The sequence below is a fragment of the Acipenser ruthenus genome, chromosome 7 (genome assembly GCF_902713425.1).
Source record: "Acipenser ruthenus chromosome 7, fAciRut3.2 maternal haplotype, whole genome shotgun sequence".
NCBI lineage: Eukaryota > Metazoa > Chordata > Actinopteri > Acipenseriformes > Acipenseridae > Acipenser > Acipenser ruthenus.
Genome location: NC_081195.1, coordinates 39,927,201 through 39,999,289, shown reverse-complemented (window position 1 = coordinate 39,999,289; position 72,089 = coordinate 39,927,201). Strand labels below are relative to the sequence as shown.

The 72,089-nt window shown below is 37.3% G+C and overlaps 1 protein-coding gene across 1 annotated transcript; it reads left to right on the top strand.

The window, feature by feature from the left end:
* Nucleotides 1–18,297: 18,297 nt before the first annotated feature.
* LOC117416089 (sodium-dependent neutral amino acid transporter B(0)AT2-like) lies at nucleotides 18,298–51,892 on the top strand. Its single transcript, XM_034027134.3, has 12 exons — nucleotides 18,298–18,490; nucleotides 24,040–24,526; nucleotides 29,074–29,231; nucleotides 31,716–31,842; nucleotides 32,694–32,875; nucleotides 39,709–39,819; nucleotides 41,572–41,813; nucleotides 42,413–42,605; nucleotides 43,021–43,213; nucleotides 46,666–46,825; nucleotides 50,351–50,513; nucleotides 50,804–51,892. Exons 2-12 carry the CDS (start codon nucleotides 24,235–24,237, stop codon nucleotides 51,179–51,181), a joined length of 2,199 nt encoding a protein of 732 aa, XP_033883025.2. The 5' UTR covers nucleotides 18,298–18,490; nucleotides 24,040–24,234; the 3' UTR covers nucleotides 51,182–51,892.
* Nucleotides 51,893–72,089: the final 20,197 nt, after the last annotated feature.

Below are 72,089 nucleotides of genomic sequence, written 5' to 3'. Positions count from 1 at the left end.
AAAATGTTACACATCCTCCCAATTTAAAATGTGACAGCACACAGTTTTAAAAATGAAGTTAAAATGTACTTAATGTCGGATGTTGTTTAATCTGGATTCAACTGTAAAATAGATCAAGGCGGGTTTAATGTAAGGTATTAAGGTTTTATAGCACATAGCAGAATAATGTGATTTAGTAATAAAGAAAGGGGGATTAAAAGACAACCACCATCTAGTAAAACTCTACACATTTTAATTTACATTTGTATTTAGTATTTTAGGGTTGGTAGTGAACAGTCGTTTGCAATTGATATGTGGTATAATAAATGCCAGAATAAGGTAAGCTGCCATGTTCATATTTGCTGTTCAGATCTCTGTTTCTACTGCAGTTACGTAATGTTGACACCTTCTTTAGTGGCAGACAATTTCCTCTAACAGAGTTTAGGATATGCTGTAATCCTCTTTGACAAATGGGCTAGACTGGGGGGGAACAACTTGAAAGACATGACCTTTTCACTTGAAATTATTTTATAATCGGCTGAAACCCACATTCAGTGACAGCGTGGGGTTTGTGTACGTACTACACCGCACAAATCAGATTATGTGATGACGATTCATTTGTGCTACAACACCACAGCTGTTACCTTAAGCATGCTATGTGTCTTCCTAGTCTTAAATCGGGTCTTGAATCTTGGGGAAATAACCTTGTAGTGAAAATAGAGGGACCTCATCTCTATAGCAGAATACATGACCTGTGGTGCAAATCAGGATTTACAAAGTGTTTTCTGTCTGAAAAAATAACTAAAAACAAACTGCTCCTAGCACAATACTACCACCAGCAGTACTCTCTTATATTGTACATTGCTCAATGTTTGTGGTTTTTGTGGTAGTTGACAAGAAATTAGTAATACAATGTCTACTGATTTTGCCACCCCTCTCCTAGATAATTAAAACGTTTCGAAGTGTCCCTATTGAAAAATGTTTTTTTTTTTTTTAATTTATCTGCATGATATGGGCTCTTGGGCCTACACTTAAAGATCTAAGCTTTGTTGAGAAGAAAACTGACCACATTACACAAATCATTCCTCTCCAACATCAGATAGAATGAGTTCAGCAATGCATGACTAATACCCCTGCAGGCTTTGATTAGTTGTTACGAGATAATAAAAAATAAAAAATAAAAATACATTATTGACCAAATTAAATTAAAAGGAGAGTATTATTTTTGGGCATATTCAAAATGTGCATTGTATTATTTTAATAGAATTGATGGTATTTTATCAAATAGATTTATAGGAATTGTAAAGTAGAACCTTGGGTGAGACACAATATTGGCTTTTACCTTTGACCTTCAACATTCCTTTCCTTTTATTCAACAGTCTCACCACATCAAAAGAGTTTTAGAGAAAGGTATTGATATTCTGTGAAGTATTCTTTAGTAATCATTAAGGTATTTCAATACCTATTGACACCAAATGATCACCCTCCAGAAACTGCCATTACTGTAGGTAGAATGTATTAACATTGGAGTGGAAACACCAAGGTTCTTGGTCCATCTCTAGTTCTAAACGTAGTGGAGCATGACTAGATATAGGTGAAGAGGATAAGCAAATGCAGACTTCTAATAGCAGAGTTAAAGGAGTGCTAAAATCAATTTCCCTACCTAATATTAGTACTAGCAATATTATAATTTCTTATGTTTCAATTTTGGAATATGCGGATATAGATGAAACACTATAGATTAAAATATTGCTGCTGTTTCCTGTTATCTTATGTGCTGCGGTTTAGAGTCCAATCATCTAGCAGCAATCAGATCATGTCACCCACTGCAAAGATACCAGGATGAAGTACTTTGTATCATTGAATTTGAAGTGTTTGAATAGACCTAAAAAAGTATGATCTTTGTAAGATGATTGTTGCATCTGAACCTCCAGGCTCTCTCTGTTGCTATAATGAACTAATTATATCCAAAATAAAGAAATCATTTTAATGATGAAATGTTCTGTTTTTAAAACTGTGACCGGGTCTTCCTCGTGTCACGCGTGTGGGTAGCCACTGTTCAAGCATACAGAGAGACAGACGTGGTGTTGTTGAAAACGCCGGCACAGGCGCGCAGGTTTTATTCACAAACAAACAGAAAACGAAAGTAAAATAAAGGTGGTCATGTGACGTTACCAGCGATGGTAACGCACAGAGGACTAGTACATCAAGCTGTACAAAAAGTGCAAAATAAAACACAATACCACAAACTATAAATCAAAGGTGCCGTGAAAACGGAAGGCCTTGCAGCAGCCCTGAGCTATCTCCCGCGGATGTTTTTAACCTGACGGACACTCGATCAAGACCCGCCCACCTGCTGATTGAGGTCCAGCCCAGCCAATCACCTGCTGCCCTTCCCCTCAACCAAGCCTAGCAGGCAGTAAGTCTCAATCGAGTGTCCGTCTGTAAACAATAATTCAATCAAACAAATCAACTCCCAAAACAACACAAAATAAACCCATTTCCCCATACAAATGATATCAACACTAAATATACACATGCAGGGCAATCACACTGCTACAAAAACATATTTATGTACCGAACAGTAAACTGTGACATAGAGGTGACCCCCACTGTTTTTGTAATGACCACATATTTATATCAGTAAAAAGGTTAAGTAGAACAATACAATTTACACTGTAAAGTCATAGTAATACCTATGTTCCTTTCCAACATGCAACACAGACAGCATAAGAAGATCCAATTACCACACCCAAGCACATCACATGAAGTATTTAGAAAGCAACCTGAGGTGCTGAGCACGTGAATGGTCTTTGCATTTGGCCTAGCTGGATAGTTTAACACAGACACTTTATCCACTCCTACGACACCTTCAAAATGAGGCTTGGTCTTAATTTCACTCCAGGAAAAATATATACCTGTAAGCTGCTTTGTTTTTTGTTGAAATATATTTTCATAAAAGTATTGTGACAGTATTGGAAATAATTTCGGCATGGTAGTGTATATGCTTTATACAATACCTGAGGATGAAATAACTGTATTTTTCAAAGGCACTGTATGTAAGTCAAACCCATATCAGTAGCAGTTTTTGAGGATAGCATTTATGACAACACTTGTTTCATAAAATACCAGCAATACTACCCAAAGGCAGAAAGCATTCTGTGACCTGAATTAATTCTCCCTTGCTGAACGTCATCGCACACTGCTCTAGATGATGATGGCACTTACTGATGCACTTCCAACCATGTCCTTGATTATCAAATTGAAAACTCCACAGCCTGGTTCAAACCAGTTGTTCAATTAAATAATGAAGGACCTGGCTTGAACAAGGTTCTGGATTGGAAAGAGTACCACTGATCTAAACAACAGCATTTGTATGGGTGGCTTGATATTAAGTTACATTATGAATTATGTAGTATGTTAACAGTGTAACAGTTATTCAGGTTATTGCCCGATTTATACAATATAATCCATTGGAAACTGTTGCTTTCCAGATTCTAAAGCATATCACAATTTCCCTCTCATGTTTGTTGCAATCCAGAATAACTGCACCTTCAGAATCATTTATCTGTAGTCCAGTATCTCTGGATAGTGTTAGGATGCACTTTTAGACTAAATCAATATTTCTGCCTTTCTTCCTTTGCTTTCATGTCCCTCTGATCGGCTGCTGCAGTGAAACAAGTGGCACACATACTGTAATTGCTGTCACATGTATTTCAGTGTGTCAAGGAGAAGGATAAAGCTCTCCTGAATAAAGCTGGCTGCTGCATGTCGCATGATGACTTGTATAATGGTTTCAGATGATTTGTCCTTGGGCTGTCTAATCCAGTGTTGTGATCACATGAGGTACAACAGCAAACCTCCACTATGGAGGTATTAGATTACAACTAAGAGGCAGATCAGGCACAGGGAAACGCCAAGGATAAATAGCTTAAAACCAGCAGGTGTGTTTGTTTGTTTTTCTTCAATGTTGGCAGAAGTAAATAGTCATATACAGTACAATTAGTAATGCTATATACACTACAGACTGGTCTTCATAGTTAGCAGGACACCATAGCCCCCAGTATATGTGGAAACAGTTGTGTCTTGTCCAGTACGGAAGGTTTCTGTGATTTGGGCCACCAGTTGTACAAGCCCCTGGTGAAGTGAAGGAGGCCCTTCAGCTTTTCCAAAATGGTTGCTGTATATGTAGCTCTGAATAGACCATTGAAGGTATTGCACCTTTAGAATTTAGTTTTAATTTACTAAATCACCTAAAATATGCACAGGTTCGTTATATCAGGCAGAATACTATACTGGGCAAGAACAAAGAGGGATCACCAAGAAATAAAAGTGTACAATTTATTTATAATATGGTTATAGTCTATGCATCAAATGTACAAAACTTGCAAATAGCAGCAATGAGGTAGTTATATATACAATTTAGTACAAGGGAGCAACAATTTGCAGCAACAAGATAATTAAATATAGAATTCAGGAGGGGGAGTTACAATTAGTAGCAATGGTGTAACAATTAACATTAATTAGGTAGTTAAATATAGCGTTTAGTACAAGGTAGTAACAATTAGCAGCAATTAGAGTTCAGCACTGATAAGTTCTAATTGGCCACAACTCATGGAATCAGGATAGTGGTGTGTGGCAGGGTGTCCCACCCCTTTGTGTATATATTTGTTTACTATTATTATTGTTATGATTTATGTATATATGATGGCAAAAAGCCAGTGTTTATTTTTGTATTATTATTGTGTGGCAGGACGAGCAAGGTGCTGTCCGCCATGTTGTTTATACATTATTTATATTTTAAATACCTCGTGGGAATGCGTGACTGATCAGCTATTAAGTATATAATTAGCTGACATTCACGCATCCATAGTAAACCCATGCAAAAGGTGACCGAGGGATGATACAATAATTGATAGCGAGTTGATCCCTTGGTCACCAGTATGAAAGAGCTGCAGTTCAGCTGCTTGAGGAAGGGTTCAGAGTGGAGAAGGGTAGTGGAGTTAGGCGGTTAAGTGATTTAAAATAAAAATATAACAATTGCTATGTATAGTGGCTTTGCAACCAGCATACTGCTTGTTGCTAGTTATTGTTTATTTGTTTGGCCAATGTGTCGTTTTCTTTTGCGTTTTGTTTAAATGTTTATTTTCTGTTTAATACATCCTGAGCGCAGACATAGCGCTTCAGTTTTACCATATCCAGCATCTGTGCATTTACTTTCTGGTCTGATGTCACCACACACGTCATCTTTGCCACATGTGGAGTCAGAAGAGGGATAAACAACGCCTCCGACAGACCAGGAAGCATTGCGTTTTTTTATTAATATTTCAAAAAGTGTTTTTTGGAGGGGAAAAAAGTGTTTTTTTGGAAATAAAGAAATGGGGAGAAGAGGCGGGAGAGGAAAGCTGCAGCAGCAAAAACAGCAACCACAGCAACAGCAGGTGGTGAAGGACACAGAGGAGTTCCGCCTGAAGGCCAGGATTCCAGGGCGATACAATCAGCCATTGCCCGTGTGACCCCTCTGTGAACAAAACCATTGTTTCCGCCATTATGAGGAGGAGGGATGGAGGGAGGTCCAGGAGCATCCAGCACCCAGGAGGGAGGAGACAGAACCTTTCCCATCCTCTGAGGTGATGCTGGATTGGGTGACAGACGCGGAGTGGACCTGGGAGGACCTCCCGATGGTGGTTGACCTGCTGTGGGCCAGAAATGGGGAACATTGGGAATGCTGGGACCAACACTATTGCCCAGTGTCCTTTGCAAACCCGGCAGCACTGGTGATCAACTACTTGTCTGCCGATATGGGACTGCCCCAGCAGGTTGAATTACAAATGGGAGGAGTCACGCCTACCTGCAAGAAAAACACTGATATAGGAAAACATACAGCAGCTAAACATCACATTGCACAGGACTGTCAGCAGAGAAACAATATTAAATACAGCCTGAGATCTAATTAATGTTACTAAGAAATGGCCAATAAAATAATAATTATATGAAAACATGTCAATTTATATAACACTTTATATAAAAATGTACCTAGATGATTTTTACCGAGGCAGCCTCAATGTGTGCTACGCCCCTGTTTACTTATTACATGTCCTTTATTTGATTAGGAAATTGGTTGCTGGAAAAAGTCTGGCTGCAAAGCTGAGGTGTTTTTGTTTCTTTGTTTTTTTAATTCATGTAAACTGGATTAACTGATTGGTCTATGAGTAAATCCGATAACACTTTACATTAAGTGTCTCTAATTACTGTGTATTTACATAGTAGTTACTTAATAAATACATGTGTACTTACATATAATTACAATGTTATTTTGCATAGTTACAATGTACTTAATGTGTAAATCTTTTTGCACGATATAACCCTGTCCCTAACCCTTTTCTGATACAGTTGTGTACTTACATATATCTTGCAAAAAGATGTGCACATTAAGCACATTGTAACTGTGCTACTCCATTATAACACAACATGTTATAGCGTGGAATCGGTTATAACACGATAAGGCCGTGGCTACCATTTTCTCCATAATGCAATTTAATTCGCAAACGTTGAGTGAACATTCCAGATATACAGTACGAAGCATGGCAGACAGCAAAAAAATGAAAATCTTTCTCTATTAAAATGAAACTCGATGTGGTGGACAGAGTAAGAGAAGGTGAAACTCAAGCAGCAGTTTCAAAAGTTATAAATGTTGCAGATTGACTACAAAGAGGGCTGCTCTAGGAAAGAAAAGTGCTGTGCTAAAGAGTGAGACAAGCTGCTGTGTGAATGTGCTGCTGGGAGAGTGCAAGACTGTTTGTTGTTTTTGGTGTGGCCCAGGCTAACAGGGGCCGGAAATAATCGTCCCAATAAACCGTAGATTAGAGTACCTGCAAATTGTGGGAGTCTCCTTCCTTAATTTTCCACCGTACGCTACACTATTAATTTGGCTTGTGGGCATTGTAAATCATTTTGGGAACAAAAATGCAAATATTCTCTATAAGGCGAAACATTAATTAACGTGGTCTCTTAATTATGGAACCCGACAACCGCATTATAATGGGGTAGCACTGTATTTACTAAGTAACTACTATGTAAATACACCTCAATTAGACATTCAATGTAAAATGTTACCATAAATCCTGTTGTCAGCCTTTCCCCAAGTAATTACATTTTTAATGCAGAATTTGCAGAGATAGAGGTATTGACGTAAACCATGTAATTATTTATTCCTTTAAAAACTGACTCGATATCATTATCAGTAGACCTATCTGCGCATCCAGTAAAGGTGTGCTGTGTGCAGGATGCGCCCTATAGCCTGGAGATCGCAGGTCATTGCTGACCGTGACCGGGGGGTTCCTAGGGGGCGACGAACAATTGGCCGAGAACCGCCCGGGCAGGGAGGGATCAGGTCGGCAGGGCAATCCATGGTGCACCAGCAACCCCTGTGGCTGATAGGGTACCTGCGTGTCTGCAGTGGAGCCATTCAGATCTGTGTTATCCTTCGGCACTATGGGTCTGATGGCTTCGCTGTGGATCCGCAGTGCGAAAAATGACGGATTGGCAGGAACACGTTTCAGAGGACGTGTGTTTCAGCCTCCATTTCCCGAGTCGCCGGGGGGTTGCAGCGGTGAACCGGGATAAAAAAAAAAATAATAATTGGGCATTCCAAATTGGGGAGAAAACCAGGGTAAAAACTAAATTAAAAAAAAAATACAAAATAGACCTATCTGATACAACATACATTTTCCTTTAATTTTATTTTTATATAAAAAAGGCAGTTTCTTAATGCAGACATGGTAATCGACAGGGTGAGGAAACCCAATGCACAGATAAAGACTGTGTGTGAACATGGTACCTACCAGTCCAAATTTTAACCACTGGATGACAAATGTTTTGATTATTTTTCAATGTCTTCAATAGATTCAACATTGAAAAGCAAAACACAAAAACATATTTTCAATGAGTCCATCTGCAAAAATGTTTATTTGAATAATTGGCCATCGGCGCATGATAGAGTGGGCATTGGGGTACCCTTGAGTGGGTTAACAACTGGACGTTACGAGGCAGTTTTAAAGAGACCACTTGTGTTGGTTGAACAGGACCACAGAGTTACAGCTTGAGGTTGCACCTGGCAGCAATGAGAATTCAGGATGGAGAACTGGTTGGCAAGTACGGGGGCTGATTAGCAAGATTAATAATAGCGGCAGGCGCTATAACAGAGATGAGCTCCTGTCGTGTTAGAAAGGTTTAAACAGTATGAAGCGTGGAATAAGAGATATGAAAGAATCCCTGAGGCAGAAATATGCATTTAGGGATTGGACCAGCTCAGCTCAGTCTCTTGTAGTAGGGCCAACTTGAATAAAAAGACCTGCCCTAAAGGGAAGCAGGGTGTTTGTTCCTCCATCTCGGTTAAGTACCTGCCCAGCATGCTTTATTATGTTAAAGAAAGTGCCAAGAACACCATCATAAGAAGATTGAATAAGGCTGATTTTTACAGCAAAATAACTTGATGCCAAGGATTTTCACAAACGTGCTAAGATGAAAACCTGGGAGAGCAGAGGCAGCCTATATACATACTATATACATACTATATACATAACAAAAACCTTGAACTGAGGACAGTGCTTGAGAGCCAAGATTCATTTCCCTTATCTGTTAGTGTCCAGTTGCCTCTCTCATGCAGTACTTCTTGTTAGTAAAATATAACAGTTTATCTGAATGCAAAACACAACTCACAAGCAAACCAGCTTTAAATGCACCAATATTGCTTCAAGCAGGCAGAGCCGAGGAATACCCTGCAGTAAATCTACTGATAAAAAGCTTGTAGCTTTATGCATGTGCCCAAGTTAGTAAACTAGGTTACAGCTTTGTGTTAAATTGTTTCACTTTTAAACTTAAGTTTCCCTGTAATAAATACTTCTGTTTTCTGTCACAGCAAAACTTAAATGCACCACTGTGGCTTTTTTAGTTTCAAATATAATCCTGTGAAAAGCATTGCTTTTTCTTTTGCTATACCTAAAAGGCTCCATGTTTTTGGCTCACAAACATAATCCCAATTAAAGCCGCTACCTTTCTGATAAGAACATAGACTGTAGACAACTTTTCTAATTTAATTTAATTGCTCGCTTCTGCTTTTCTCTCAAGGTTAACACAGGCTTCTGCGCCAGTTGATCTCAGATAATAAGTTAGTTCATTTCACAGGTGTAACTGGTCAGTTTCCAAGAACCAATAACCATTGGCACACAGGCAATAGGTAATGCTTGCACTTCTTTCTCTGCAATAGTTTTCTGCTGGTGTTATATTCTTTAAAACACAGTACAGTTATTACAATATTTTAACATTGTTGCAGTTTCACAAATATTCAATGTGTATCCCAAAGATCAGCCTGCTTCCAGTAGCAGTGACAGTCTTGGGTCAGTTCCTGCTCTCAGTGAGTCTGTCAAAGCCACCACAGGTGTGGGTGACAGTGTTTAAAAGCCTGATACCTGCAAGAAACTTAAACCTTGTTAGCCAGGCTGCCATTTCTACATTCTCATTTCCATCATCAGTGGGAAAACAATTTCTTGAATGGTGTGCAGACTTGGCTTAATCCATTTGTCATAAAGTTCTTTTAACCGCACGTACAGTTGGGGATTATCCCGGCCACACATCCAAGGACCAGAACCTCTGTCGATAGGTTTCCGTGTTTATTAAATATTTCTTTTTAAAATGGCCTCTTTCACCTTATCATAGTCCATAGTCTCCACTGCATCCATGGCCAAGAATGCACTTCTAGCTTTTCAGGTGAGGACCTAGTGACCTCTCGAACAAACAAGCTACAGCCTTTCACTGAAATGTCGTTAGGAAGTTAGCTTCTGGCTCTACTGAAGATCCCCCTTGCTCACCTCAACAGACGTTGCTTGTCTGGGATCATCCAGTCTCGCTTGACTTATATTTGGCTAAACTGATGCTGCATCACTTTCCATTCTATGTGTCCTTCTCTAATTTGTTGCACTTCTAAATAATTCCAGAACATGGAGCTCTGGAGAAGGGGGTTCCGCAGTTGTGCTTGCAGCTCCTGCAGCTCCGTTCTCTCTCTCTTTCCTCTGCTATTTCCTCTCGGAGTGCTTCAGTGGCATCTCGCGGACTTCTCCCTTTCTATTCAACAAGTACATGAGAAGAAATGAAAACAGAAAAACAGAAGGAAGATCAGGCTAAAGAGGGAAATGGTTATATGAAAAAAGAAGAGGCTGAGAAGATAATGACAGAAGAAAAGTAGAGTATTCTATGACAACACAATGCAGAATTTGGGAAATGCATCAAAAGGCATTAAAAACGGTACTACTCAGAAGTGATAATAAAAATAAACACACCTTGAGAAATAAATTATATTGAGTTGTGCTAATGCCAAATGCTGAATTTGGAAAAACACCTTAATACATCAAAATAACTGTTTTCCATACTCCCCTTGTCATGATGGAAAACCACAGCACAAAGCTCCTAATTCAATCTAATAAATCCACATTGTATTGAACAGAAAAATCAGTGGTTGCTCTATTTTTTATTGGCCTTAGAAATTATTTCAGGCAAACTCTATCACAAGTATACAGTATGTAGTGACAATGTAGTTACAGAGATAATACAGTTACAGTGCAGCCAAATTACAGTCAGCCTTAATTGTGCACTTTTTATACTTAGAGATTAAAATATTGGTGAGAATAAAAGTAATTGGTTTTACAGATTCTCACAAAATTGTGATACACAATACTGTATAGGGTTAACATATGGATGTTATTAAACAAACTGGCCTTCACAGGTTTCATGGCAAGAGCGCACTGTACACAGTAGTCAAGATCATTTTTGTGCAAAGGGCCTGTCTGCAACTTGATCTGATGTAGAGGGAAACAATATCTCCACTGAACACAAAGGGGACACATGGAAAGTTACACAGAGAGAAGAAATAAATAATGCATTGAAGTTAGAGATATAAGTAATATAAACATCACATGATTTGCCAGCTGCTGGTGCCTATCTTGTCATGCTTAACTGCAAAACATACTAATATGGAGCATTGCACATTGGCAGACAGGTTGAGAAAGCAATTGAAAGCAGATATTTGCAATTTACAAATATGAATAAATATAAACCCTTTTAATTCTGTATCTTTCATAATGGAGTTTTGCCAGATTAATTATACTATTGAATTAGAATAATAATACAAAAAAGGAAAGAAATGCTTATGTATTAGAATCACATAGTGTTTACACTACAATATAACCTCTTAGTGTCTGTTTATATTCTTCCATAGTATCTTCATCAAGGTGCTAGAGCTCTACTGTATACAACAGAAACACGTATTTTCTAAAAAAAAAAAAAAATGGACCTTTTGGGATTTGAATACATTAGTGATTCAGAGTAAATCTTCAACCTGTTCCTTAGATCCAATACCAACTAGATGATTATTTATTTATTTATTTATTTATTTATTTATTTATTTATTTATTTATTAGCAGACATCTTTATCCAGGACGACTTACAATTGTTACAAAATATCCCAGTACAAAGTATCACTATACAAAATATCACATTGTAAAGTATCACATTTCAGAATATCACATTACAGATAAGAGCAATTGCAAAGTGCATAAAATCAGTAGCAAAAGATCAAATTCAGATAAGAGCAAAAAATAAACAAATAGAGAATACAGTAAATAATTACATGTAAGAGCGGGTTTGACTAAGAGCAGTTATCTTATATTAAAAATATTTGCTTATACGAGTAAAGTCCAGTATGAGCATGTAGTAAGTACGATAAATGGATGAGAATGATTTCAATAAGAGCAATTACAAAAAATGTGAATACAGATACCTATAAGAGTAAAGTCAAATACAAGATACAGGAAGTAGTTATAACTAAGAGCAGTAGTAGAACACGGCAACGTATGGAGCAGTTCAGTGCAAGTGCAGGTGCAAGCTGGTACACTTGGGTGTTATCTAGTCCAGTGTAGTCAAGAGTTGTGAGATTTACAGATGCTCTCTGAACAGGTGTGTCTTGAGGAGGCACCGGAAGGTAGTCAGGGACTGAGTAGTCCTGATATCTGAGGGTAGGTCATTCCACCATTGATGGGCAAGGGTGGAGAAGGAGCGGGCTCTGAAAGCGGGGGAGTGGAGGGGGGAGACAGCTAATCTGCTGGTGGTGGAGGGGGCGAGAGGGAGTGTAGGGAGAAATGATAGTCTGGAGATAGGAGGGAGCAGAAAGGTCAAGACAGCAATAGGCGAGTACAAGAGTTTTGAATTGGTTGCGACAAGCGATAGGGAGCCAGTGCAGAGAGCGGAGCAGCTGTGTAGCATGGGAGAAACGAGAAAGGGAAAAGACAAGACAAGCAGCAGAGTTTTGGATGAGTTGAAGCGGATGGATGGCAGAGGCAGGGAGGCCGACCAGGAGGGAGTTGCAGTAGTCAAGGCAGGACAGTACCAGGACCTGAACTAGGAGCTGCATCGAGTAGTCGGTGAGAAAGGGGCTAATTCTACAGGAGCACACGTGGTGGGTTTATGGCTCTGGAGCAGGGAGCAGAGATCGGAGTCTGAGAGAGGCGAGAAGGATGAGAAAGAGGGTAGAATAGTAGGGGTTGCAGAGGGTGATGGGGAGTGAGTGAGCAGAGGACAGGGTCTGGGTGGGGAATGAGGCGACGTAGTGAAGAGTTTTGCGGATGTCTGTGATTTTGGAGGAGAAAAAGGAGGCAAAGTCATCAGCCGAGATGGAGGAGGGTGGAAGGCTAAGGGGAGAGGAGAAGGTAGAGAAAAGTATATGGGGATTGTTGGTGGAAGACTGAATGATAGAGTGGAAGTAGGAGCATTTGGCAGAGGTGTGTAGAAGAGAAGGAAGCGAGGAGCGAGCGACAGAGATCCAAGGCAGCAGGGAGATTGGTTTTCTTCCATTTCTTCAGCAGTGCACATTTTGGTATGAGCCGAGTGGAACACAGAGGTGAGATATTGTGGTATGAAATTAATAGAAATTGAATTGAAATCCAGTGGTAACCTGTTCTAAGTATATACTGCCTTCTCAGGAACAGATAAGAAACATTGTTGTGCGGCTACATGGTTATTACGGAAATGCACAAGGTAATCAGAATCTTAAAACCATTTCAATAATAACATTGACCTGCAATTTAATTTATGCTGCATTTAAAATATTGACTATCAAAGGTTTACAAACATTTCTCATCTTTCCCACTTCAGCAGTTAACTATGTGCTCCTCAACCTGATCCAATGAAGTTCAATTATCTTTATATGTGTCCAATATTGTACTAAGTGTATTCAATTCCCTCCAGGAAGGAATAGATCTAGGACAGAGAAAAAGTCATTTCCTGCGTATCCATGGCCTAGGGAACTTAAAAATAAATCAAGAATATACCATGCCATCCATTTGTATGGGTAAAAAGGTGATGCCACTTTCATTTTTTTTTTTTTTTAGCTTGAGACTGACCGTTAAAACTTAAAGCTATGGACTTGAAATAACAAACAAACATATTTCATGACAACTCAACAATTGTGGCCAAAACAAGAGATAATTAGTGTTCAAAATAATTAGTTTTTTAATATAATATGTGAATAAATTCAGGTGTTATGTAACAATTGTTATGCCAGTTCATGAAAGGTACAGGGAAAAAATATATAGCAAAGATAATGTCAAAATAAGTGCTTTGTGACAACGAATTATCAGAATAAGTTGTATTTGTGTGCAAGCATTCAAATTATAGAAAGTTAGTTGCAATCCTTTAAAACAAGTGTTTGTCTTAATCATTCATTATAATTGTGTAAAACCGAAGAAGGAACTGAATTACTAGACATTGGGCTCATTGATTTTTATTTTGTATCTTGACTTTTCGTAGGATTATGTGACTTCATAGATCTACCCAAGAGATGAATGTCATTTTCACTCCCGTAACTTAGTTTCATCCCTGCTACAGTAGTTTAGTAACGACTGTTCGTTTCAAACTGCTTTCGTGTGCAAATGTATGAATCTCATTATAATATCGAAGTTACGCGCTTACTCTTGATGTATTATAATTTTTTTCATGATTTACGACTTCAGTTTGTGACTGTTATTTTACACATGCCTCTCACTGGCATAGATTCAACTAGCTGTTCGTATGTGGAACGTCCTGTTTAATCGTTTACATCGTAAAATATAAAATAAACCAAAAAAATGTATTAACAGTATATATTAAATAACAATGTCAATACTACATTTTGTTTTGGTTTCTTTTAGTGTAGCGTACCTCTGTTGCCGCAGGCAGGCGCATCACACAGGGCGAGGCAATCCACACACAGGCGGAGGCGGGCGTGAACCCGGGACCTCTCGCACTAAAGCAAAGCACCGATACCGCTGTACAAAAGAGCCGGCTCCTTTGCAAGGAGCGTATATCGGACTTATGTCTTCGTGTGTGATTACGTCACCTACCAACCCTATTGCTGTCTTCCACCATGTACACTACACTCTCCCCTGCCAGCCTCAAGTCCGCCCCGGACTTGCTCACCAGGCTATAGTTCGACGAGTGCGTGCCGGGGTACCTGCGTCCACTTCTGACACCAATGTAGCAATCTCGGTTAACGCAGGCAGGCGCATCACACAGGGCGAGGCAATCCACACACAGGCGGAGGGCGGGCGTGAACCCGGGACCACTCGGACTAAAGCATAGCACCAGTACTGCTGTACAAAGAGTCGGCTCCTTTGCAAGGCTCCTTTGCAAGGAGCGTATTATTATATCGGGCTGCTGCTGCCTTCTCCCGTGCACGCTACAATATCTTAAGGTGCTTATTTAAAACGACATTAATAATGGAAGGGAAACACGGAAACAAATCATTGCAGAGTTCTTTAATTAAACAGAAACTGAATTATTTTCTTATCAGTAATTAATGATGTAGTGCGTAGACAGTTGAAATATAATGACAAGTATTTACTTGCGTAGCCTACTGTATGTACTGTACTTTTTTCCATTACACAACTAAAATATACATAGACTCAAACAAAAGTTTTCTGTGGTATTTTTAAATTAAAGTACTGAAAGTATAGGGAAGCATGGTTAGGGTACAGATGAGTACAAACATGGTACACTGCAGAATTACCGTGCAAATGTACCATGGTAAATGTCCATATATATAAATAAAAAAAAACAAGCTTAGTTTCATTTATGCTTTCTGTTTTTGGGGACCCTTTCTTTTAGATCAATGTTTTGGTTTTTTTTTCGCTGTGCCGGGAATGCACTACGTTTAACACATGACATTCAGTTTGTTCTGTTTGTTTTTTATTTTCTGCTTCTTTCTTTTTTGTAATCCTCCTAAGGTCATGCCATTTTTTTTAATGTCAAGTGTCTGTCGCATACAGTGTCCCAGAGAATTTATTTTGTTAGTCATTTCTTTCCATGTTTCTTTTCTTAATGTTTTTTTCACCCTGCGAAGTATCAATAATATTTCCAGATTTTTTTCCATTTCACTAACAGGTCAATTTCGTCTTTGTGGAAATTTGTTTTCCTTTTCTTTTTGGCCGGTGCCATAGCTCCATCCTATTATATTTGCCTATTAGGCCTACTTCTTTCTGTTCACTATACCACTCATTTATCTTTGCCAGAAGGAAGTTCTAAATCTTGACATATGGTGTTGCGAATCTATTTATAATCTATTTAACAAAAAAGAGCTGCTTAGTACATCGCACGCAAAAATTCTACAAAGGACGGAGGCTACGAATTCGCTGTATTTACGAACACGTAAATAATATTTGTACACAGAGCCCATTATCTTTAATCATTTCAAGAAAAGCAAAGAATATATTTTGTTACTGAACATTTAGAAATGTGGAGCTATCACTTTCTCTATTATTGGTGGATATTTATGAATCTGCTTCTTGTGGTCCAAAATGTACAGATATGCACAGAAAATATGTTCAAAGAAAATTGTTGTTAAAAGCACTTCATATGTCAGTTGTCTGAACTGAAATAAGTGTTTTGATTTGAATTCCAATAACATACTGTATTTTACAAAGTCTGAAGATGCTGTAACTTACAATGATGTCAAGCCACCTGCTGCTGGCTCTTTACCATATACACTAATGCCCCAAGAGTTGGAACAAATGCCCTAAAAATGAGAACTGGCTGGTGTTTATATTTAGTGTTGCTGATTTAAGCAGGGGAGCATGTGATGAACCTACAGTAGTCTGGTGGAACTATTCAGTGTTTTACTGAAATGGAAGTGCTGGAAATGAATCAGTATTGTTTCAATAAATTAATCAAACTGGTTCATAAGAAGGCCAAAATCAAGTACCTTATTAGATTAGTTCCAATAAACTGTCACGCAGGACACTCTCTAGGAATACACATATTGTAAAGGTTAAACTAGCAGGAAACCATGTATACGACTACTACTTCTAATACTTTATTCCTGTTTGAAAATTGTCCTTTGTGTTTGCACCTCCTTCAAAACAGGGTATTATTTACTATCCAGTAAAAAAAAAAGATTTTCAAAGACAATAGATTCAAATAATGAATAGTATTTATTTTAAAGACGATGTGCATGTATTTGGCAACAACATTTTTCTACGGTTTCTTACAGTTGTAACATGGGTTGGTGGTATGAATCTGCCCCCTGTGGGTGTGCATAGATCTCTATTCTTTCTGATGCAATCCATAGTATAACTCGTCATACTAAAAAGAAAAGCATGGGCTCAAATGTAGACATAAATGGATGAAGTATTGTTAAATGCTGTTACCGTTTTTTTTTTTTTAACAGACACCAATGTGTTAAGTGTAAATTCTGTCACTGAATGTGGAAAGCTAAGAAGGTGTAGCTAAAATCTGTATTGTGGCTTCCGAAAGACTTTACATGTTTTCAGCGTCCAGACATCTGGACCTCTCACTGCTTGGCCTAAATGTTACTCTATGGGCAAATTGCAGTCAAACTGATATATTTTAATCCAGCCATTCTTATTTGTTTAATTGAATCAATTATCCAGGTTTTCCCCATCGTATTACCCGTGGGTAATTACCAATACCGTTAATTAATGAAGGTATGAATGCAATAATATATAGGAAGGTTGATGCAGTATTACATAGAGAAACATTTAACTAGAAATTAATTTAAGAGATGTCCTAAAACAGGCAGAGGTGTCCTGTTTTAATAGTAATGTAATGCAGCGAACCAACAAGGGACGATGTATGTTGCGAGGTGTTCCTTAAACATCTTTGCAGGGCAAACACAGACAGTGTTCCAGTAGCACAAACAAATCCCCCCTCTCCTTTGGATATATCCTGTATAACTAGTGAAGCTGCCTGTGCTACAGGTGCTCCTTTTGTCAAGATCTGTCCAGTGATGAATGAGTGCTGCACTAGAACTACACCAAGTCTGATAGCTGAATATCTCGCGTCACTCTAAAATCTGTAATTAATCACCAACATTGTTCTCTTATGGGAATTCGTCTACATTTTACAATATGTGTTATTCATATGAAACACATTAAACTTATACGTCGTTTTCATTTTTAAGACGTTATATAACAGTACTACGCATACATGTCAAGTCTCACTCATTTTAGGAGCGTTTTTGTAATGTGCCACTGCGAAAAGAACGAACATGGAAACACGTCTTAATTTATATTAACAAATCTTACTTTCAATTCCTGGATGTTATGACCTCTGACATATGTAGGTGTGTACTTATTTCCTAGCCTCTGACGGCCACTGGAAAAAGAGCAGATGTCATAGAAAGTTATACCTGTACTGTCAGTGGCATGCAGACACGATAGGCTTACACTAGAATATCAGACGAAATGTAGCACGTACTGTTGAAAGGTCTACCAAAACATCCTATTCTCCAGAGTCCAAGTCATATCTGTACCGTATTATATATATATATATATATATATATATATATATATATATATATATATATATATATATATATATATATATATATATATTCAGTTGTTAAGTATAGCCATATTAAATTACCGTTCCAGTTGTTCTAGTTTTAAACACGCCCCAAAACAAAACGTAAAGGATACATTCATTTGTAGGTCATTACGCGGCTACCAGTAGTGGATTTAACCACATTCTCACAGGGGTAAAAATGTAATTCTTCAAACAGCAAATAAGGATAGACGGTGGTAGTAATTTCTGAAGAGACTGTTTAGAAGGTCACATTTCACATTTGATTTCTGAGAAGATATTCACGTGTGGGCCATTTTTTTAATTATTTTGTACTGTCGGTATTGTGCGAAATGCAACGGGTAACTCCCCCTCTGTAGTAAGAATTGGTTTTAGCACTGTCTCCTGCACAGAAGCAAGCTTAGCGCAGCAGAAGGTGTGGCAGACTGTGGAGGCAGTGACAGTCATTCAAGCGTTAGTGCATGTACATGTGCCGCAGCAGTATTGTCAGAAGAAAAGAAATCCTACCTTACGCAAAAAAAAAAAAAAAAAAAAACTGAACACAAAACGCGGGGGAAAAATATCCGATTTATAATTTTTCCAGATTACCTCTTGAACTTGGTTACAGGTAAAGCATTTTTCAATATTGTAACTGTATTTTATTTAAGGAATATTTTTTGAAAGGCTATGTGTAGGATGAAATCTTGCACATACATGCCGGTAAGTGATGCTGAGCGGTGGTGGGCGTTTGAGTATTTATCAATAGATTTCATTATTCCTATATGAACATTTTCAGATGTATGTGTAATGATAATATTATATAAATAAAACAACTATAAAAATGCATCACTTATTAATTGAATACATATTAGTAACCGAATAAAGCATCGCGTTTGTAATTGATAGCCTTTTATTGATATGGAGTTTAATCGTTTTAAATGTATTTATTTATACTGTTTATCCTAATTGTAACAGTTTTACTAAACAGTGTTGCACATTGATGATTATTGTTAAACGGTATTCATGTAAAATATAATTATATATGTGCGGGTAATTTTCTTTGTTATATTTTCCTAATTTTTAGAAAAAATAAAATGTCGCACAACGGTTATTTAAACGATTACTGGTGTATCTACTAAAGCAGATAATCTCCTAATCGTTTTAAGGCACACGGATAAAACGGGAAGGCTGCCGCATCCTGCATCAATGTGCACTACTGTTGCAGACGATTTCAAAATGGAAATTATTGAGCAGTACCTAGTGTTTCATTGTGTGTTTTGTTATATGATACTAATTAGGACTTTGGTAGCGGTAAGACAGAATGGTCCTAACATACTCATATCCGGTATTTCATGAGGGATGTATGAGGTGGTTGTGTTTGGGTTCATATGCAAATGACCAAGGAGCTGCACTGCGCCGCGTTCTCTGTTTTTAAAATAGGCAGACCTGTATCCATTTTAAAGCTGGCATTGCACTAAACGCCGAGTTTTCTAAAATAAATAAATACACATAAATATCGTTTTACTTTGATTAGATATATCGCATTGTTATTGAGCCAAAGAAAAGTCAGGAGGATGTATTAAAAAGCAGACACCAGGTTTACAATAATACAATAACTACTGTCCGTATGACACTCTTTAGTAATTGGCATGAATCACTGTGTAATGACACTTTGCTCTAAAGATGTAGCTTATGGTACACCCAGTGTATACAATACAACAATATTCATTTTACTGTATGTATTTAATAAATGTGATTTACATTTTCTACAAGGCCATGCAAAAGATTTTTCTAATAACCGTTTTGAAACACCCAGAATACCTGCAGGTACTTCAGTTACTGTCCTGATGTTTAACCTGATAGAAGGTTGCATTCCAATGTGTAAAAGTAAGAAGATTGGTTTAACACCACAGTAAGGAAAAACAGAGCAGGTAAAACCGGTTTAGATCACTGGAATTCCTATATCGCCCAATCCACCCCTATGGTGATGCACTCACAGAGCTGGCATTCTTCCAGTCTGCAGTGTTCAAATGCTTCAGGGTGGAGATCTAATATCTAATGCCATCTTTCTTTAACAAGATACATTCTTTCAAAGGTGCTATCCAAGTTCAAAGCTTAATTTTGTTTGGAGTTCAAAAATGGTGCAAGGCTACAGTACAATCTTTTTATCCACACTATGGCAGTTAGTAAACACAGTTTTATGGCCTCAACACAAACCACATGTGCATACCAACACAGTATGCATATATGGTTGTATGTTCATTTTTTGATTCTTAACAAATATCCATTATCTCTAGTAAGCTAGGCTAGTAGAAGTTTACTAAAAAATAAACTCAAATTAAGGGTCCCAAGTGGCTCACCCAGTAAAGGAACTATGGCGTGTGAATTGCAGGGTGAGTCACACAAACAGGAGCTCACTGGTTTCATTTTCTGGGTGTGCTGAGTTGACAATCTTGGCTCAGGTCTCACAGGGAGTGTTGCATTGGCTTTTGTGCGCCTGTGGGTTGGTGAGGAAAGATTGTCGGGTTAGTTCCCCTAATCATACTTCAGTGACACCTACTGGCCAGGCGCTCCACACTTCGGGGCTGCACTTAGGCCTTTGCCTCCAGGGTTCAGTAGCTTGTTAATGATTGGCAGGTGAAAATATAGCAGAAATGGATGTTGCAGGTTGATCTATTTCTAGTGATTGGTAAGTGGGTTGAAGTGATGAGGCATAATGACATTGATTTTTAAAAAAAAAAATATTTAGTGGGGGTTAAATGAGAAAAAAAATTGTCATTTGGGTTTTGTCTTTTAGTAGAAATAGTTTACCATGTATAAAACTGTTCAGATGGAAATGGTACTGCTTACATTGTACTAATAAATAGGCCAAGGTAAGCAAATGCATTTAGTTTAGTTATGCAATAAAACATAGAAGTAAAAAATGATGATGTGTTGTCATAGCCAGTCAATTTTTCTGATATTTGGTTGGTGGGAAATTCCGTTTTCTGTGTAAACTGAGCAGCAGCTTTGTGGAGGAGGAACTGATTTATTTTGTTTTAGAGATGCCCTTGAAACTGATATATTGAGTTTTTCTGCCATGTGGTCTCTTGTCTAATCATGACAAACTGCCTATTTGTGGCCCTTTACATCTCCATGATTTCACCACAGTATGCTAATTAGTGGAGGCGGCACATACAGTTTTGCTAACCTTATATCACTTTACCAGCAATAAGGATACATTGAAGTGGCTTTATGAATCAGACAGAAACATAAGATGGCAGTACAATTAATGACTGGTAAAGTGAATTACTGATTCCAGCTGACTGTGTTTTATTTTTTGGGGACTGGAATGCCTGCATAAAACATTTTATTTGCATCTACTGTAATGCTCTATAAATGTTATATACCATAGTAAGTCCATTATGAAAAAGTACATCTGACATTGATTTGACACAGCCATCATAATTTTGCATCAGATTGGTATGAGATGGAACTACCGTCACATAAACTGTTTAAAAACAGTATTCTTATCTAACTATATACAATACAAAATATATTGTTACGTTGTAGTAATTCAACATTGGGCAATTTCCGTATCTGCATTCACATTGCTCACTAATTTCCTTTATCTCTGCCCTCAAAGGGACCACTGGGAGTAAGAATCTAGTCACTGTCCTCTTTGAAGTATGAATTCAACGCAGCCTCCTTATGGCAATTGCTGTAGTGGATTTCTCCTGTATTACCTAGGAGGTTACAAAATCTCATTTAACGTTGGCCGTCATTAAGCACATCATTATTGATCTGCGTGGAGGTAAAAAAATTCACATAAGATGCCCACGCATTGCCTGTAGACCCTCATGATTTATATGGGATCAATTACAGAAATAGGAACAGCAGATCCTCTGGTTTCATTCATTTTAAAGACAAATTCATATACTTTAGCAGTAACTGGTGACAAATCCAGCCATTCTGCCCCCAAACTTATTCTCAACCCAAGCATGAAATTGGCATGCTAATGTGCCAGTGCATTGATTCTGTCTGTGAGTTACTAAGTTCAATTCTAAACACAAAGAACTGCTGCTTAGGTTGGAACTCTGATTAGGAAACAGTCAGGTCTCATAATTAAGGCTGTATTTGTTTCATGGTTATCACAGATTTTTACGATTTCCGTAAAAATGTACCTGTAGTTCCCCATTTAAATAGGCATATTCTTTTATCAATTAAAAATAAGTACAGTGAACGTTTACCATATTGATGCACTGCTTGTTACACTGCATTTAGGAACTTTGCAGCTGGTTTAGTTTGCTTCCAGAAAATGATTGAGCACACTGCATAGAGCTGCACGCTTTCTTTAAAATGTCTTCAATAAAAAAGACACTAGCTGCATCAAAGATTGGAAACATTGCTCTGTCCAGTATAAAAAGGGGAAATTTTTCATTTTTGTTGTTAATTTTAAATGTATTTTTACATTTTTTATTTTGTTTGATAATTCACTGATCGTGAAAATAGAATGTCTTTAAAAGGTGGCATTTTACTGAGTGGAAAGGACATATAAACAAAATATTCTACAATTTAGCATTTGTCAGGTAAGCATTTCAGTATTTAGGAACATTTGGTTAACAACTGACAATGCTGTTGTTTTCTGCTTTAATAAATATTATGTTTAGTCATGGAATATCATGAAATACTTATTTTTTGACAGCTAAATGCTGTGAAATGAGCCATTTTTTACTGTGATAAAAGTACAGCATTGTGCAATGTGGAGTGGTCTTTTGCCCGAGGACAGACCAACTATATGTCTTCATTGCTGGCATTTGAGCAAAAATCTCGAGTGGAAGTCACATGATGGAAAACCACAGACAGGATCCTCATGTGGTTGACTACTTTCATGCCGAAACTAGGGCTAGTCCCTAAATTTAACAGAGTGATACTTTCACAAATGCTTTCTGAAGCAGACCACTGAAAACATCCACAGGTCTGACTGCAGTTTCAATTTGCAAGCCAATTACAACTTTCCAACAGAATCCAACATTACACATGGTTTCAGAAAGGCAATTGCAGTTTTCAGATTCAGATTCATAATGTGTTGGAGGTGAGTGGGAGTGTAAAAACACGTAGTACAGGATTTTACACAACTTTCATTTTCTGGCCCCACCCACATTCAAGTTTAGCCCACGCATTTTATGAATCCTACCCATGCCTAGCTACAACTTTTATTTTCACATGTATTCATGTGTTGCACGATGTTTTGTATTTTATTTATAAAGGTTTTAGTAAATGAATAATCTCTCACTGGAATGTAAATGTAATTGTATGTAAAAATAAAGTGATATCTTGTAACAATTGTAAGTCGGAAATTAATTAGTACAGTAAAAACATTTTTACTGACTATAGGTAGATGCGAATGGATTTGGATGTAACACAAGTAGTAATTGAGTATATAAAGGATAATATTCTGTTTGCAGCAATTAATTGCAAATGGAGTACACATAATGCAGAGTGGTGAAAGCAAGGCAGTCCAACATGCAGCACGAGGCCAACATAGTAATCAGAGGAGAGATCAGAAGTAAATGCACTGTGTGAAACATATTATATGATTGTCAGCATTTGTACAATTAAACAGAAACTAATATATAGATTTAAATGTGTATTTTAAGGATTTACATTTTAAGCAGAAATCCGTACATAATCAATTCATTTAGTTGAACTAGGCCTTTATCCAAAATGTAACACACAATGTCCTACTTAGAGGTAATACATCTTAAAATCCCCATTTACGGAGTGTGGGTCTATTTTAATCACTGAAATCAAGCTAAAAATGACCTTTTTGACAGTTTTTTTTTGTTTGTTTTCATGTTAATATGTGTCATTATAATAGTCCCTGGTATGGTAAGTACTGGTACTGTACATTTGGACAATCTTTTAGTGCTTTTCAACGTCTTCTCAAAACCCACTTATTTAATCCTTATTTGCACATTTATTTATTTATATATATATATTTTTGTATTTACTTTATAATTATTTTGTCTATATTGTATATACGGGGTTGTATTTGTATTTGTATAATACATGATTACTCCAAATTAAGAGAAAAGAAACACAACAAGAATTAAGTACAGTTAGGGCTCAATCAATTCTGTAGTTGAAGTTCACATAGAAATTTTAATATTTTTATTGTTCTTTTGTTTCTTACAGATATTTGTAATAATGAAGAATTAAGACCGAGATCTTTTCAAATTCTATCTAAGCTGTTCATTTTAATCATTTGAACTGCACAGAACTGGTAACTCAATTCCACATATCATTGTTACAAAGTGACTGGGCCTGATAAAAAAACCCTCCCCCCACCAACAGACTTGATTTGACCACTTGTAGCCGTTTTCTAATCAAATGCCCAAAAACAGCAAGGTCGTCAAGAGAGAGCTTGACGATGATGTCACTGAATCTGTCAAAGACCTGCTTTCCAACGAGGACTCTGGTGACGATTCTTTCAAGAAAAGTTCGTTAATGATAGATGATGTCCAGGAGGACAAAGACATAGACATTGAAGAGGGTTCTGACACTGAGGAGGAAAGACCTGCCTGGAACAGCAAACTGCAGTATATTTTAGCTCAAGTAGGCTTCTCTGTAGGCTTGGGCAATGTGTGGAGATTTCCGTACCTCTGTCAGAAAAATGGTGGAGGTAAGTGCAATAAATACCATTCTCTAAGAAGGCATCTCTTTCTTCTCAATGAAGTAAGTTAACTTGCTAGGAAAGTTTGGTATTGGCATCGATGGTCATTTTGTGGTAGGACCATTTTATTATGATGGAAATTAGACATTTTACTGAGCAGAAATTACTGAGGTCATTGGGTTGGCAAACTTAATCTTCCCATTGGCCACATGCTGAAGTGATCATGGATTTTTGTATGCTTATACCTATACAAATTCAAAAGCTATGCTTGGATGATACAATAACCACACAATGAATTTGCAAATTAATAAGCAAATATTTTTGCTTTCAGTTTGCATTTATGTATCTTACATGCCTTACAATTTTTGTTTGATTTGGGTGTCAAAACTGGATTCCACACCCAAGCAATCTGTCAGTCAACACAGAACAAATTGCCGAGTGAACATAAGCAGATGCTTTCTGTAAAAACACGTTATAAATTATACAATTTCTGAGATTGAACTGTCAATTATATAACAAATAATAGTCTTCCCCATTAATCAAATCTGAGATAAAGTCAAAGTTTTTATATTATTATTGTCTTCCAGTACATTTGATGTGAAAAGCTGCTGTGATTTTAATCACAACAGCTGTCCTATATTGTGTAATTACTGGATAACTACATTTTAATCCGCAATGAAAGTGGATGGCTGAGAGATATGTCATATCTGTATTATTTGTGTGTGGCGGGATACCCCGCCCCTGTGCGTATTTTGGGTTTTATGTTTTATGTGGGGTGTTATTGTTGGTGTGTATGTATTGGTGCACGGGGTATAATGTGGGGTGTGTATCATGAGTGATTTAAAATATATATTTGTATTTAGGCGGGGGATTGCACAATAACTTCACGTGCAGACTGTGCTGAGTTTCAATTGAATGATTGATTAGCAATCGAGTCTCTGCACAGCTGCATAAAAGAGCGAGTGTTTCACACACACAGGCTTGGTGTGTTTGCAGTGGGGAATGGGAGAGAGAGAGGAGAAAGAATGAAAGAAATAATAAATAATTAAAATAACAATTGCTACTCATGCTGGAAGGACCAGCACGATACTTGTTTGGGATTCATCCACTGTCTGCTTTGTCTGTCTATTTATTTTGGCCAACGTGCTGTTCAGTGTTTTGTTTAAATCTTTTATTTTTCAATAAATCCACACATCAGCACTTTCATTTACTTAAGTCCGGTCTGTGTCCATTATCCTTCATGGTCTGACGTCACCACAAGCCGTCCTGTTCACAATGTGGCATAAATATGTGTCATGTGTTATAAACCAATAGGAACCACCAGCCTTAAGAAATATATATTTTCAATAACTAAGAGCCAGGAGAATTTTAATAACTGGAATCTCAAAATTTCAATTCAATGATCTATTATTTTCTCCAGACCGCCCAGGTATAGACGATACGGTGCCTGCGCAAATGAGTGCCAGTACTACATTTGTTGCGTTAAGGTTCACATTAGTAGCCTGATGTAATCTTTTTACTGATTTATTAAAAGTATGCAACATAAAATAATCCCTTTGTTCAATGACCTTGCAGATAGGGTAAGCAGGGCCTGTGTGTGGTTGTGTTTGGGGCTTAAAAGTAACCAAGAATGAATACTTTTACAACCATTTACTCTGATATGATACTGAATTGAATACACAGACACAAACTTACACAAATACTGAAATGGTTTATGCTGGATAACCTACAGATTTTACTGGTCGCTCTTAAAACCAGATTCCTCTATCTTTTTTTTCTATTTTTAACCTTTCCATTCGTTTACTTATAGAGGTGTTCCAATTCTATGAGAATTGAATCCTTTCAAATGATGTGAAGAGTCAGTTTGTGTTGCTTTCCTTTCAACATCCCTGACCTAGGAATACAGAAACTGTATTCAGTAAACCAATGAAGCCAATGAACAGAAACGAGGCAGGGAAAGCTTCTTATAAAATATTATCTGGACTGTCCCTCTACCACCATAACTAACTCCACTTGAAGGTTGATTTTCACAGCACTTGTTGTCATGGAAACATCCTGCAACTCAAGACTGTAAGCAACAGCAGACATTCACAACAGACCACACTGTACCCACTTTTCAATGCCGTCTCCTGTCAGTTTTTCCACTGAGTTTTAAATTACATCAGTTACATATTTAATTATGTTTTAATTGGAGGTAAAATTTGATTTGCATGTTTTTTGAACAGTGTGCTATCCTATTTATGGTGTTTAGAACCACGGTAATACAAAAGTTATATAGATTTTACATTTTCAAAGTTAATTGAGCATTAACTTTCTTGGAGGCACCAAAGTACTGTAAAACAGGATTTTTTTGCGTCAGCTTCATTTCATTAATGGTCCATTTTTGCTGCAATAAATGTTTGTGCTTCTTTTTCTTTTAATGTATGGCACATGTATGACTAATATATTTTAATAAACACGAAATTAGCAAACATTTCTTGCTCGGGAAATGTTGTTGTTTTACAGTAGTTGAATATACAGTGCCTCCTCCATCCCTCTCCAGCAAGTATAATTTTGTAAACCTTTCCGAGTGGTGTAGTATGTTACATTCACTGTGTTTTGATCTTCAAATGAAAGGCTAAAATATCTGAGAGAAAAGCTTAGTACAGAACTAAGGAATCCCCTGGATAATACTGTGCTTTCAACAGAACATCCTCCAAGGCTTGTTTTACAGTTTAGAAACTTGAAACTCTCCATTGTTGTGAGAATGTGACGTAGCACGCACATACCAAGCACATTTCTCACGCTGCAGGAAGTCCACGGCCAGAACATGGTACGTCTAAAAAGGGGGGGTAAATTGGCTTCTCACGCTAAAAATCTGCACAAATTGACAAAAGTTTTTTTTTTGTTTTTTTTTGCATGGCAACCAGTTTTAAAGTCATACCATATGTTCATGAGACAAGCAGTGAAGATCCAGTTTGTGAAATAACCTCATGCACTAAAGGCTGTAAAAAGCCATTCTTTTTTAACAACCGAGATCTGCTGAAAAATAATAATAATCATAATAATAATAAAATAAGCATACAAGAGGTTTAGAGACCTTTTCATTCAGTATGTTTTTTTCTATGTGACACTGTGACGGGGTGCCCACCCCTTGTGTGTAGTTTATGTATTTATTATTATTATTATTATTATTATTATTATTATTATTATTATTATTATTATTATGATATTATGTGTTTTGTGTGCAGATGGACGAAAGCTGTCTGCCATTGTTATTTATTGTTTGAGACCGGCGAAAAAAGCCAGTCTCAAAATGTAGCTGGCTTGGATGGGGTTGAATCCCCATCCTGAGTAGCTTGTGGGAATGTGGCTGCAGTCTTAATAAGGTAATTGTTTAATAGGTAATTAAGGCTCCAACCATAGTATAAAAGACCCAGAAGAGAGTTAAGGAGAATAAGAGCAAATGCTACCAACCAGCGAACAAGGTACTCGTTAATTATAAAAGTGTGTTTATAGTTTGTGTTTTGTTTTACTTTGCCAGAGTGCCATTTTCTTTGTGTATTTTATTTAAACTGTTTGTTTATTCTATTTGTTCAATAAAAAGCTGAGCGCTACTGCATTCAGTTTAGTCCCGTATGTTCTATTGTTTTGGTTTCATTTCCTGGGCTGACGGTACCACCCACACACATCACTCAAGCCATTTGTGACAGACACCATTTATCCAAGGTTTTAAATTATTGCCATTTGCAGGTAACTCCTAAAATGATGGTGCTTTATAATTTAGTTGGTTTATAAGCAAAGTTATAGAAAATACTGAAGGTTATAAAACAGTACTTTATCCGCCGTCAATAAATCGCTATCAGTGCCAAGAAGGTGTTCTTTTAAGCAAAGTTCCTGTTCCTTTAGCTGGAGTATTTAATGGGAAAAATAAGTTTCACCACAAGGGTGTTCCCTTAAGTGAAGTGTTCTCTTAGGAGAAGTGTTCTCTTAGGAGGTGTTCTTATACACGGAGACTGCTGTAGTTTATTAACATACACTTGCCTATTGCTTTTCTCTTACTTACTCAGTTAATTTCATATGCTGATGCATGTGCGTCATGACAAGTAATACATATTTATTTATTGATTCATATTGTTTCTGGTGGTCAACTCCGTCTTAGAGAACACTTAGCCAAAGAGAACACTTTGCTTGCTTCCCGAGGAGTGTTCTGTTAGCCGGTGACTATTATATGTGTTTTGACTACTGTACACAGGTTAGAAAATAAGGATGAGATGAGACGCAAACATGTATCCTATTCACAGACCCCTAGAACTCATTTTGCTATATCAGGCTACAAAGCATCAAAGGGTTCAACAAGACAAACAATGAAAACATACTTTTGCTAATTGTGAGGTAAGACTTGTAGTCGAAAGGTTTGACATTACATTTATTAGGTTTCTAAATTGTGAGGCAATATTAATTAACAAATAAGTCTAGATGAAATACTGTATGCGTAGAGGGGGGATTTGTGTCTTCATTTATTCTAGTGTTTGGTTGTTTGGGTTTATTATTTGCTCTTTTTTTCTTCTAAACAGGTGCATATCTGGTTCCTTATTTGATCCTATTGGTGGTGATTGGAATTCCACTGTTTTTCCTGGAGCTGGCAGTGGGGCAAAGAATTCGGAGAGGCAGCATTGGAGTCTGGAATTACATCAGCCCACGGCTGGGAGGGATTGGCTTTGCAAGCTGTGTGGTGAGTGCCGTAGCCAATAATGTGAAGGGAAGCACTACTGTCCCGCCAGCATGATTACTCATCTATAGCTGTTCTGGGAAAAAGACTAAAGCTTACATTTATTAGGTAAATCCTTAAGGCATGACTTGGATGTCTTTGTCAGAGCCTTTACAACGCTTAAATATGGCATTATCATTGAGCATCATGTCCTGCCGTCTTCCTAATAAAATGCATACATAGTTCAAGAAAGATTTGTTGCATAGAATGTGTGCGATAGGTTTAATAGATATAAGTATCAATCAAATAGATGACCTTACCATAAGGGGGAATTTCAAAGCTTTGTGTCTTATGTTGAGTAAATCTCTACTAGTAAAGCTCTAGAACTAAAAAAGCAAATCATATTTTGTCAATATTTACTAACAGCATTATACAGAATATACCTTAACTTAAAATACACAAGCAAAAAAGGATTGGCTTTGATAAAAGTGAGTAAATGTAATCGAAATGCTGTTAATAAAGTTTTGATAATAACCCTCTAAATACATAAGTTCTAACTTATTCATAAATGCTGAGCCCAGTGCATATCAGGTAGATTAAACCCACATACTATGTAGACAAGACTATTTATATCTCAATATATATTTTAGTAATGTCACTAGTGCTTAGAACAAGCAATTTACATTGCATTCCATTTGCTGGTGGTGCCCATCTCCTGTGCAGTTGGATCTTTGGAACTAAGAAGCTGACAAAAAAAGTCTAGAAGTTGTATTTTCAAAACACAATGGACTTAGTAGGTACAGTAGTAGGTAGCAAAAACTCTTTTTTTTGCATGTAGTTCAGACAGAAGATGCAGCCCGCTTCTCTGTAACATTATTCTTAGAACTTAGGCAGCAGTGTGGAGCAGTGGTTAGGGCTCTGGACTCTTGACCGGAGGGTTGTGGGTTCAATCCCCAGTGGGGAACACTGCTGTTGTACCCTTGAGCAAGGTACTTTACCTAGATTGCTCCAGTAAAAACCCAACTGTAAAAATGGGTAATTGTATGTAAAATAATGTGATATCTGTATAATGTGAAATAATGTATAATGTGATATCTTGTAACAATTGTAAGTCGCCCTGGATAAGGGCGTCTGCTAAGAAATAAATAATAATAATAATAATAACTTGTACAAGAAGTACAGAAAGAAACAGGAAACTCAAGCCTTCCGTAATAAAAGCCCATTCAGTAGTAATTTGTGATTGAAAAGCCAGGTTTTGCAGCACTACTCAAAGGTACAGGCTATTCCCTTTATCAGTCTGTATGCTATATTGGTATCCCCAACTGTATTTCTTAAGTAATACAGGTTAATACAGGTCTTCAGTTGAGTAAAACTAGTCTGATTTGCGTTCATACATATGGAAAGGCCGGCCCTGGTCCTGGATTGCAGGCCCTGGGCCACATGGAAACGGCGGCCTAAATCTGGGCCAGCCCTGGGCTGCCTTTTCTTTTTTGGAGCGTTCACATATGAGAAAAGGTGGCCCTGAGGCTGCCCTGGGTCACCTTAAATTGCAAGTGCGCTTTCTTACCAGTTTGAATTTTATACTGGGTGACAATGACCTTGGAATACACTGGAACTTGTTTTCAGCAGAAAACAAGTTCCAGTGTATGGCATCGTATCAATACTCCCTAAATGAGGTATCGCAGAACACTACTACAGGGTGTAACCGTTTCATTAGCTTGTTTTTGGGAAGCTTGTATGGCGTAGTTTACTTGCAGTTTAGAAAATCCAGATTCTCTCTCCACTGTTGTGAGAGTGTGACATAGCCTGGATATAATATGCACATTCCTCACGGTACAGAAAGTGCGTGGCCAAAACATGGTACGACTAAAAAGGGTGTGTGGTAAGGATGACATCACTGGCCAGGCTGTTGTAATTAGGAAGAGACTCAGATGCAGAGAATGCAGGTTTGTAAGCTCTGGTGCGCAAGTTTTATTATAAATAAAAATGATTTAAACAAAACATTGACAAACAAAATGGCACGTTGTCCAAAACAGACAAACAAAATAGATATGGAACAAACAAGTATCGTGCTGGTGTAAAACCAGTACTGGTAGCAATTGTTATTCTCTTTCTTTTTCTCTCCTACTCACAACTCCCATTCCGCCTCTGAATACACTAACTAAGTTCAGCCAAAGCTGTAGGTTTTTATATTGTGTCCGAGAGATTAACTGACTGTCAATGTACCGAGTTTATCCCTCGACCACATTTGGCACAGGTTTTATCATATGCGTGGTCAACAGCCAGTTTGTCAATAAGCACTCGCTGTTGACCTCGCATTCTCATGATTTTGTCAGAGTGGGGCATTTTAATCCATCCAGGCTGTCAAACAATAATAACAAAACATTGTGTTTTACACACTAAACCATACATTTTAAATAATAGTAATACAAAGTACACACAGGGGCGGGGTGTGTATATTTTTGCATGTAAACCACGTGTATAACTCTTTTTTGTCCTTTTTTGTAGGTTTGCTTCTTTGTTGCCCTCTACTACAATGTCATTATTGGATGGAGCCTCTTCTACTTCTCTCAGTCATTCCAGCAGCCCCTGCCCTGGGATCAGTGTCCACTGGTTAAAAACAAAACCACTGCATGTAAGAAACCCTTCATCATTCCTATTTAAGAACATTTGTACAAGGTAACATGATCAGGCGTGCCACAGGCTGTTAAAGACAAAGGACTGTGGGCCATATTTTCAAAGCGTTTCCTCCATTGTTTAATTAACTGTTTTTTGAAAGAGGTAAAACACCTGGTAATTTTACAAAACTAGAACCAAACAGCTAAGCAATATATTTCGAGTCCTCTTAAGCAGCCTCAATATATTTAGTGTTTCATGTTTTTACATTAACATGATTTCTTTCTCCTTTTGAAAAATTGGAGTTTATTAAAGAATGGAGGAGACATTTAGAAAAGATGGCCCTGTGGTTTAATGAAGATTTTATGCAGGGATACAGTGAGATTAGAAATGTTTTTAATGAAATGTTAACCATGTATGCAAGAACAGACTTCATGAGACAGGTGGTTTTGAAATGTTACACTTGCACTTTAGTAACATCTATGGCTCTTTATTTGAACAATTTTTTAACGAACCTCACATGAAGAACACATGTATTCTGCGCACTCCTCAAAAATAAACACAGAAAATAAAAATCCCTAGCTATAATCTAAGAACCAGTCATCCATTTGTGATGAAACTTGTATAAACCTTGTTTTTGAGGGTCTTGGTAATATGACCTACTTTTGTGTAAGTTCCACAAACTGAAAACTAATCTAAGGCTAAATCTATTATGTTGCCAGTGATAAGGAAATTCTAATGGAATCAATTGCTTTTATATATATATATATATATATATATATATATATATATATATTGAAATTGTGCATAACTGGTGTCCTGCACTGCAGCATTTTGTATTGGTTTATTTATGTATTTGCTCTTTTACAGTTGTGGAGCCGGAGTGTGAGAAAAGCTCTGCCACCACCTTTTACTGGTACCGAGAGGCCCTGGATATCTCCAGCTCAATCACAGAAAGTGGAGGTCTCAACTGGAGGATGGTGACCTGCTTGCTCTCTGCCTGGGTCATGGTGTGTCTCGCTATGATCAAAGGCATCCAGTCTTCCGGAAAAGTTAGTATTATTTGTACTAATTTTACAGTTTCACACTGTTCTGTTTCCGACCTTTTAGAGACATAAAAAAAATAAAAAACATACCTTATCTTGCACTGTAGCTGTATCAACCTAACATTGCACTTTGCAATGACTTTTCAACCTATAATACAAGGACAGCCTTAAAGAGTAAGTAGTGGTGTTCTGAAAAATACAGCGTTATACATCCCCATGTGTTGCTACAACTGTTTAAATAACGTACATGTAATTTTTCCTTTCATTGTTAACTTTTTGCACTTTTAAAGTCTGTTTCAAAGATCTTTTCAAAATTGGCACTCTGTTGCACTGGGGTTTGAGATCTGTCCTCTAAATCACTGCAGGAAGAGCGAAGAAAAGCATAAAAACAAGTCCTCTGGCTTTTCTGTTCCGTACCACATCATACATCGTTTTTGCTGTGTTACCTGTTTGACAATGTTGGCAATAATCCTTACACTATCAGTGCACTAGAACAGGGGTTCCCAAACTTATTTACCTTATAAAAAGTTGTCAGGATGTTAAAAATGAAAAGAAGAATTACAGGTATGTTATTTAAACAGTTGTAGCAACACGTGGGGACGTGTGATGCTATATTTTTAGAAACCCTGCTACTTACTCTTTAAATAGCTATTTTAAGATGGAAGGTATCAGTGAAGTTATTATATATCTTTTGAAAATGTCATTGTCTTCATGGAATTGGTTTTGTTGGATAAAGGAGGTGAAGTTTATTGCACTCTGAAAACTGTAAAGAAGTAGGCTAGCAGTCAATGTTTTGGCTGTATATCCTGGTAACAATGAGCTTGGTTACATACAGAATTACTATAGCTATAGGTGAAGAAGAAAAGAACAAAAGGGTCTAGAGGGAGGGAGTTTAGTTTCATGTCATCTAATTTATGCACATACACTGAGCTGAACAAACACTTGCATTTAGTGAAATACAGTACAGTAATAAAACAGATTTGCACACCTGCTAGCAACGACTTCTAACTTAAATATACAGGCTGCTTTCTATTTGAAATGTTTATGGTGATTTGTCATCATGTCATTTTTACACTCAAGCAAGAACAGGAAAGAGCACAGAAGTAGTTTCATTAGTAATACTTTAATTAACTCACATAACTGGTAGGCATATGTTAATGTGTCAGTATGGTTGCTGTCTGGGTGGATAATTCCAAGGTACCTTCATTGGAGCCACTAGCTATTTCTAGAGGTTATGAAACCCAGATTTATCCAATACAGAACTTTTTTTTTTGGTTTCACTGAATATTCCTGATGGCCTGAATGCTCAAACTATCATGTCCAATCCCGCTTACAGTTAGACCTAGATCCCATTTAAACTCACAGCTTCAAACCTTGCCGTCAAGACCTGTAATCCTGCCCAAAGGATGCCTCTTGCCCAGTATTTCACCAGAGGGATTAGGAAGCTCACTGTGTTTTTGCACTAGCACCACTCTTTGCCCACCTGTTAAGAAGCTGAATTAAATGCTGGCCATCTGTTTTTAATAGGCAGTTAAATAATGCAATCTATAATTACCAGTGTACTAATTAAGGCTGTTGTCATTCAGGATAGTTTTGTTTTTTAATTTTGGGTTATTATAACCTAAACACTATAATTTAAAAAGGAAAATCTACCTAGCCTTAAAGTTTTTTTGTTTTTTTTTACCCTCTGAATTTGCACAATATTCAGATGAGATGTAAAACCAAGGTCCTATTGTAAGTGACTCTGCAGCAGCAGTTGTGATGCATAGTTTACCCACTAGTCTCTGTAAGTCGCTTTGGATAGATGACTTAATTAATTAATTCATTACATTTTCTGTTTAGGATCCCATGCTAATGTACAGTATGTGCATGTGCATAATACTATCTTTTAAAATAGTTTTTGCACATAGATAATTGACAGTGTTTAATGAGTTAATCTGTATATTTTACCTCGGGGCAGGAATTTCTGTATCGAGGTCAACAAAATATCCAATGGGGGGGAAAGAGTACTAACATGAAATATTCCGAGTTCTTCCCACTAGCACTTGTGTCACTGCTGTGTATAAAGAGGACTGGGTTACAAACATGACGTGAATTAGTGCTTTTATGCACTCCTAATGTCATTTCTTTGAGAGTGCAATGGCAGCTGAATGTAATCTTATGACTATAATATTTTCCTTTAACAATTTTAACCTTTCCTTCCAGCTGCATGCTGTTCAGCTGACTGCCCCAAGGTGCAATATGTTGCATTCAAGGCTGCAATAAAATACACAGGAACAAACATTACTTCTCATGCAGGTCTGAGAACTGTTGCTTGGGGTATAACAACACACACATGTCCTGTTCATCATGTCTGAAGATACAAGATTAGTTTATATGCAGTACATACAAAGAGCACTAGATGTACTTAAGGTCAAAATCCATCACAACCTCTTTTCAAAGCTGGCCCATGCTGTTTATTCCTTGTAATATTATGGTAGTAGTAAACCAGATTTGGACACCTGAATTCCCCAATAAAGCTGCATATACATACTATGTAGCCTTTTTAGGAAAAAGCAGACATAATAAAACTTCTGTTGCTGTTGGTAAGTCGCCCCAACTGCTCTTTCAGCTAACAACAAAATCATAAAACTCAATCTTTAAATATAGGCTTTTACACTACTAAAAGCATTTATTCTGTGCTGCATTGCATAACATACATGCGTTTAGTTTTATGGAAACCCCTTTACCGTTAATTGAACACTAACATTCCATTTAGATGATTTAAAATAGCTACCAAATATTGTAGCTGGCAGAGTAAGAGCTGATAGCAAATCTTTGTTTGAAAATCACAAACAGATGTTTTAACAATGTGTTCCCCGAAGAGCCTTGCAACAGAGATTTCCCACAGCAACAACAGCAACTAATTAACATGAGTAGAGAAAGAAAGTGCAAATCAGCCTTTCAGAAGCTGATGAAAATAACACAGAGCATGTGCGGGGGAAAACATCCCCATTACAGTGTGTGCTGTCATTTACAGTCTTTCCAGTTTATGGATCATTCTGCAGTAACATTCACATGACAAAATGGAGGTGGCTTCAGAAAACAAAACGCAGAATTACAATACCCGAGTTGACCTTGGACATATATTTTCAGCAATACATATTAGTCAGCAACAGGGTGAGAGGTAAGGGGTGCTAATACTGTTATGATGTTAAATGAATGTTTGTTATTTTACACCCACAGTGTAGTTAAATCATGCGTTTACTCTGCTTCTGTATCACAGAGCAATGATATGGTTGTATATCGTTATCAAATATCGCAAAATCCCAATTCAGGATATTTTATTGCTTTTCTGTTTTTAGGTCTTAGAATATCCTAACTAAATGTTCCCATTGATCATGACTTTTAGTTTTCACAGTGTTGCTTGGAAATGCTTCTGAAATGTAGACACTAGTGTATATTCTTGATAGCCTATATTCTTATATACTGTATTTTGGTCCATAAAAAAAAAAAAAAAACATCCTATAAACAAATATAGTGGTGTGGCAGTCTCATGACTATTCAAATACCTCCAGGATATGAATACTCTGCAAGATGAACATTAGAATGAAAACACCATTTTCACCAGCAATTTAAGTTACATTGCTTTGTAAGAAACTCAAAATATATAAGGCAGATTGTTAAAGCTATGTACTCCAATGTATTAGCTCAATTCTTTCAGGATGGAAAACCCCAGTAAACTAAATACCAAATTAAAAAAAAAAACTAAGCCTGTAAGCAGTATTTAGTTGTGTTTGCTTTAGATTTACAATCAGTGATTTTTCTTTTCAGAAAAAGATATGCTAATGACAATTTGAGCAAATTCCCTATGGAGTATTAGAGGGGTGCTGACATTTGATTTGATAACATCTAAGTAAGTCAAAATCCCATTTGAAATCTTGATTACAAGGGTTCCGTGTGAACTCTGTCAGATCCAAAGTACCGGTACTTATTTCCTAATATCTAACAATTTCTACTCCACTTAAATTAAGAATGTTCTTTGAAATGTTTACATTGAATGAATATGTTATGGATGCGGCAGGCAATGACCTAATTATGTCTGTTAAGTGTCTTTTACTACTGCATCCATTGCCTACTGAACAAGCCTGTGCTTTTGGATAATGTTTAAGATGAGATGTTGTTTATCCTGTTGCTTTTATTATGCTTTTTTAAACTATTGCGTAAACCCCTAATCTGGATGTCCCTTTAATTGGCATGCATACTGTTTTAAAGAGCCTGTGGTGGTAATTTCTGTCCCTCAAGTGGGCGAGGTGCATCATGCTGTGTATGATACCACATGCATTTGAGCAATGGAACGAATATTTGGAACGAATTTGCAGAACATGTCTGCATCGTAAAGTAACAGTCATGCTGTGGGAAGGCGTATATCCAAATGTGATCAGTAATTAAAGAAAATAGCTGGACTATTAAATCAGTGGCATGTCTACTTTGTGTGTGTGTGTGTGTGAATAATCTTGTTTTCATGATTCAAGCAAACCTTGATGCTGCTTCATTAGTCAGTGTTCCTAAAAGAGGCCATCTTTTACTACACACTCAAATATTGTAAGGGTATTCCGATGTGCTGTGTTTATAAGCGCATCGGGTTCAAATTCCTGGATAAAATCCAGGAACAACCATTTTATAAAACAAGAAGGAAACAACATGGCTGCAGATTGGAGTGGTTTTTTATTTTTGTTCTGGTTCGCTAGGTTTTTAACAATATTTTCTGGGGTCTTTTGAAATGATATAAATACACTTCCATTTGAATCATTAAAACATTTATATATATATATATATATATATATATATAGTGACAAACCTCGCAGGTGGAGGTGGGATGCAAAACTGGGACCTCCCGCTCAGAAGCATAGCGGCAATATCGCTGTACAAAAGAGCGAGCTCGCTTTCAGGAGCAGATATCAGGCTACCCCTGTGCACACTACGCTTATAAGTTGTAGTCAAAAGTTTACATGCCCCAATGGAAATTTTATCATTTCTAGAAATTTCTTGAAAACCGAAAATTATAGGAAAAATCTTTTGTAGCAAACATTCTGCTTTCATGAATGAGGAAAAAGTTACAAGAAATAGATTTCAGCAATTTTTTTTGCAAAACTCCAAAATACTAATTCAAAAGTATTCATAACCTGACCAGGAAAATGAAATTAATAGGTAGTTGAGGCACCTTTAGCAATAATAACCTCTTTTAAACAACTAGGATATTTGTCAATGAGCTTTTGGCATGATTCTTGACCATTCTTCAACACAAAATTGTTCCAGTTCATTCAAATTCTGAGGACTTCTCTTGTGCACAGCCTTCTTCAACTCATACCAGAGATTCTCAAATGGATTTAGATTGGAACTTTGACTAGGCCATTCCAGGACCTTGATTTTATTCTTATTTAACCGTTCTGAAGTAGATTTTGATGTGTGCTTTGGATTGTTGTTGTGTTGGAATGTCCAGTTGCGCTTTAAACCAAGTTGATTGACCAATATCTTTTGCTGTGCTATGGAACCAATTTTACCATGTATTGGAAGTAAATTTCCTGTGCCATTAGAGGAAAAACAGCCCCATAGAAGGATATTACCACCTCCATGCTTGACAGTAGGTGTGGTGTTCTTTTTGTTTGTATGCCTTACCAGTCCAAACATAACGACTATCAGCGTGACCAAATAGCTTGATTTTTGTTTCATCACTCCACAAAACCTTTGACCAGAACTCATATCCATCATTCAAATGCCAATTTGCAAACTTTAAGTGATTGTCCTTGTGACGTTTTCCTAAGAGTGGCTTTTTCCTTGGCCTGCGACCATTGACCTTCACCATGCAATACTCAACCTATGGTTGAAATGGAAACCCCATTCCCACTTGAAGCCAATTCACTTTGAATATCTTTGGCAGTCAATCTCGGATTGTTATTAACCTTCCTCACAATTCTTCTACTTGTTCTTGGTGAAAGAACCTTCTTTCTTCCAGACCGAGGGAGTGTTGTGACAGTACCATAGGTCTAGTACTTCTTAATAATAGAAATTGGGATACTCAAATTCTCCTAGCATCCTTCTCCAACTTTATGACAATAAATGATTTTCTGCCAAAGGTCTTCAGATAGCTCTTTACTTTTTCCTATATTGACTTAAAGAACAACTCTTGAACACAGGTGAAAGTACCCTAAAGTGTTACAGAACCCCATGCAGTTTTACAAGAAACACTTTACTTTACCTTTGCTGTATTGTGCTGCCCATATCACAGTCTTTTTGAAAAACATTTTTTTACATATTCCTGTTATATTTATATTCACACATTATAGGTAAATAAACTTGGAAATGTTGGTATTTGTTCAACTTTTGCTCAGGAACATTCATCAGGAGAGAAACATCAGTGTCTCCACTTCATGCTCCCTCCTGCAACAATGCTGGTTCTCTGACAGAAATTAGCATATTGTGGGCACAGAAAACCAGCATTGTTGCTGGAGGGAGCGATCTGGATACACGGCGATCATAAGACTTTTTTTTTCTCTACATGTACATGTTGAGAAATGTATTGCCCAGATGATGTATGACCCATGATGTGTGATTAAAAATAAAAAATAAAGTCGGCAATATGCTTAAAAATATAACGTTGCGAAACGGACAACAGACACTTTAACATTGACTTAAAAAACAGACTTATTGCAATTAGAAACACTCAGGAGCATAACAAGCTAAGGGGCAGTAAAAAACTATGAAAATGAATTTTGAAGTGACTTTCTGTTAAATCACAATACTGAAACATAGAACTTTGGTCTATGATAATTAACATGCTTTAATTTCTCTTTAACCAGGTGATGTACTTCAGCTCCCTGTTCCCTTACGTGGTCCTGATCTGTTTCCTGGTGAGGGCCCTCCTCCTAAAGGGATCTGTGGACGGGATCAGTCACATGTTCACCCCTAAGGTACATGCGGTTTTATAAATCCTGATCAGAAGGTTATGTACCGTGACTCATAACATTTCCCTCTTATTATTTATTATTATTATTTATTTCTTAGCTGACGCCCTTATCCAGGGCAACTTACAATTATTACAAGTTATCACATTATTTTTTTACATATAATTACCCATTTATACAGTTGGGTTTTTACTGGAGCAATCTAGGTAAAGTACCTTGCTCAAGGGTACAGCAGCAGTGTCCCCACCTGGGATTGAACCCACGACCCTCCGGTCAAGAGTCCAGAGCCCTAACCACTACTCCACACTGCTCCACATTCATCTGATCCATGGTATCAATGTCCAAAATGCAGCTTGGATTATACATTTTAATTGTGTGTGTGCAAAATGTTACATGTCAACTTGCTTATTTTTATTTTAAATACATTTTAAATTAAATATCTAATTAGTTTGAGCCTGTGTGTCATTACAACATGCAGTTTGTATTTGTGTTGTAAGAAGCAATCTCTGGAAATGAGAGTGAGGAATGGGTAGGTGACAGAAAGGCAGGTTACCTGGAATTAACTACATTAAAATATGTGGCAGTGGAGTTGATGCAATCACCACACATCTTTCTTCTCATCAACATCATTTTGAATTTCTCATTTCCTGATGTGGTACTTCTTCTGATTTGCATCTGACCTGTACATTGGTTTAACACACTTATCTTTTTTAAGATGGTAACCTTAAGTGGCCAATTTGTTTTCTGTGTTGCAAAAGCAATCTTTTTCCAGGGTTATTTGCAACATAAACTTCTTACGTATAACTTTTGTCCATTAGGAATAGTAAGAATGATACTGTGTGATTGATTCAATGTTGTATGGAGTTAAATGTCCATATGAAGTTGTATTTTGATGTATTTCATATGAACAGTGCTTCCAGAAGCATTCAGGCTTACAGAAAAACCTCTGAATAGTACAGTACATAAGTCTGAAGACTGGAGAATGTAGGGACCTCATAAATGTCATAAAGAAACAACAAGTAACAATACAAAAAAGCAGACAAAAATCCCTAATTACTCTTTAGAATATTGCCTGTGTCATCATCTCTTTGCTGAGTTTGAGTATGTCCACTGTAGGAGGGTGGTGATCTAACCAGAGAGGGTGCAGTATGTGATGATATGCTGTCTAGGAGACAAGCTTTCCAGCCTTGGGCAATATTCCTTCTGTCTTTTTCTTTGGACGTCATAAAAAGAGGAGAAATTCAAAGACCTTCTTGCTTATGAAACGGATACCATGAAACCAGACCAGACTTCACTGAATACCATTAATCAGTATTGTGTCTGTAGCTTTTGTTATTGGGAATGTTGTAGCTGTATCTACGTCCTAATGCTGTCTGCAGTACCACCTTGTGGTAAACAGCTAGAATTTCCTGTTTATTTTCAGGCTGTTGAGACCATTCAGAATTTAAATAGTCGATTATACACTAAATTATAATGCATTAGTGTCAAGATACACAAATATAAACCTTTAACTTAATCCTAACCTTAAAGTAATTATCAGATTGCAAAATTGACATTTATTCCCCCTGCAGGAAGATTAAAATATAATTTCTCTACAACAGGTGCTATTCAAGTGTTGGTGTTCCTAGAGCATTTAGTTCTCATGAAATGAACAAACAGACATGCTTCTACCTAAGCACAGAATTTAATTACCACACATAATAGAAATATGTATCATTTGTCATTCAAACCTTTACTATCAATATGTTCTCCAAACAGCTTGAAATTATGCTTGAGCCCAAAGTGTGGCGTGAGGCAGCGACTCAAGTGTTCTTTGCTCTTGGCCTTGGATTTGGGGGAGTCATCGCTTTCTCCAGCTATAACAAGCGTGATAACAACTGCCACTTCGATGCCGTGCTGGTGTCCTTCATCAACTTCTTCACCTCGGTCTTGGCCACGCTGGTGGTGTTCGCTGTTCTCGGTTTCAAGGCAAACATCATGAATGAAAAGTGTGTTGCTCTGTAAGTATGCATATACCTTGGCTTTAAGAGGGTATTTTCTTTTTAACTTTTAATGTGTAGCCCAGTCGAAAATGATTAAACAGTTTGATATTGTTCATAAATATGACATTGCGCTATGGACAACACAGGATGTGTCGAAGGTATTGTAGACTTTGTAGGGTGCTCTGTAACACTAGCATCAAGTCTTCTAAGTCAGCATGTTGTCAAGTTGCTGTTTGTATGGTATGACATGTAGTACATGTAGTACTGTACATCAGCTTGTTCAAGTGTGACAAATCCCTTTCTCATAACTTGAACAAATTCATGGGAAGCTATTGGGATTTCAGGCCATTTATGTGATAGCTGTTCAGACAGAGGCCTTTCTAAAGTGATTGTTATGTTACTGCTTCAGACTACTAATGTAAAGCTTAATGTAAGAAAATAAGTCCGATAGTCAAAAATGTATCTACTTGACTTAGTTCCTTAAGTTGTATATAATTATTGATTTACTGTTGCTTTTTCTATGGCTTCCTGGTGAAGTCTCAATGAGAGCAAGTCTACAAATCGGACTGCAGATTCTTTTTACTGATTTGTTTTTCTTTATCTTGAAACACTAACAGAAACACTGATAAGATTATTGGCTTCCTGAACAGTGGCGTTCTCAGCCATGACCTCATTCCTCACCACATGAACTTCTCCAGTATTAATGCAGTGGACTACCATCAAATGACAGACATTTTCAAAGGAGTGAAGGAAACTGAGTTTTCCTCTCTGGGGCTTGACCCGTGCGATATCAAGGATGAACTGAACAAGGTTAGAAAAAGGGAGAGCTGAGGGGTTACCTTGTGGTATTATATTAGAGTTCGATCTTCTTAATATCTGCCAGCCAAACCATACAGTTGCTTACTACAGCATCATAGACAAGTGATAACAAAAAAGCATGACGCTTTAGCAGTTTCAGGTGCTTGGGGTAAATATTATTGTTTCTGACTATTACACTATTTTGATTCAAAAACCTTTTCTGAAGATTCCCTCATTCACATCTAGACATCTAAGACTGAACCCACAGCACTGATCGCATTAGAGGCACGAGATACTGAAATATAGCTAGGTACTTCAAGTTGCTATGGAAGACAGCTACAGGAAGTTGACTACATATGTTAAAGAGTGATACATTAGTCTTTTGAAGTGTAAAATAAAACATTTTTTTGTTGTCTCTGGTATGCAGGCTGTCCAAGGCACAGGACTGGCTTTCATTGCCTTTACTGAAGCCATGACTCACTTCCCTGCTTCCCCATTCTGGTCAGTGATGTTCTTTCTGATGCTGGTCAATCTCGGCCTTGGGAGCATGTTTGGGACCATTGAAGGAATTATTACTCCCCTTGTAGATACCTTCAAAGTGCGCAAAGAGTTTCTAACAGGTTAGTACATGTTCAGCTGTTGGCAATCAGTACATTTCAATATATTTTTGGATAGCCACATTTAGCCTGCTTCCCTGACTGTCTTACAAAAGACCCATTGCTGTCTGGTTTTGGCTATAATGTTTTGCTGTTGTTTTTAATAAGGGCTTTAAATAAAGATAAAATAATGAATTGAAAAATAAATACTACATTCAACATTATTGTGTAGTATTACAGCTTCCTTTTAATAGACATATATAAAGACATGTATTGATCCATTGGTTTAGATAATGTTTAATTCTATTTAAGGTCATTCCTTATAAAAGCTGACCACAGTAAAACCATAGCAAACGTAAAAGCACAGTTAATGCATTGTAAAACATAGGTAAGCATTATAAAACCCAGAGAGATATGGTAAAGCATATTAGAAATACATTAAACCATTGTAAACCTACAAAATGACTGTGCAAACTGAATGTGATACACTTCTTAAGAGATGTCTCAACCTAAACTGACAGGCCCATTCTACCTACCGGTATATGTGTAACACACACAAACAAAAAAATAAATAAAATTCATGAAAGCCCATGAATTAGCCGAGTTTTGTTATGAACCTGTTTGTGGGTAAAACACATCTATCACGAATGTTAGATTTTATTTTTCATTACTATTGATGATAAACTGCAACATTAGCCCAATTTGTTGTTAAGGCAACCAAAGAACTATACGGGGGTGAGCGAGAGGAACCTTGTATTGACTCCAATGTCTTTATTGAATTACAAATGTATTTTATGTTATCCAGCAAATATATGTATCCAGTCAATACATAAATATGTATCAATGAATCGTGATACTTTCTTTACATGACATAGTAGACCCCCATTAATCCATGCAGATTTAGACTGATTTGAGGCCGAATTAGTGAAAAACACGGATTAGACGAAATTGAGTTTACTGTTCGGGAAATCGCTGCGCTATTAATTGAAAACTTGAAAAATGCAATAATACAAATAAAATCTAATGTCCCAGCAATGGTCACAATTAGGGGTGCACCGATAAAGATTTCTTGACTGATACCGATTGCCGATGGTTATCTACCCATATCAGCCGATACCGATAGGATACTGATAATAATAGACAGTGCAGGTAAGCTATTGTAAACTACTAGAACAAGGCATAGGGCCTATATTTAAACTGCTTTATAATTATAAATGTAAAAAATGAACTTTTAACTTTTATCGTTTACTTGTTGTATTTATGTCAAAAACAAACAGGTAGTGTTTACTTCTTGCATTTACTTCAGAAAATGAATACAAAGAATAACGTAGTATTATATTGTGTGCTTGACAGCAATTTATACATTTGTTTTACAACAGTCACACAAAAATGATTTTTTTAATTTGTAAAAACACTTCTGTAGAAAAAAATATATATAATGTGACATTAACTTTTATAGCACTTGCTGTCAAACATTGCGTATTATAACCTCTACCTATAGTGTACAGTAGAAAAGAGAAATGTAGCCTACGCAATGTCAACTTACAACAGATTTTGTTAAATTTTTATTTTAAGCATACACTGCATAAAGTGCAACGCAACTTAAATTATTCACTTAAAAAAAATATTAAATTTCCGGTTACAATATTTAGTCAAACTTGAATTTGTTACTTAACAGAAGATGGCACAGTAATCAAATTCTGCTTCAAAATGCTGCCAAATACACCTGCAACCAATGCAGCTTAACGAAAATAAAATTACAAAAGGCCATTTTGAAGTATATTGTTTAATAATAATATTACAGGAGGCTGTGTTGTTAACGAAACAGGCTTCTAACCAGAAGATCCCCGGTTCAAATCCTAGCTTAGTCACTGACTCATTGTGTGACCTTGACCTTGTTGTAAGTGACTTATTTTTGTATCTTATAAAGCGCTTTGTGATGGTGGTCCAATATGAAAGGCGCGAAATAAAGATTATTTAATAATAATAATAACAATAATAATAATAATAATAATAATAATAATAATAATAATAATAATAATAATAATAATAATAATGATGTAAAGATCCAGCAGTCTGTGCTAACTAGGACTTGTTTTGCTGTTTGGACTCAGAGAGAGTGTTGCGCAGCATGGGGCAGGCAAACACTCCAGTCTTAAATTTAATATAGCATCAAGTCTGTTCTGCTGCACACAACTCTGCAATCCTATTGTTGTCTTCAGAGACATATTTACTGTAGGTTCACATGTTACACAGCACTGGGAAAATGACTGTCTCGATGTTCTTGTGTCATTAGCATAGCAAGCGCGTCTGACCAAACATTAAATTCTGTGCTGGAAGAAATTCAGTGTACGTTATCGGTAGGCTATGCCGATAGGCTACTGATTATCGGTGCACCCCGAGTCAAAATATATACAGTACATAATCAGCGTTGTTCAGAGGCAGAGAGAGCTGCTTTAAAAAAGTCACTGATCTTGCTTGAGTCTTTAATTGTCGTAACTGCTCTTCATATTCACACTGCCAGGCTAAGAGAAGTGTGCTTACTGGTTTCAGTAACTACAATACAGTACTGTCTGTTGGCTTGCATTATACTGTACTCAACTGAATTAAATTAAATGATGACTGTCCGCTTCCGCACAGATACGCTGATTTCCGCACTAATAAAGTGTGCGAATACCCGCCTCCGCATAGATCAGATGATTTCTGTACCAATACATTTTGATGATGTACTGTACTAAACCATATGGATTTTCAAAACACAAATTATTGAAACACGGATTAATGGGAGTTTACTGTATACCGTAATAGAGATATGTATGGTTTGTATTGGGATAATAAGTGTGTTATATTGTTGGTATGAATACACACGACAAATCTAATACATTTTTGTCATTTAACAAAATAGTCCATCATTAAATGGTCATTTGATCTTATTATGCACAATACAGTTAGCTCATCAGGACCATCACATGTGTCATGATACTGCAATACATATCGTATTGAGATATTAGTCTATTGTTACAAGCCTATTCGCCAACTTATTTCAACTGAGAGTACACCCTTATTATTTTCCCTTGAGATTGTTTTCCTTGAACCCCTGTTATTATTGTGGAGTAGTGGTTAGGGCTCTGGACTCTTGCCCAGAGGGTTGTGGGTTTAATCCCCAGTGGGGGACACTGCTGTTGTACCCTTGAGCAAGGTACTTTACCTAGTTTGCTCCAGTAAAAACCCAACTGTATAAATGGGTAATTGTATGTGAAATAATGTATAATGTGATATCTTGTGACAATTGTAAGTCGTCCTGGATAAGAGCGTCTGCTAAGAAATGAATAAGAATAATTATATAGCACTACAGCATAGTCAACTATTGTGAAAGCAATGACTGTGGAGGTCCTGATTATTATACTATCCATTGCATCTTGCTTTCCCTGGTTATGTATCAGATTTTAAGGACTTGATTTTTTTTTTCATTTCAGTTGGCTGCTGTCTCCTGGCTTTTAGTATTGGCCTCATCTTTGTGCAGCGGTCTGGAAATTACTTTGTGGCCATGTTTGACGATTATTCTGCCACCCTGCCGCTTCTGATTGTGGTCGTTCTGGAGAATATTGCTGTTGCTTGGGTCTATGGAACAGACAAGTATGTGCAGTACAGTTATTTATTTATTAATGTGACACGTTTAAATGACCTGTATACATCTACAGTGCATGCCAGTGTAGTGCCCTTGCATGTAAAAGTGAATGAACTATATCAGAGTTGTAAGTAGGTGGTGTCCCTAAGGTTTTATAAGCTGTTTCCTACGCTTTATTAGCTACAGTGCTGTTTTCACTGCTCCCCTTTTTATGCTTTCCAGTAACATTTTTTATTCACTGATGGCACAATAGAGAATCTCAATTACAAAAGGTCACTACATTTGGAGTTAGCACGCAGGTAAAGTAGTGAGCCTAACGTGCACGATAAAACTAAATTTACTGCCCTATTTACTAACAGAACGCATTAATATATGTGCACAGTATTTGGCTAATTTACCATACTGTGCACGCTACATATATTGTGAGCAATAATTTAATGTGCACGATAATGTCAGAGACCATCGTGATATCAAAAGCCCCAGCAGTCCTGGCGTATCTTTTGGTCAGTAGCTTATTGTGGAGATGGAGGTGGCTTACATTGACCGAAAATGAGCGATCAACAGACACAGCACTCAGCAGCAGGGGACAGGCAAAGGCAACGTAAAGTGAAACTGTACTGCTTACCTTTTAATTTTAACATGTGTTCCTTGTATGATGTAAATCCATTAATGCATACGGGCCTCCCATTAGTTTCTAAAATTGCATTGCACTGTATCATTTTGGAATTCTTCTTTAAAACAACCCGCCTCTTTAATATAACACGCGTATTCAACATGTGTAGTCTGCATTGTATGAGTGACATTCCCATTAAGCCAATCACAACTCACAGTAGTACAATAGCCAATCAAATAGCACACAGGATCTGTTTCCTCATGCACACATAATTTTGATTAGGATAGCGAAGTGAAGGCTTGTTTAAACTGTTTTACTTTGTGTAAAATTTAAAATCAGTAGGAAAAAAGTAGTTGGAGATGTCACAGAAGCGAAAGGTAGAGGCGGAACACAAGAAGATTCCAAAATCGTTAGCCAGATGATTATTTGTTCAATGAATAATTTTGACAGCAAGGCAATATGTCTGATTTGCAGTGCAACGGTTGCAGTTATGAAAGATTATAACATACAACGTCACTATGACATGCTGCACAAAGCAACATATTTTGAGTTTACTGGAAATGAAAGAAGCTATGGAGTTGTGACGGGGTGCCCCTCCCCCTTGTGAATATTTGTGTTATTATATATATATATATATATATATATATATATATATATATATATATAGTTGTGGTTGTCATGGTGATGGGGGTGATTAGTTTGTAAATATGTGTATTGTTATGGTGATGGGTGATATTACTGTAAGCTGTGTTGTATAGTGTGTGTGCGTATTGTTAGTTGTTTGTTATTGTAAAGGGCAAACGGAACAACCCATTTGCCAGGGTTTGTTTGTTTGGGAGATTGTGTTCACGTAAGAATGAATGTGCTTGAATGAAAATCCATGTGCGTGTGTTGTGTTATAGTGTCTGTTTATTGTTTAATTGTTGCGCGCGGTTGGGAGCTTTGGGGTAATTGTGTAATTATAGTTCACAGGAAACGGGTGCAATGTATGCAAGTTCAGAGTTGGGAGTCATGTGTTGTGTGTGAGAGAGAGAGAGAAAGAGAGAGAGAGAGAGCGCAAACATGGTAAAAGGAAAAGTAAATAACAATTGCTATTTACGCTGGTTCGCATCACCATGGTAATTATTGTGTTTTGTTTAGTGTTTTGTTTATTTTGGCCATTGCGCCGTTTCTTTTGTGTTTTGTTTAAAAGTGTGTTTTCTTTTGTTTAAATAAACGTGAGCCCAGCAGCTCACATTACACCTCGAAATCACTGCATCCTGAGTGTTTACTTCCTGGTCTGACCACACCCACATCAGCCGTCCGTGACATATGGTGGGAGAAGTGGGATAAACAATGCTTCCACGAGTCAGACCAAGAATAGTACTGTGGGTACACATATTTTTTGTGAGAAGAATAGAGGCGGATCAGTATATGGAGAGGTGGTATGCGTATCAGCGCGAGTTGAAGGAATGAGAGGCTACATGGTGCCTCTCCTGCCTGGAGTATGGGCACCTCCCAGACGTTTACCCCTACGAAGACTCCCTTTTTGTGCAGGCCTTCGATCTGGGTGAGGTGGAGACTGTGGGGGAGTGGATCTGCCTGAAGGCTGTACCATCGCCACACACGGATCAGGACACCTGCCTCACCTGCCTAAAAGGGAAGGAGTGGTGCTTTTCCACTTGCGTGGTCAGGCACGTCCCAGCCATCACAGCCATAGTGTGCAACTACCTGGCTGCAGATATGGAAATGCCCCCACAGGTTCCATTCCCATCGGGAGGAATCGTGCATAGCCCTCCAGAGGCAGTAGGCACGTCCATGCAAGGGCCCAGAGGAGAGCCGCACCAGTCCCCAGACTGAATGAGAGCCGAACCAGTCCACTGCAACCGAGGGAGAGCTGCACCAGTCTCCAATGACCAAGGGAGAGCCGCACCAGTCTCCAGAGATAGAAGGAGACTACCTGCTGCTCAAGTCTCCACCGCTAAAGGGAGACCACTTGTTGTTCTCGCCTGCATCGCGTAGGTCTGTCGAGCCTGCAGTGCCTAGGACTGCCAAGCCTGCAACTCCTGGGGAGGCCTGCTCGTCATCGCCTGGGGAGGCCTGCTCATCATCACTCGGGGCTTTGTTGTACCCAGCAGCAGCATTTCCCCTGCTGGAAATTCTGGGGCCAGAGCCCAAGAAAAGGAAACCACCGGCCACAGAAGGGGGGAGAGGTCAGGAGACCACCTTCACCCATAGCAGTTTCACTGTCGGGGTTGCCCGCTGTGCATCACCTGGGGTTGCCAGTGCGCTATTGCCCAGAGAGGCCTGCCCTGGAGGTCGTTTGCTGCTGACCTCCGGGGATTTGCTGGGGCTGGAGGAGCCAGCCTTTCCGCCGTCAGCTAGGAGGCTGACCGCATTTCCAGTTAGGAGTTTCTGCAGTTGTAGACTTTGGGCTAGATTCTCAAAGCTATTTACTTCAAAACAGATAAAATTGCCAAACCAGAAACTGTAATTTTGGCTCATCCAGTTAAAGCGCGTCCATACTGTGCAAAGAGTCCGAACTTTGCTGGGGACTCCGAAGGGGGCGTCACATTTGCTCTGACCCTCCCGGGGTGGGGGCTGGGAAAACGGATTTGCAATTGGTGTGATAAAGCTAATGACGATAAATAGCAGTGAATATCTATACCTTTTTGTATGTTTGTGGTTGCTGAAATGGCTAAGGAGAGACCCCATAGTGGTGCAAAACTTTGACCTTGAGGTCCATTCCAGTCTGTGTCTTTGTTCCATTCAGGTTGATAATTGACCTTGTATAATTTGCATGATGGCCGCAAACAGTTGCCTGTCAAAATCAACCTGCCTATTGTTCTAAATTTTAGGAACTGAATTTACAACTTCACCAGCCTAAATGAATTTGTATCGCAACTGTTGTTATTAAAAGCTGGGTTCTCTCCTTTTACAGGTTTTTTGAGGATCTCAAAGACATGCTTGGATTCTCACCATACCGATTCTACTACTACATGTGGAAGTATGTGTCTCCTCTGGTTTTACTTGCGTTGTTGGCAGCCAGTATAATCCAGATGGGAATGAATCCCCCGACTTACAGTGCTTGGATTGGAGAGTTGGTGAGTACTTAACAATTTGCACTTAAAGCTGTTTTTTTTTAAATCCATCAGCAATGAAACAATGTTGCTTCCTATCCAATTATCGTGTTTACTCATCCATGGAGTGCATTATTATGTTCCTCTGCAGTTCCTGTTTCAAATGTATTTGCTCTCTTATTCTAATGCCTGCTGACACAGAAATACCACCGATTGGCCTACTTACTCCATTGACAGCACAAGTGTTGAGATTTTAATAATCTGTTGCTGAACATTTGTCTTCCAATAAAATCATATTTGTTCTTTAATTCTAGGCTGTTGAAAAAACCTTGAGCTACCCACCATGGGGTCTGGCTATGTGCGTGACCTTGGTGGCCTTTGCAATCCTGCCAGTCCCAGGTGTCTTCATCCTCCGTTACTTCAACCTGATCGAGGAAGACTCCAACAGCCTCTCAGCTATGTCCTACAAGAAAGGTAGAATCATACAGGAGAATTCCAGCCCTGAAGACGATGACACCAGTCTCATAGAGGGCAGGACTCCAAGTGAGGTGCCTTCCCCAATGCCTGGCAAAAGCATCTATCGAAAGCCGAGTAGCTCCCCAACTACGGACATTGACACTGCCCCGAATGGCCGTTATGGAATCGGATATCTGATGGCTGACATGCCTGACATGCCAGAATCTGACTTGTAGTCCCAGATATTGTTTCCGTGGTATATTTTAATGTATATACAGTATGCGTAATTTAGAGAGTCCGTATATATATTAACTGTATATCTGTAGATAAACTTTAGCCCTTGTTATGTACCGTATGTATGCTCATTTCCTATCCTCCCTCCAAAAAAAGAAAGAAAACAAGAGCTACTAGTTTTGCTATAGACTGGCTGTATATATTAGTTTTGCAGCAATATTGCCAGCTCTCGTTCTCAAAATAAAAATAAAAAAAAAAAAACATAAAAAAAATGCTTGGTTCACAGTAGGTCGCACAAGGATTTTGTCAAGAACTGAGCAAATGTATTCAAAGATATTCTTTTTGTGGATTAGCAATACAGTACATTACAATACAACAAAACACGCTGGCATTCAAAGCTGATCATTCTCTAAAAACCTGTGCCTAACAACTTCTGATATTTATTGTTTATAGAATACTGTGTGGGTTAGTATATTTATATTGTATTCTGTAAATATATATGATATATATTTATCTGAATTGTTTGAAATTTAAAAAGTCGCTTTTGTCTGGCGTGCTGAGATTTTGAATGGTTGTTCTTTTTTGTTACAACTTATGTGTTTGTCACAGTAAAGCATTCTCAATCCTGTAAAAAAAAAAAAGTTTGCATTACGCTTAAAAGCGCTACATGTCTATTTTTTTCAAATGAAATTAAATATTAATTCATGACCAAACCTTTTCTCCTCCCTTGATCTCTTTTAGGTAAACAGACTATTTTTCCCAAAGTGAAATAGGAAAAATGTATATACCCTCAACTATTGAGCTACATACATATATCATATGGTCAGATAAAAGGGAGTGCATCAACTTAAAACCACTTATAAGATATTAATCATAGGTTTTAGTTGTAATTTTAGTTGAGACATCGCCACCTTTGCCATGGTTCATCAGCCCCTGGTGGTAAGGACTCAGCTGCTTGTATATCAATGTTTTCAGTGTCAGATATGGTCGCTAGCCTCTCAATTGGCTATATGGTCCCAAATCTGTAGAAACCATATGACTATCAATTTTACAGAGACCGTAATATCAAGGAAATATCTGCCTTGAAACATTGATTGTGACGAAGAAGCCTTTACCTGACAGAAACATGAACAATATCAAGCAGTTAATGCTACAAGGATCTGTGCCCACACCCTCTGCAGTGAAGGGGTTGTTCCTCAATGCAGTGGCCCCAGCCACTAAGAAAAATAAATAACATTCTTAGCTAGAAAAGTCCAACCTGAAACACTGGGTTATAAGCTTACATTTTGAAAGGTTCCCTTACGTATGCCAAATATGATTGGTCATATTGAGAAAGGGTATTTAATTGAGCACAAACACTCAAGGGTTGTTTATGAATATGGCATTATATATAAATGTCAACGGTCAAATTAAATAGTAACTATAGGGGTGTGTGCCTAACATGACATATCACACCAATATGACCTTGTAAATGATTGCTCTTTCTACATATATTAATAGCCAGCTGTGGGTTTTGGGGGTCTTTTGGATAAAGTTTGTTTTAAAAAATCTAATTGTGCCTGTTTTGTCCACCCACCATTGTGAAGCTACATGCACATTTTTAAATCAGTCCAACAAGTTGTTGAGAAGTTGTAAGATAAAAAAAAAAAAAAAAAACAGCTTGCACACCTAATTAAACTGATAAAAATGATAATACCAATACAATAAGAACTTATAGTTTCAGGTGAGATATTTTGTGCAGGCATTCACAATGTAAACACAGAGCTTGTTTCTTAGTTCTAAGCAGCAGGTGGCGCCAAAGTACTGTTGCAATATTTTAATCTGCCGCAGAACTGACTTTATTTTCACAGTACTGAAGTTCAAATTACGAACCATATAACATTTACTTCAGTCTTTAATTAACTTCTTTTTTTTTAATTTTTAGGAAGAACTTCCACTTAATGAGAATCTTGAGATTAGTTAAGAGTCCTTCAATATCGCACTTATTTGTTTCTAGGTTTGTTTGTTTTTTCCCCAGTAATGTGTGATTGAAGCATTTGTTCAAATGAGACAATTACATATACAAATACATAATTAACATCTAGCTACTAATTGGGCAGTGTTCTCAACCAACAGTAATGTACAGTAATGCTGAACGTCAAACATGATTATGTTTTTAAAATAAAACACAGGACACAAATGGAGTCCGACGTGTGGGGTACAAAAAACAACTCTGATGTCGGTTGTGTATTTTCTGTAAACCATTGTTAACTGCTGTGAGTCTTACTGTGTGCATTAACTCAGAATGTGTTAGTTTAATACCAAATCTTTATTAGACTTACAGAATAGCATGCAGTATGAAACATGAATAATTATTAATTTCTGAGACAACAGAGTGTAGCAGTCTTCTCTTTTTCCTCTGGTCTAATAAACAAACAGTTTTCTTTTTGCAACTGTTCTCCAGTAGAACTTGGTTTCCTCTTGTACCTTTTCTCTCTTGGTCCTTCTAACTTTCTAAGATAAACACAATCCATGCATTTAACACAAACCCTGCAAATAAGATGTATTGCAAAATACAGACATTTGTACAGAAGAGTACAAGACACCAACAATATATCATACCTGAATAAGGAATGTGTCCTTATCAGTAACTTTATACAAGCTTGCCTTTACATTGAGTTAAATACCCAGACAAAGCATTGCAAAATATAACATAGAAAAACAATACAAAAACAGCACCTCATCTTACAACACCACAAAAGTAATCTTAGAAACAAGTGGAAGCAAACAGATAAATGGACATTTTTCAGATCCCAGCAAACCTCTGATTTTTGTATGAGTGCCCTTTCATTTTGCATTTTTACATGCTGGTCTTTGCTTTCTCCCAACAAGGAGTATGAGTACCTGAGTTCATACTGCCAAATTCAGCTTCCCGAAAACATAAGCTGTACATTGTGCTGATAGTGTATACGGTTTCCAATGCAATGGAAAATGTGGTTAAATTAAGCAATCATGAAGATAGCTATGCATCAAAGAAACAACTGTGGTAGTTTAATTGTAAAATGCTGTTATTTCAAAAGGAGAGCAGCAAGACAAGTATTAAAATAAGCAACTTGAGTGTCAGTTATTGAGCAGCTTAACCATCATTTATTACTCACATATGTAATGAATCAGTCAGTCCCTGTTGCTTTTTTATTTTGTTTTCTCAGCAAAACGTTTGGCTATACAGTAAAAGGGCAGCTTTTGTGTAGAAATTCTCAAGTTTGGCAATATTGAGTTATTGTTTCTATTTAACTCAATATTGCCAAATGTTGCTTGTTTTTTTTCTTATGGTAACACGTCCAATAAATTCCTTTGTGTCTCCTCTGGTAGATTGTACAATGTAGCTGTGGAGGAGCCAGAATGTTTGCAGAATATTACTCTGAAAAGGAAAACAAGAGTTTTGTCTGAAAACATGATGATTTGTGACTTGGAGGTATTATGTACTGTACGTTAGTACAGGGGTTCCCAAACTGGGTCCCTGGTGGTCCGCCGGCACAACTGCATTCTCCAATCTTGACATTGACAAGAGCATGTTAAATAATTAACTCCACGTGACTCGTGTAATCTAAGTAAAAGCTAAATAAATGTAAAGTTTGGAGCTGTCTATGTGTGTTCAACTGCACGGTAACCTAGCAACGTACACACAGTTCGTGCCATTTACAACTGTAAAAAACTGTAAGCAGTAATTCAAGCAGACATGGATAGCTTTGTTATACGAAAAGGAGAAGGAATCACTGGTGGAGAAGATAATGAAAGTCCCAGACCATCTACAGCTACAGCTACACGAAATGAGATGGCCAAAAAAAAAGTGGTAAGAAAATACGATGACAACTACTTGAAGTTTGGGTTTTTCTTTTCCGGGTCGGATGAGTACCCATTGCCTAGTTTGAACTTTTGAATATTCATGAAATGTACAGGTATGTTGCCTGAGTACCAACACTGTGTTATCTATAAACTCTAGTAGGAAGAAGCATACTGTGAGTAATTAATCAGCAAGGACCAAACTGTTAAGTGTTTTCTTTGTCTTATAAGCAATCAGACATTTGAACCACAGTGGATGAATGCAAGGACAGGAGTAATGTGCCTAAGACTTATTTTACATAAAATGAATGATTGGCACAATTTACAAGTATTCAATAGTTTGTACTGTATGCAAGGAGGGTGCACAAAGCTGAAAGCACATTTTCATCTGGTTTCTCTTTCTTTTCAAGATTGCATTTAGTATTTGTGTTTGTGTTGGGTCAGTAATTGTAAATTAAACATTTTAAATGGGTTGTCCAACAATTTCTGCAATGTAACTTATGTAGCGTAAATTACCGTAACCCACATGTATGTGCTGTGGCTATAGAAAACTAGGTCTATTACTTGGAGAATAATGCATGGGGTAGTGTGTGATATGATAATTTAATGCCCACCTGAGGTGAGGATGCCATATAAACCCAGAGGGTGGGCATTACATTCTCATTTATCACGCACTACCCCATGCAGTATTTTTTATAACCTCTGGTGAGAATTTTTTTCCTGGCTAGGAAGCGAGCAACAGAAGACAGCAACTATGTGTGGTACGGCTGGAATTCCTTTCAGTTTGATGACAGTTCACGCTGGGGTCTCGCTGTGCAGCTGGTGTTAATGACAGTGTGTTTCCCATAGCAACCAGCTGTGTATTATGGGAAATATCAACTGGGTGAGCCCATTGAAACAATTGCTCACAAATTATTATATACCCTTTTTTCACTGTCACATAATTCAGGTAAGCTGTGAAAATTAAGAAACTGTGAAATTAAACATCTGATATTAAACTTTCTATAGGTTTATGGACTAACACTAACCATCGTCTTCATACCAAGAAATCCTGACAGTCCTGGCTGCCTCTGTGATTCAAAGCAGATTGTACCTCTGTGATTCTCTCTTGGGACCACAGCCTCAGCTAGTTATTAGCCTTTAGCAATTATACATGTTGATGGATTGCCTGTAGCAATATATATTCATCATTTATTTATAAAGGTAAAACTAGCTGAGCTCATCGCCTTATGAACAGAGTGCTGGTGGAGACAATGGTATTACTGAAACTCTATTTGATTACATGCCAGCAACCCACTTGCAATGTATAGTTAGAACCACATCATTAATGTCAGAGGATGACAATTACTACAATGCAGGTTTAAAAGGACAAAAAACAAATATATTAATATACAAGTTCTTCTTATCCAGAATGCAGTGCTATTCACTATGTTTAAACTTTTTGATTATGAAAGAACCAGTTATGACAAATGCCTCTGTTGTCCTCATAAAATTACACAATCAAATACCACAGTGGTGATTTCCAGTAGTACAAGATACAAAATTACATCCATAGTACTGTACATCAAGTCAAAGAATACCTGGTCAATTATTTTAACATTATACTGCTTACCTAGATAAGCTGATGTCCTCCACATGAGTTGGCTTTTCTGGCCACTGTGACCTTGAGTTGGGTGAAAATCAACATTTGCGTCTTATTGACCCCTATACAACAGACATGACATATAGTTAGAAATATGGTTTGTGAAAAGTAACATTTGAAAATAATGAAATACATATCGCAGAAAGTAACTATTATTTGAAAATAATTAAATACAAATTGTAAATAACTGAAAATAACTAAATACAGATTGCAGAAAGTAAACTGTCCAATTGTCAAATTCTTGAGTGATTTTTAAGTGCATCTTGGAAGGGCTGAAACTCCTTGGGACACGAGTTAACAAACTGACCTTGGGTGGGCTTATAGATGAGGAATTGAAGGACTTGTAATAAAATAATTGACTTGGTAATCTGTCTCCACGGTTTAATAAGTGTACAAACATGAACAACACGCATTTATGTTATTTTGGGTTATATTGTACAATATAAGCAAATAGTTTGAATTTAAACCAAGAGAAACCATAAAACGTGTATAAATAAATACATCCATAAAACTAAAACCATAAAATGTGTATAATCTTTATATGCAAGTGGTTTGTCAAAGGGCTACAGAGGTACTGTTGACCTCTTTATATATATATATATATATATATATATATATATATATATATATATATATTTCATTCCCCTTAACTCTACTTGTTTTTACTTACTCTCCTGAGCTTTTCAGAAGTCAAAGTACAGTTGCACTGCACTGATGAGTCCCAAACAGGGCGAAACCTGTCTGCAGATACTTATACTTTGACTTTTAAAATGCTGTAAATGTAGAAGCCTTTAGGCGACTTTCACACAATTTGATTGGCTCTTGTAATGCTTAAATTTGCTTTTTTTTTTAATGAACACCGTAGTAATGTGTTACATTAGGGGATACATACAAACATTGTATTCCTTAATTTTAAACACTATGCTTTAATTTTCCAGTTGAAAATCACCACTTCCAAATAATTGGTGCGTTTGTCACGCCCCACAGGATTTATTAACACATAAGAGAACGAAAGTAAACAAACCGGTCATGTGATGGTAACGCACAGAGGACACATACAGCAAGCTGTACAAAGGCTAAATAAAACACTACAAAAACTACAAGTAAAAGGTGCCGTAAAAACGGCTAGCGCTACTCTCCTAAACAGGAGGTCCCGCTGGAATACACTTCTCTCTATACTGCAGGCTTTTGTTTCCTGAAACTAAGCTCTGTTCCCACCCCGCCCCGGTATACACACGACCGCTGCTGGTTAAAGTTTCTTGTGTGAATGCTGGGACCCTGACCCTGGTTAACATGCAGTCATCAGCAGTCCAGTTCTCTCCAGCGAGATTCCAGGCATCCATATTGTAGAATCTCGTGGCCTTGCAGCAGCCTTGACAGCCCATCATGCTCGTTCAGTTGTTAAAAACTGAAAAAGTTCAGTTGTTGCAAAGAAAGTAAATTAGAGAAAAGACAACCACTCTGGCTACTATAATAAACTGTAAGTGCTGTTTATTGTTTTCATGCTGAACCTGCAGCCGCCTGCATCGGCAGACTTTAGCAGTTCGGAAGCTTCTATCATTAAGGTCCTATGCTTTCCTCTGCAGGTGTGAAGCATCACATTGATCATGTTCTGTAGGGAAACAGCTATGCTAGCAATGAAGTCTATTCATCATGGTCTTTCCACCTCTCACGCGTACAATCCAAAACACAGGAGTTTCACGGCTATCACATTACGTACACATAAAATATGGATTACCACAAAATATAAAAACACTGCTAACATTTTTTGACATGCGGTAGAGTTTTAATGACATGCCAGCAAATTATATTTTTGCAGCTTATAGCAAATGCACTGTAATGACGAAATAAAGAAGCATCAATGAACAGCTTCTAGCACATTCCTGTTTTATTTGTTATCTTTGGTGTGCCTTTTTTATAAGTAATACACATTGGGGATTCACTTAGTTTCTTCAGTTCTTTTAGTTTAACTAAGTAAAAAGTAAACTTCTGCAAAGAGATCGGGGTGGAGATCTGAAAGATGTTTCAATAAACTGGTGCATTTCCTCCTTTGTTTTTCACTTCTTAAAACACTTTTGACATTTTGGCTGTCCCCCTTCAACCAGATTGCCGTTGTCATCTGGCTGAAATCCAAAATAGTTCCACATCAATCTTCTCTCTCCGGCATTCACCATGACTGCTGCAGTAATTTAATTTTCCCACAGCGTGCAGGGTAGTTGGTCACTTCCGTTAAACGGAAATTAGTAAGCTTAGTTCATATTGTTTTTAAAGCACACAATTACAGAGTTTTGTTTTAAAAGCTACGATAATAGGTATTGTAGGATTTTGGTATCATGATATACCGTAGGTGTCGATATACCGCGGAACACTAGTGTGTATACAACAATTTAAAATATTGATCCTTTTTTTAAGGAAACAAAACATGGTACATGAGCTGTGTACCCTTTCTGCTTTGTACCACATATCATTTAACAACATTAAACAATAAAAACAGAACAAAATCTACAGTACTAACAAGTTGCTGTATTTTTAATTTAACAACCAAATTGGAAAAGGTTAACTTAAGTTATTTCTATTGGAGATGTGACAGTCATTGTGTTTCATTTAATATCTTTTTATGTTTGGATTCTCTCCATAGTTCTTAGCAAAATACAGTACAAAAGATTTCCAATTTGGCTGCCTGTAAATCTGCTGGATTAACTGTAAGAACACTAGTATCCCAGAGAATACAGCACACTCCAATGTAAATAAAATCTAAAAAAAATACGGTACAGTGCCTTGAGAAAGTATTCGGCCCCCTTGAACTTTGCGACCTTTTGCCACATTTCAGGCTTCAAACATAAAGATATGAAACTGTAATTTTTTGTGAAGAATTAACAACAAGTGGGACACAATCATGAAGTGGAACGAAATTTATTGGATATTTCAAACTTTTTTAACAAATAAAAAACTGAAAAATTGGGCGTGCAAAATTATTCAGCCCCTTTACTTTCAGTGCAGCAAACTCTCTCCAGAAGTTCAGTGAGGATCTCTGAATGATCCAATGTTGACCTAAATGACTAATGATGATAAATAGAATCCACCTGTGTGTAATCAAGTCTCCGTATAAATGCACCTGCACTGTGATAGTCTCAGAGGTCCGTTTAAAGTGCAGAGAGCATCATGAAGAACAAGGAACGCACCAGGCAGGTCCGAGATACTGTTGTGGAGAAGTTTAAAGCCGGATTTGGATACAAAAAGATTTCCCAAGCTTTAAACATCCCAAGGAGCACTGTGCAAGCGATAATATTGAAATGGAAGGAGTATCAGACCACTGCAAATCTACCAAGACCTGGCCGTCCCTCTAAACTTTCAGCTCATACAAGGAGAAGACTGATCAGAGATGCAGCCAAGAGGCCCAGGATCACTCTGGATGAACTGCAGAGATCTACAGCTGAGGTGGGAGACTCTGTCCATAGGACAACAATCAGTCGTATACTGCACAAATCTGGCCTTTATGGAAGAGTGGCAAGAAGAAAGCCATTTCTTAAAGATATCCATAAAAAGTGTCGTTTACAGTTTGCCACAAGCCACCTGGGAGACACACCAAACATGTGGAAGAAAGTGCTCTGGTCAGATGAAACCAAAATCGAACTTTTTGGCAACAATGCAAAACGTTATGTTTGGCGTAAAAGCAACACAGCTCATCACCCTGAACACACCATCCCCACTGTCAAACATGGTGGTGGCAGCATCATGGTTTGGGCCTGCTTTTCTTCAGCAGGGACAGGGAAGATGGTTAAAATTGATGGGAAGATGGATGGAGCCAAATACAGGACCATTCTGGAAGAAAACCTGATGGAGTCTGCAAAAGACCTGAGACTGGGACGGAGATTTGTCTTCCAACAAGACAATGATCCAAAACATAAAGCAAAATCTACAATGGAATGGTTCACAAATAAACATATCCAGGTGTTAGAATGGCCAAGTCAAAGTCCAGACCTGACTCCAATCGAGAATCTGTGTAAAGAACTGAAAACTGCTGTTCACAAATGCTCTCCATCCAACCTCACTGAGCTCGAGCTGTTTTGCAAGGAGGAATGGGCAAAAATTTCAGTCTCTCGATGTGCAAAACTGATAGAGACATACCCCAAGCGACTTACAGCTGTAATCGCAGCAAAAGGTGGCGCTACAAAGTATTAACTTAAGGGGGCTGAATAATTTTGCACGCCCAATTTTTCAGTTTTTTATTTGTTAAAAAAGTTTGAAATATCCAATAAATTTCGTTCCACTTCATGATTGTGTCCCACTTGTTGTTGATTCTTCACAAAAAATTACAGTTTCATATCTTTATGTTTGAAGCCTGAAATGTGGCAAAAGGTCGCAAAGTTCAAGGGGGCCGAATACTTTCGCAAGGCACTGTAGGTAAAAGTTAGAATTAAGACAATGATTTAAATTAATACAGTTTATAAAATACCTGTGAATTATTCTAACCATAATGTTAACACATAACTTAAACAAAACACTTTGTGTTAAATGCGACAGTCATTGTACAAAATAAAACTTATATGTAAGATCACTGTTGTGTTTGTCAATATCAACATATGATTGTATTCATTCATTGATGGGTTCTTATTTCAAGTTTCTTAGTCCAATGCTGTTGTTTTCTTTTTCTTTTATTGATTTGAAATGCAATTTTTTAATAATTTAGGTCAGATTAATAATTTTCTTGCAGAAGACGGATACCCCAATCCCCCCTCTGCTCATCCACAGCAAATAGTGTAGACCAGCATTCCAGTTGATGAAACTTGTGACCAATGTAAATGTAATTCATCGATTTTAGTTTTCCACAGCTTTTCAGGTTCAAGATATATCAAAGTCTGTGACACAGTCATGGCCTGCCCCCGAGGGCATAAAGGGACTGTGCTCACAGATCTCAGAGCCATGTTTCCTTTCAAGACTGATCACCTGACAGAAAAGCCTTGTTCAGATAAGTACTTGATACTTCAATCTTCTATATATTTCACATTTATTGTGTTTTTATTAATATAATCTCTATAATAGTTTTTACTAATTAAGAGTATTTTGTGCACTACAGCCTGTACACTACACCAGGGGCAAGGAAACTTTGTGGGCTTTATTCTAGGGTGCATCTGTCAAATACATTTGCAATGCAGCGGTGTGGGCTACTCCCCATACCTTTACTAGGTTTTACAGACTTAATGTCGTGGATCCTCAAAACCCTGGTTTTGAAACTGGTGTTAGGGTGGCTTCCCAGTTGACCCTTACAACACAGGCATAGAGGTGAAACTCCCTCAGTTTTTTTACCCTAGCAACTTGTTACTAGGGTTCCGTATGGTAATACACAAGGCAGCCTCTCGACTTAGCCTTGTAGCATTCCAGTCGTTCTGCAATATTGCCCTTGCGACAGCTTTGGTACTCATCCATACGGTAAAGGTTACATTTCTTACTTAAAAAGTGAACGTTAGGTTATTACCATAACCCCCGGTACCCTGAAATAGAAATGTAACCATTAACCTTCAAGGTTGCTGAGTCCATGAGATCTGTGAGTGCAGTACCTTTATGCTGCGTCACAGACTCTGCGAGACTCTTTGATATATCTTATTCAGATTTCGGGTCTCTACAAGGTAAATACCCATACGGCAATGGTTACGCTTCGATTTAAGGGAACCAGGGTTATGATATTAACCTTACATTTAATTGCCTTTTTAGATGGAATGAACATATCTTATTTTCTCAAGGTTGATGTAACCACCTCATTTAAACAGATCATGTTAATCCCTTTTTCCACAAACAAAAATCAAATATGTCTACTTCCTATTAAAAACAATATGAACTGAAACACAGTGATTTTGGTTTCTTGACAACACATTACTAGCTGGTTCAGAAGGAAAAAAAAAAAAAAAAGTGTTACAACAGTAAGAACGTCACTGTTTGTTCTCACCGGGTTTGCTCATTTAGGCCAAAAATTAGGCTGGTGGGCAGTTAAACATGATAATACTTGAAAACAGTGAAAAGCAAGGACTGAACTGTAAATCATACAAACCCCTTACTATTCAGCTAAAGAAAAAGCTTTGTAGTTGAGAGGTAAGTATGTCCGTATGTCAGTATTATTAACTCCTCAGCCACTAGGAGGAGATCCATTGCCATAGAGAAGTGACCCATTTGATGTATCTTTTACTTACACAATATACTGTAGGGTCGTACAATTATTCAGGGAGTTCTTACCTGAACAAATTAGCTCATAAACGTATTAATCAGCCCTTGAATGTTCAGAAGCATGTTTAAAATGAGTTTCTGGCGGTTTCTCTAAGAATGATTGCCACTGGTAGATTTCGGCTTCCTTCTTCTCATCTATAAATCTGTGTACATGTTTGACTCTTGCCTGACCAACCAAGCTGATTACTCCACATACACCCTCTCGGTCACTTTGCTCCCCTTGTCTTCCGCAAGAGTTACACTCAAGGTTACAGGGCGTTACATTTCTATGGACTTTTTAAATCTAGACTAAAGACTTTTTTAAATTGCCGTTCTTTTACATTCAGTGTTGTACTGCCCTATGGATGTTTTCTCAATCTTCCTTATTACTTGTATTTATTTATTTCTTTGTTACTTTTTGGTATTTAGGTTTGTCACCATACAGTATAGAGTTGTGTTAAACTTTAGAAGCACTTACTGAATCAATTAATCATATTTAACTTTGATTGATTACAGGAAATCACACAGCGATACTAATCTAACTCTTTCAAGTATATGACAAAAAGCTGAATGAAATAAAGATTAACAAGGCAATGGATTGTATAAAGTGCATTTTTTAGAATTGTTTTTGTGTCATACAGTTCAGTTGGTTTGCACTAAGTTCTGATACACTCTAAAAATGCTTATACATTTTTAACCAGCTAAAGTGTCTGAACCTGTTTGTGAGTATGGTCATATGAGCTATAGAAAACAGTGCAGGTTTGAACAAAAAAAATATTATTTTTTGAGGAAAAACAAGTACTTTATACCATAGCTGAAAACAACTGTTCTATACATTACAACAGCTGCACTCAGAAACAATGTTTAGTTTTTAATGAAGATCAATGGCTCTAGTTTCCACTAGAGGGGGCTTGGATCTGCTGAAAATGGTGAATTTTAAACATCAGATTAAGTATGTTATATTGGAAGTATTCTGTGGCTTGAATAGAGGTTGAGTGATCTAGGCTGCTGCGAATGGGAGAGGAGGAATCTGAGCTGCAAACCTACCTCCAGGAAAAGCGATAAGTAAGGTTGGTGGCACGCCTTCACAGTGATGGACCGACTCGATGGTAGGATGGAACCGGAAGTCGGTCATCTTGGTGAAAGGGCGTAGCTGTAGGACTGCTAAACAACTCTATTATGATCAGCTGGGTTGTGCACAGCGATTGGAGAAAGTGTGGCACTGTGCTGATCACGGGGAGGAGTTTGGAAGTACAAAGGAGGACGCAGCTACATGAGTACGGCCCCTTATGCTGTTCCGTGCACTTTGTGGGATTATTGGACTGTATTTTTTTATTTATTTAATCTTTTTGATTGGACCTGAAGATCCACCATTTTAAAACCCCTGTACCATTGCTGGTGTAGGGGGTGTCCTGTATTGATTCAATACATATTGTACATATAACTCTTGTTTGGACCTTCACTCCTATACACACCACTCACATCCTGTATTATATGTATTTATAAAGCATGACACAATATTGTAAATTTGTGTTGCTTTTGCAATTTACAGAAAAATAATCTTGGAATAACCTTATAATGCAAGGGTAATACCTTAAAGAGTAAATAACCATTAGCATACCACAACATTACCAGCAATAGTCAAAACAATTGATTTGGAACCAATAATGCCCAGTTGTACTGATACAGTAGCATACAGATATTGATATAGTACTGTGGTGTTGTACTGTATTTGATTTTGTTTGGATTGAATACAAATCCAATTACTTGTCTGGTGCAGTTACTTTTACTGATCAGTAAAAGCTGAAACCATCATGAACAGGGACATTAACCCATTTGTGCCCAATCTCAATCTAGCTAAGCTACTTCAAACGTTTTGCATGTTTTTACCTTAGGGTGACTTAAATGAGTTATTTATACAATTTTAGACTGCTATCAGCATAGCAACTAAAATATCTAGACCATATTGGGCCCCTAGGCAATCAAGAAGGTGTCAATCATTTTCATAATAGATAGAGAACACTTCAATTAGAAAGACTGAAGATTGGGTTATATAGAGTACAAGGTCATACATATCTATAGAGCACAACTTCTACATTTAACAAGAAAAGCAATTTGCTATTATATAATAATAATTCTGCAAAAGTTAGAAAGGATAAAAACAGTGAAGTTATTTTGCTCATAAAAAAGACCTTGGAAAATCTTTAAAAAAAGCTTTCTTACTATCATCCGATTGTTGCACTTGAAAAATTCCATAACATCTGTAACTATTATATATAATTAGGGCTTCTGATTTATGGTTTTAACCGATAAAACCCGATAAAATACCCCTGATACAAAAAAAATGAAATCGGTGGATAGTCAATAAACACCGGAAAACACCAGAAAAACTGTGGCAATGGTTAAACAATTCACGTTGAGACTTTACCCTCTTCCCATTTAAAAAAATAAAACCTACTATGAAAATAATAATAAATACATTTCCCAGTGCTGCTGGGCAATGTCCCGCCTTCCTGACTTGTATCTATCATTGATTTGTTCGGAATACTTTAAACCCACCCCAACTACTGAGGGACAGCACATTCCTACATTTCTATTGGAGACTCTGCTTGCGAGATTTAAAACGAGATTACAATCAGGATGGAGGCTTGTTAGCGGGATTTCAAGCTGTATTACAGTTAAGATACGGAGGATTTAAAACAGAATTGTGGCGAAATGTACAAAAATGCTTACACACAAAAACCCCAGAAGAATGTGTCCGTGACCATAGGGATTTCTGCGGTTAGTAATTGTTATCTCATCAACTAATCACACTGGAGTACTATCAATTTCAAACCTCTGCTTTGTATAACGAGAATATTTGGAAGGAGCCAACAATTCCTTATATAATGTTAAAAACAAGGGTGACACGTAGCTGTTTATGGAAACCATTTGGAGTTAAAATAGCAAATTCGGAACAGATCAGGCTGAGCAAAGTAATTGGCTGCATAGTTGAATGCCAACACAATCCACAGCCACAGTAATTATTGACAGTCAGCAATTTAGCAAGGTTTTTGAAACAAGGCATGTTCTGATAACTAAATGGTCTGGTGGTTAAAGAAAAGGGCTTGTAACCAGGAGGCCCCCGGTTCAAATCCCTGCTCACTTACTGACTCACTGTGTGACACTGAGCAAGTCACTTAACCTCCTTGTGCTCTGTCTTTTATGTGATACGTTGTTGTAAGTGACTCTGCAGCTGATGCATAGTTCACACACCCTAGTCTCTGTAAGTCATCTTAGATAAAGGCGTCTGCTAAATAAACAAATAATAATATTAGGAATCTAGTCTGGTTATGCTCATATTGATGTCAATTACCTTTGATAAAGGGGGCTGGGCCTTCCATAAAGTCAACTTCTAATACTAGATATAACAGGAGATATAAAACATCCAGCACTCCAATCTTAACAGATCACAGATGATTTCACCAGGAAAATCTAAGATTTTTCCACTGATATTTTTTTCAGCAACATGTACATTTAAGTTGACTCTTTTACATAGGCCATACTGTCACAAGTGTTAGTTTTAGATATACGTGTATTTCCTATTTTACAACAGCAGCAGCACATAGCAGTGTAGACAGGCGATTGCTAAGAGATTGCTATCCTGGATTGGTTTAGGATTGGTCTTAGACAAAAGATTGTTACACCACAACTTCAACTGGGTCACTTTTATACAAATGTAATGGGATCCGCCATTTAACTGGAGCCCACAACCACACACTACGGTTTCCATTAGATTGTATCTACATTTGGTGAATCTGTAAGAGCTAGATATTCATATTTACATCTTTAGCTCCATGTAGCTCAAATAGTACATAAACATAAACAACACGGTCTTATCACTGAAACACAAATGAAGTCTGTGTATCCTATTACTCTATTTATATTCAACTTATAACCTGTTTATCTTTTCGTTAGTTTTTTGCCTGTTGTTTTGCTTTTTTCAATTGGTTTCCTGTTCTTTGTTCCTAAAAGAACACATAAACTAAATAGCAGGTTGCATGCAAATAGAGTAATGTTTAAGGAATACTGAATGGGTGCCTAATTGACTCTGTTTGCAAATTTTTAAAACCTTATTTGTAGAAAAAACATCTAGAATGGTAATAGAATAGTTGTCCATTCGGAACTCCACTAATGGATACAGAATACAGTAATGATCAAAATGCAAAAGTCTGAAAGCCGAAAAGTGAAATAAGCATACCATTCAGACTATACAGAATACTTCAGAATATAATGCTTGCCATGGTTGTTACCTGAGAAAGAGCTGACACAGAAATCTGGACTTTCCTAAGTCATTAAAAAAGGGCAACTTCACTGAAGGGAATATATCTGAAAACTTGTCCTGGCAGTTTTGGCTTCGCCTGGCATTCACCCACTCCCCAGATAAAGTAAATATTTTCAACTGCTCCATGGAAAGATGATGATGTTACAAAAAAAAAGATATTATGATTTGAAATCTGAGTTAAAGAGTTGATCATTTTAAAAGAGAACTGGTGTCCCAAGCAATTCCCATAGAGGTTAGGAACGCTGTGAGCACAGCTACCATCAGTGCCACCAACAGGTGTTTGTACTGTACCAGTACCTGTAACTGAGAACCTGTTTTTAGAGCTGCAGATATCTTAGAGGGAATGAGTCGAGACATATTTAATAATGAAAATATATTGTTTTGTATATTTAGCAACAAGAGTTAAGGAAAAAACACGTGCTATTAAAACAATGAGCCAGGGGTTTTTCCCCATCAACTCCCATTTTAAATTTCTTTCGCAGCACAACTTTTTTCACAAGGCAGAGCTGAGGGGACACAATCCCTGAAACTGCCCTTGTGAAACTTGCATCTCTTTTAAACATCTGGACCTAAATTTCAGTTGTTGTTAAAATAAATAATATACCAAATGTGTAGATCTGGGTAGATTTTCCAAAAACCTTATTAGTTAGGGTTACCATATGGCTCCATGTACAGTTTGGGACAGTTCAGGCTTTTCAACTCTCATCGCAAAGCTTTCTGGTACATTTGACCTGTCTCAGGTACCTTTCACAGCAGGACTACACTGACCAGAATGCATCGGGTGTGAGTTGAAAAGCCTGAACTGTCCCACTGTCGTACTGAACATGGAGTCATATGGTAACCCTATCATTAGTAGTATTTGGTGTGAATGTGTGTGTTTATTCACCGGAATCACATTAGTTTTCAGACATACATGGTAGGCCTGTCATAACATTAGGTACCACATTTGATACTTCATTGCCTAGAACTACAGTACAATGATCTCAAACAGTGACATTATTGCAATATCATCCTCAAAATCAGGTTTTATTTTAATATTAATAATTTCTGACATTTACACTCATGATTATTAAAATTCATAAAAGCAGTTTTGTATTACCGCTAATATCTATGTTTTTAAAATAAAAATAAAATTGGTTTGTCAAATCTCTTGTGGACACTTTACAGTAGTGGGGATAATATCTGCTGATTTGATATATTCCTGATTATTTCTCTTCTTAAATTTTAGTTCTATCAAAAAGATCATTACACAATTTTAATTTTCAAATATTGCTGACAATTAGAGAGATAACAAATGTAGGCTGTTATGTTATTGTAAGATATTGGTTGGTTGATCTTGATAGGAATAAGGCAATAAATAATCAACTATTTTAAAAGCCTAAAAAGCAATGATTAAGCTATATGAAGAATTGTACACATGGAAAACGTAAATCCATCTATTAAGAAATCATTTCTTGTTTTATAGCTTTGTTTTTGATGCTCCAGAATCATATAAGGGCTTTTTTGACAGTCCACTGATGCATCTACATAGTTTTTACAATAGCTAAAAGCTGAATAAATCACATAGGGATTCAAAGAACTTGGATTGGTCCCTTACTCCTGACAGGAATAATGCAAATAGTTTCAGAGTAATGGTTGTCTGGGGAGTGTTCAATTAAAATATATCTTAAATTTGAACCGAGATTGTCTGGTATAAGAAAGACGAATTGTCTTACAATTGTCAAAGTGTATTTAGATCATGCTCCCTTCTGACTGAAATAAATGGCTACCGTGGGAAAAGAAAACCAGTGTGTTGTAGGAAGGAGCATGACATGGATACACTGTGACACATAAGATAAATCCTCTTTGGGAAACTCATGGGTTAAAGTTGAGAAACGATTTGGGTTTTATTCCACTGAGTTATGACCCAGTCAGGATTATATTAATACATATATTGCAGTGATATGCACAACATGGTATATAGTAAAATAATGGGTTTCCTGTAAAGACTATAAGTTATACATACAGGTCTTTGAGAAAACCCGGCAAATTTTCGTAGGAATGTTCCAATCCCACCCACACAGTAAATCACTTATCATTAGTTAGTTCATCTATCTCATGGGTCTCTGGCCACAGAGTCTGCTGAGGAGAGAAAATATTATTACCTTTCATTCTATTCTACCTATGCCCTAAATTGTCCTAAATGATGATGATTATTATTATTATTATTATTATTATTATTATTATTATTATTAATAATAATAATAATAATAATAATAATAATAATAATAATAATAATATTTATTTAATAGATTATTAAAAAGAACGTAATCCCTGACAAAAAGCATGATTGACCATTTCCTACTCAGTTAATACTCTTTACATTCTTCCTCACCTGCCACATCAAAAGATGTAATTCTATTTTCTGCAGCTGTTATGTATGTTTAACCACCTGCTTTTTACAAGAAGTATATATTACAATTAATAACATATTATGTATAAAACCTTTCCTGCTGCACTTTATCATGGCTCAGAACCAACTAACTTCAAGCCAGTTCAGGGATGCTAAAATTGAGCACTGTTCTATTGTTGCTTGAACATGTTATGTCCCCAGAGAAGGGAGCCTAAAGGTGGAAGATCCAGTGACCTTGGAGGCAATTCTATGGGGCTATCCAAATATGGAAAATAATTGATTATACATTTTATCAATCACTATTTTACTGTACATGGGTTATGGGCATCTAAATGTGCTACTATGCATTGTGCTCTCTCTCTCTCTCTCTCTCTCTCTCTGTCAATCTCTTCTGCTCATTTGGACTCATACAGCAGCAAAGAGAACCATTTAACTTTCACATACTGTACTTATCCTTTCTGATATTGTTCATTTGTTGTTAGTTACTTTTTGGGCCCCTTCTTTTCAAAATGAATAAAAAAAGTGTTCTTACATGTAGAAGCTCATTTGGCAGCTTCTATGTGGTTGCACCACAGCTCAAAAGTTTTGGCCAGAAACAGAACAGTCAAAACTAATCAGTTATAAACAACCCTATAAAAAGTGGAAGAACTAGAAACATGTTTAATCCTCCTGCAAAGTTAAATCTCTTTTTTGCTGACTTTTAGGGATAAATATATTGTTCTATATAAGGTTTGTACTGCTACAGTAAGTCCTAAAACACAACCATTAACAGTTCAAGAGTGATAAAACACATCAGTTATAGTTTTGTTTTTCATTGAAACTTCTCCCACAAATAGACAATTTCAGCTATGTGTAACAAAAGCATTGCTTTCTATTTAGTTATATGCAATCCAGATTTCTTATTAAAAATGTATTCCTGCAAGTACACTTGTCATAAACACACTAAAATGTAAAAACAAGACAAAGCAAGTGATAAACTAGGATGCAGTGTCACAGTACTGTAATCTACAGTTTACACGAATATATAATACTTTAGTGTTTGTTAACTACATTCCCCAAGTGTAGCCTTTGTTCAATGTAAGTTTTAAACTTCACATTATGTCAGTCAACCGTAAAAAAAAAAATATATAAATTGGCCAGCCACTTAGCCCTCTTTGTTTAGTCGATTTACATCCCTTCACCGGCCCCAATCGCCCCCTTTCTTCAATTCCCATAGGCGGTCAATCAACTCATCTTAAAGGCTAGGCAATGGATCCTTAAACCAAGTAGGTTTGAGGCCAAATGTTTCACCTTGTTCATTTCAAGTTCTGTGTCATGGGAGTTTGTCCTAAACTACTGAACATTTTTTTTATCACTTAGTTGTTTACATTGAAAAAAATGTCACATTTAGTAGGAAAGACATCAAATCTCAATGGCTAGATTTGTTTCAGTTTTAAATATTACCAACTAATTCATAACACAACCTCCAAATCCCGCCCAGGACCTCAACAGCGGATGGCTACTACCCCCTGGGGAATGATGCTCATCCCAGCATGTGTCTACTCAAACTCACTTGGTGCCAAGTCAATAGGAGTAGGTGTAGCACAATGGGGTGAAATATTCCCTTCTGATTACCCACAGGAGCACCAGAGCCAATATGAAGCTTCCTGTGGGATCCACAGCCAAGTTGGCTAATTGGCGTATCCAGGCCGCTCCTCTGACTACTTGACTCACCCCGTGTACCAGACAGTTGTTGTCCAAATGTTTGGTATTCATGAGAGACTGTTTGTGAATAAGTCGTATGGACATATACAGGTAGTAAACAAAAAATGGAAACACCAATGTAAAGTCACTTAATAGGGCATTGGGCCACTATGGTATCCCACTCTGTAGAGTTCTCGGCGGACCGTTTTTGATGAAACTGGCTGCTCGCGCCCCAGGTTGAAATTTGCAGTCAATTGATCTGCAGTTGCTAGCCTTTTTGCCTTGCACTTCGAATTAATGCACGGTTATTACGATCCTGGAGTATGTGCTTCTGCCCACTGTTGCCCTTTGCTAATGTCTTTCCCTCAGAGTTCCATGCTGACATCATCTTAGACACCGTTGCTTGTGAAACATCAGCAAGTTGAGCTGTCTTGGTCACTGAAACTCCTGCCAAACGTGCCCCAACAATCACCCCTCTTTCAAAGTCACTGAGGTCTCCTCTTGCAGCCATGCTAGCCATAATTATAGGCAACCAGGCCTGTCCAGCATTTTTATACATGACCCTAAGCATGCTGGGATGTTATCTGCTTAATTAATGCATGAGCCACACCTATGTGGAAGCCCTTGCTTTCAATATACTTGGTGTCCCTCATTTACCCAGGTGTTTCCATTTTTTTGTTCACTACCTGTAGTACAATATGAAAGGTTTAGCATAATCATTTCTCAATACATAAAATAAAAAATATTTTAAAAATGTTGACCTGAAGGATGTTATGCCTAATCTCGATATTCATCTGAATATATTGTTTTCTACATTAAGAATGTTTTCTTTTTGTCAGAGAACTTCAC

Coding starts and splice junctions, on each gene's coding strand:
- LOC117416089 (XM_034027134.3), top strand. CDS start 24,235: ATGCCCAAAAACAGCAAGGTCGTCAAGAGAGAGCTTGACGATGATGTC. Junction 24,527..29,073: donor CTGTCAGAAAAATGGTGGAG/GTAAGTGCAATA, acceptor TCTTCTAAACAG/GTGCATATCTGGTTCCTTAT. Junction 41,814..42,412: donor AATGAAAAGTGTGTTGCTCT/GTAAGTATGCAT, acceptor AAACACTAACAG/AAACACTGATAAGATTATTG.